General features: G+C 40.1%; 1 protein-coding gene across 1 annotated transcript; it reads right to left on the bottom strand.

Annotated features, from left to right (window-relative positions):
- Positions 1–9,541: 9,541 nt before the first annotated feature.
- raver2 (ribonucleoprotein, PTB-binding 2) lies at positions 9,542–64,739 on the bottom strand. The gene is made up of 16 exons (XM_034531185.1): positions 64,437–64,739; positions 50,832–50,898; positions 33,977–34,284; positions 32,946–33,110; positions 26,546–26,737; positions 22,391–22,511; positions 19,679–19,761; positions 19,479–19,577; positions 18,681–18,792; positions 16,475–16,809; positions 15,144–15,252; positions 13,802–13,983; positions 13,007–13,114; positions 12,485–12,586; positions 11,286–11,504; positions 9,542–9,682 (listed from the first exon to the last, which is right to left on the bottom strand). The coding sequence occupies exons 1-16, from the start codon at positions 64,719–64,721 to the stop codon at positions 9,542–9,544; spliced, it is 2,628 nt and encodes an 875-aa protein (XP_034387076.1). The 5' UTR covers positions 64,722–64,739.
- Positions 64,740–68,700: the final 3,961 nt, after the last annotated feature.

Below are 68,700 nucleotides of genomic sequence, written 5' to 3'. Positions count from 1 at the left end.
GCTGCACTTCAGTCCACATTCTCTTTTGGGATGTATAACACAATTCCTTCTGCTCAAAATAAGAGAAAATAAATATATATATTTTTCAAAAAATAAGATGAAACTATTACTTATGGAAAGTAAAAGTATCCATACATACAATGAAAAATAAATAAAATCAATGCATGTTGTGTTCCATCTGTGTCAGTCCAAATGCAAATCCATACTATTTTTTAAATGTGTTAATGTGGCTTTTTTTGATATACTATATGATTTTTTTTTTTTACATACTTCACAGATTCTTTAGACACTATGATATTACTATGTTTTCGTAATACATGCCTTTCATATGAATTCTTTCAACAGATTATTCTATATAACTTTTTTGTACATACCATCTACTGTTTAACTTTCTTCGATGAACAAAAAAAGAAGGTTTCTTGGGGTCCTAAGGAACTGCTTATATAACGCAATATGGAAGGCTGATATCTACCGAACCGGACTAGCCTCTGACATACTAGCTTTGTTCAGGTGGGTTACTTTTGACTAACATTATCTATAAACACCAAATCAACTTAAACCGTTAAGAATGTGTCCGGTAACCATGTGCTCTGCTCTGGAGCAATATGACCAGTGTGGGGGAAAAAACGACTTCCCAACTGGGACACTATATTTGCAAGAAGATCCATGTTTCTGTGTACTTTCTTAGCCATTGTTCTAAGTATCATTAGAAATCATTACATTGATGTATTTAAACATGTAATTAAACTGGTATCCAGTAACAACCATAAGAGCAATGATGTAATCCATGATGTAACCATGCATTACAAACCATGATGCCATCAAGGCAGCATATAATCTGTTGGTATGTTGGGAATCTAAATACTCTCAGACACAAGTCTCACTCAGACAGCAGTTTGGTTCAGAGACGAATGTCAGTTCAAAGTGCACTTAGTCCTGTTTGTAGACAAAAACACTGAAGTCCTCCTGGAAATCCAAGGACTCACTGGCCAATTTCTTTGATCAGCTCCAAGAAAAGAAGGTGGCCAACAGTTGGAGCCATGATCGTATGCAGAAAGCCTGGCTGTCTCAGGCTAAACACACCAGAGAAACAGGCGGTCTGATGCTGGAGAGGAAAGCAGTTCAAATGTTTTGCCTCTGGTTAGTATACAGTTTAAAGAGTACCAGCTTTGTATTTCAGTTACAAATATATTGTTTCTTTCAGCGACATTTCTGATTGTGTGTGTGCATTTCTTAATAATCCTCTGATACCATTTATTTAAGTATATTTGCTCTGTGGGTTTAAGCACAGGTTTTTAGTTTTTTTAGGTCTTCAATCCATCAGTCGACATGAGCCGTAACATCTCACTCAGCCATAGATTTTTATAATTTCAAGAAATGGTCAGTTGTATTTCTCATAGCTGCATGGCTTTTACCGTGAATGTTGGCATAAAGGCAGATTAAAAAAAGGGCCGTAAAGAAGACAAAGTTGCTCTGCAGTCCACATTTTATTTAGGAATGTAAAAGACAATTCCTTCTGCTCAAAACGAGAAAAGAAATATTTATGTATTTTCCAAAAAACAAGACAAATGTATGAATAATGGAAAGTAGAAGTATTCATAAATACACAATGAAAAAAATAAAATAAAATCAACGTTTGTTGTGTTTTTCCTGTGTCAGTCCAAAATGCATTATATTATCAACTACTCAAAACAGTTCTATATATTACAGTTGTAAGTATGCATGCTAAAATTGTTCTAGAAGTACCTTATTCACAGTAAAACAAGAGCAATCTCATTGTGTATAAAATGTTTGCAAAATCTACAGTATATTTCAGGTCAGCAAAAAACTGTTTACAAAGAAGAAACATAATTTATCTACAGCCATTAAACTGTCAAAAAAACCAGAGATACTTCAGTATTGCAAAGCTTTGTGATCAACACGCACACACACACACATTCACTCTGCAAAGTCCAGCCTCACCACGGACCCTGTGTAATATGCAGAATACAAACTGGTACTATGGCAACACACTGGAGCTTATAGGCGGCTTAGTTTACACAACAGAAACATTTGAGTTTTAACCTGAACTGATTCAGCTATACAAAAAAATTCACAACTAATCAACACAAGACTACAAATACAAGTTTATTGTCTGATGTTAATGAACACTCTCCAAAAATAAAAATAAAACGGTATTCTTATTTCAAAATATTTCTATTAATAACTAAAGACCAACAAAAATAAGCCCAGACTGCGGTTTACACAGAGACAGACTTATCCTGAACTGCAGCTGGCTGGTTAAGATTAACAGCGTTACAACCGATTTAAGAATCGTCAGTGAAATGAAAGATATATCTATCAATTGATATGTACAAAGAAGTAGTCCTTTGTTGAAAAACACACAATGGAGACTTGAGACTCAATTCAAAGACTTGAGATGAGAAAAGATGATCATTTGGGACTTGCAGCACAGGTACACAATGACCCGTGAAACCAAACTAACTACGAAAAATACAACTACAACAATATTTTTTTCTCACGGCATGGGCTATTTCCTTTAAAGACTAAAACATAACTGACCAAGACTAGTGGTGGTTTAGCTTCAGGCAGCTCTTGCCAACATAATAACTTTATAATTTAAAACAACTTATCCAGGCCTCAACTTCCCTTTGATGCGATGCCAAGCATGTGCCAAATCATTGGGAAATGTATCAAGATTATTTATATGAACACTGTAACATCTCTGCTGGTACACATGAAAAACAAAAACCCTCCTAGAGAGAGGAGTGAGTGATGCACTGGTGTACCACATCACATGCAGCAACCACAATAAAGACACATTCTGCTCACAACATTGACAGTGGACGGCTGGAGGAGGGAGGAGGAACTCCACATCCAACACCAGAGAAGTTTAATCAAACTGTTATTTTCTAGGTGTGAACATTGAAGCTCAACTCTATCTGACCTTCATCTACATGTCCAGGCTGCTAACAAGAAACAAACAGCGGCTTTCATTCCTTGCCGTTATTATTTACATCCTGCTCTGACTTCTTATATTGATCCAGTCCATGTGATGCAAATAACTGCTGACCAGATCAATAACTTTGCTCACCTGTTATGTCCTTCACATTCAGATAAATACAAATAAAAAGGTCAAATGTATCTTGGCAGTGTAAAGCCCTCTTGATCCATTGCTTGCTGCAGCAGCTCTTTGGAAGATGTTATCGCCAGACTGTCACTTAACTTAAAAGATAGGTTTGTGTGTATTCTATATATTCTTACTGTCAAGAAATCCCATAATAGACAAAAATCAACAATGAACTGATCTAATAAGCACCGTGTCTGTATCAAAAGCTTCATTGTTGTACAGCGATATTAACGACACTGCGGTACATATTCCTTCATTATGATACTCACTGGGGCCTCAAATGTGTTTTAATTCACATCTGAAAATTGAAACAAACACCTGTTTGTGAACCATTTGTTAAAACATTACAACACCCAGCTATATAATTGTGACCAGCAAATTAGCTTGAGGCTGAAAACGGGCACAGAAGTCAGAAAGAGATTTAAGGAACACATTGTTGGGTTTTGCCCCATTTTTTAAGGGTTTTGTTGACACCCACAACAATACAAAATATCATCAGCCTTATCCTTGCTCTGGGATTCGAGCAGATTTAAATCGGATTATTATGCAATAAATCACCACATATGCATAGTCAGTGAATGACAGGTTCGTAAGCTTGATGCCAACTGTGAGTCAAATATCTGTTCACCAGGGAGACGGGGGAAGGATGTTTGTCAATTGTCTTGAGGTTTAAAAAAAATGAAAATTATAATCGTTTTCGTTGAAGAGACGATAATTAGCACAGAAATATGAGGACAATGATGTATACATTTATATTTGGATCACACTAGGTTGTGGGAGAGTCCAGCTAATTCACTAATTCAAATATCCGAGCAGACAGGGTGTGTGTGTGTGTGTGTGTGTGTGTGTGTGTGTGTGTGTGTGTGTGTGTGTGTGTGTGTGTGTGTGTGTGTGTGTGTGTGTGTGTGTGTGTGTGTGTGTGTGTGCGTGCGTGCGTGCGTGCGTGCGTGCGTGCGTGTCAGCTCTACAGGTACTTGCAACATGCAGGAGTCTAGCAGCCATAAGCAACACTTTTCACTGAGATAATAGACTTTGGAGGGGTAAGCCACAAACAAAAAGAAAAAGGCCCAACAGGCCAAAGGCAGCTCGAGTTGTTTTTCCATTCTTGTCTTTCTGTTTTTCCACCCGGCTCTCCTCACCTCCATTACCTGCCAGGAGCAGATTTTTAAAGAGCTGCACCCACAGAAACACACACCTGCAGTGCAGTTACTGGCTTCAGCACACAGGTCACCAGTTGAAGTAAACACCGGTTCAACTCTCGTTATGTGAAAAACTATCCAGTGAATGTGGGACAAATCGGATAGTTTGTGACGAATTGTTTGGCAGAATAAAAGAACATGAACATGTGCTAACCAACGAATGTCTGGCAAACAGGCTTCAGCAGAGCATGCACATTTGTGTCTAATAACCAGGATGGCTTTACTATTGGATGGGAATAAAGTCAATACAACCAGGGGGAATGCAAACAAAACACAACAATTAGGTTGATAGGGCAACAAATGTGTTGAAAAATGGAAAACAGACCAACACGTCACTTCTCGATCAAGACAAACTGCAGGTGAATGGACAAAACTGATTTGATGAAACCTTGAAACTGGCAAATAGGAAGTGACACGATTCTTCTTGGAGGTCACAAAGCATCAGTTACATTCCTGAGTCTGCCCACTAATGTTTAGGAATATGTCCCTTTGCACGCTCAAATCTAGATTTGCCAGATTAGAGCTATACACACACACACACACACACACACACACACACACACACACACACACACACACACACACACACACACACACACACACACACACACACACACACACACACACACACACACACACACACACACACACACACACACACACACACACACACACACACACACACACACACACACACACAACTCCTTAGTATATGGTTTTAGCAGGAGACACATTATGCAGAGAAAAAGCTGACACCATTATATAATTTCATATATATAATTTCATTATATAATAATTCAGGCATGGTGGACTTTAGTACCTGAATCCATTGTGGTAGACAGTCAGACTGGAAAACAGCGTTTCTGCTGCCTCAGCTGTTCACATCCACAAACACAGCAGCAACGTCTCCGAACACGCACTCGCACACACAGACATCATATCCTGTCTTTTAGAGGGGTGGAGGTGAGAGCCAACCCCTGGAGCCCAGCCGGCTACTTTTTATCCACTCGCGCCACGAAGCAAATCAAACTGAGGCTCCAAGCCAGACGGACAGCCGGTCCAGAAGAATGCGTCACCATAAAATGTGTCTGTGGTTAAGTTTGAATCAGGCGATGAGGCTGATGTAAGGGTGGTATGGAGAATACAATCAATACAAAAGAACTGCTGGGGTAAAATGCTGAACGGCTTCTACAGTAACAGCAGATGGAGAGAGAGATGTGACTTGAAAGTGCATGTAGATGCTAAAGGGTCTCTTTCTAACCAACTTCAACTTTTAACACAACTTAATAATTAACTGGATCGCTTGCCTTTGCATAAAATTAGCTTAATTTGCAATTTCAGGAAAGAATAATCAACAAACAGACATTTCAGGTGATGGTGCAGAACAGCGGAGGAGGTGAGGAGATGGCTTCAAAGAGTTCAAATTAGAGAGCTATAAGAACGACAAGAAAGACACGCTGGATCAAAGAAATATGAAGCAGAACTAAAACAGATCTGTCCACACACTTCATTTATATTATATGTCGCCTAGATATACTAGCTGTGTATATGCTTAATATACATTATTATATTTGATTGGCTATTTGCAGGTGTGGTATGTGCTCGTATATGCATTCTGGGTATTGGGTGACTGACTGTACAAATCAGAAGTCTGAGGAAGAGGATGGACCTTGAAACGTTACACAGCGATGGTGTGAAGATCTGTCTGTTTTAATCATGCAAAATTACATTAATGTCTTTTAATTGATTGGCATGCAATGTGATTGTGATAAATTAACTAAAACAACATTGTGCATGTTATATTATGAATTCAAATAATACATTTATTTATACTGAAGTCCATTTTAACACATTTGAATGGAAGAATAATGTTGTGAGGTGTGAATTTGGAGTAAAACCTTCAGAAATATATCTATTTTAGTGAAGCAAATCGTTAAAATATAAGTTTGTCTGATTTTAATAATACGGCAAGGGCCTGAAAAAAGATTTATCACCAGAATAACAGCATTTTAAACTGTAGCACAGCCACCAGAAGTCACAGTCAGAGTCAATACAGGAAACACTTAGGCCAATTGTGCAAAGACAAGTTAGGGAAATAAGAATAAATGGAAATCGAAAACACAAGAATAAATATAAAGTGTATGACAAATGGGGGAATAATAACCAGTTTACTTTTAAAATGTTTACAAGCTAAATATATAGATTAATATAATTAGTGATGTATATAAACTCAGTTTTAGGATCAGTGGGAAAAGCATACACTTTCTTAGATTGTGGGAAATATCAGTGTTTAAAAATTACTGTAGAAGATATACAATTTATGGGTAAAATATAATTAGTCCATATCCTCCATTAAAAGTATTCCCAAATCAGTAATACAAAAGAAAAAAAGGAAGGAAGTCATTGTATGAAAAAAAGAAAGTGGGAAAGGCAATTTTGTTAAATATGTGCACATATAGGCACTCGATGGACACAAAGGACACGCAATAGGCTTTGATCGGCAGCTACTCGTCTTTTTACTGCTCGTATTTGTACAAATATTGAGCACAATATATTTAGTATTTTTGCTGGTAAATACTTCTCCCCTTTTGTCTTTGTATTGTCCTCATCGTCAATTAAACATTTTATGGAGGCATGCTTCAAAATCTGTCACAGTTGCATGTTAAATTCTCTACAAGGTGAACGAGATACCTTGAAACAAATAGTAATTGTAAAATAGAGTTAGAAGACATGTAATTGGATGAAGAGCAAACAGCAAGAGATTCAATAAAGAGGGACAAGGAATGGAGGGGTATTATGTATTGCCCTTTAGATATTTGTTTAGCCGTTATTTTCGGACTCAATAAGTGTACCTGCACACGACATCAGCATCTTATTGGGTCTGCACATGGAAACATCAACCTGTCCCCTCTGATGACAAACTCACGCCACATATTTGGACTAAACCAGTGTTTCAGCACTATCTGATCTCGCCCGCGATTGGGTTTCACAGTGTGTGAGTGCGGTTGCCATGGTGATGCAAGTAATATTCTGCATTGTAATATAAAATCAGACACCTATGAGCAGAATAAAAAGACACAAACAAACAAGAAAACAAGGTTTCACCAAGTGTATGAGTTATTGTTGTATATATATATATGTATATATATATATATATATATATATATATATATATATATATATATGTATATATAAAAGGATGTGTGAATAATTTACACAAGAAAATAAACATTTTACATTCAATTTTCTACAGTAGTAGGAGCCTTAGTTATTGCCGGTTTGTGCAAATAGAAAACCAATGATTATACTGTTATATGAAAATTCGAAGCCTTCTCCTTAGTAATGAACATCAAACCCTGTGGAAATGAAGTGTAATCAAGTTCACAGCCTTTGCTCTAATAAAAACAAACAAAACATCCTGAAGGAGTCCGTTTCCACAAAGAATATAAATCAGCTCTCCTTTGTTTCAGTTTTCTCTAAAAACTTTTCAAATCAAGGTGCAGCAATTCTACAAATTCCCATTAAAAAAAAACATGCACAGCGACCTTTTTATAGTAGAACGTTTCTGATTTTGAAGATCGTACAATCCTTCAGATGATAAAGGCCTTTTCCCAATCTCATACCATATCCCAACTGTATACAGTGTATTCCAATCTTAATACAGTAGTACTGTGTTATGTATTTTGCAGTCAGTATACAAATACATACTTTACAATTTTATAGTAACAGGGAATTGTGCATTATGTACGCTATGCAAATACAATACAAGAGAAAGCTAAATATTTGTCCTAAAATGTTTTTTGTTTGTTTCTGGAGCCAATTAACTACCATCAACCATTGGTTACAATTATTCGTTTTTGCTGTGGAAAACTTCTACATTTCAGGTGGTTTTCGTTTGAGTGTATTTTCTTTTGTCACTTTTGAAGTGCAAACTACGTACAAACTCAAAACTTTGAGTCAGTATGAAGTCTGGATTTAGGACCAACTTACAGTCTAAAATCTGTTTTAATAGTACATGGAAATGGAAGGAAAGCTGTCCGAACAGATCTTCCTGAAAACACCCTAATGTGTTACAACAGATAGAGAGTAGAGAAGAGAATGGATTGTGCCCTAATATTTGGCTTAAATGTTAAAAACCAAACCACCTAACTACATTTAAATCAACACAATTTGATTCGATATAAATAAATTGCCTTGGAATATTATTATATTATATTACAAATATATAACGGTATAGAATAACAGATACAAAATCTGACACGCAATAAATGTGTTCCTGACATTCATGAAGTACAATACACTCATATTAGAGCTGGGGAAGGTCCATTAAATGTGATATTGTCTGTTACGCATGGCTTTATATATTCTGTATTACACACTGTATTTACACCAGCCTTTTATTTTCTGCCCAGTCTTTATAAAGAAGGGTCCATTCATTGAGGGAAGCTATTGTAAAGTCACCACAATTAAGGGCTTTGATTGGTTCAGGCCCTTTTTGTACCTGATGTGCTCCCAAACTTTGGGATTGAAATGGCTGACACTTCCTACAGAAACAACATATCAACACGCATACCTAAATACACACACACACACACACACACACACGCACACACACACACACAAAGAAACCTGGGCGATACCAGAAAAGAGAAAAGACACTGAAGCGGGAACAAACAGACGTCAGTTCGACTGACTGATCCAAGCATGAGTTTGAAAGGAGACGGAGAGTAAGACACCCGACTGTGAGACCAGTCCAACGACAGTTTCAGCAGGCACAAGCACAGGCCACCTGGCTGCAGATACAAAAGCAGCGTATACGTACAGATACAGTTTAATTTAGTTTACAATAGATTAGAAAAAAGTAATATGATAATATTAGTTGATTACGGTTGACACATTGACTGAGAAACAACAGTTTAAGTTAAAGAGTTAAGGCTTGAACAGGACAAAAGCAACACTGTGTTCGTGTCTACGTGTGTGTGTGTGTGTGTGTGTGTGTGTGTGTGTGTGTGTGTGTGTCTATGTGTGTGTGTTCATAAGTGCCAGGATCAAAGAACACTATGGCTTTCATTTGAGCCATATGCAACCCCAAATTCTATTAAACTCAATACCTACGGTAGGGATGCAAAATGGCAGCCATAGAAAGGCCACTAGAGGGAGCTGTGTATGCCTCCCTCCATAAGCTTTAGGCTTTCAGGTGGTTTGGTTCATACTAGAGCCTCTTCCTCTTAAAGTAGTCAGCGTACTGCCCTCCCAGACCCTGGGAATGCTGCCCGATGTAGGCGCCATCTGATGATGTCACTTCCTGCACCGCCAGCTGAGGGTACTCCCTCTTATGGCCCCGCGTCTGGTTCTGAAGAGACAGAAGTGAGAAGAGAGGGATGAGTTAGAGGTGAAGAAACGGCATGTTTATAACATGTTCACGTCAGATGTCGTATTTTTAGATTGTGATGCTGGAAACATCAAAACATCCCGAATATTGGTTTAAATTAAATGCACTGCTCAATTTTTATCTCCACACTTTTATGTTGTTATTGTTGCAATATTTGGGTTTTGAAATGTTACAAAATAGAGAGCGAAAACATTTATCTTTTAATTTACAGTGTTTTCATCAAAACATTGATGAACCTCTCACACTGAAAAAGTGAAGATAAACGAAACGAAGAGATTAGAATTTATGGACAGTTGTGGAATTTGACAATAATGCAAACATGCTGGATGTAAATGAGGCTCTCTGCAGTGGGAGGGGCCACAGAGGCTGTCGGCGCAAACAAATGTACATCTTTCTGGAGACGTGGCTCCGGTGTCTGGATCCTGTCTGCTCTCTTCCTTATGCTCTCACAATCTTTTCTTCTTCTCCTCCTCCTCCTCCTCCTGCATTTCAATATGTTTTCAACACTCATGTGTTTGCTTTCTCGCCTGCTCTTTAATTCGCTGTGTGTGCGAGTCCTGTCTGAAGTGAACAGCTCAACTAACCATGTTAGATTAACATACAGTCTATAAATCAAACTATAAACCGAAATGTGTAACCAGTCAAATATCATCTTGATGGTTAACCGATTGTGGGTTATTCGTTGACATCCCCAGTTCAAGCAACGAGTAACCAAGTAAGTCTAATTTTTATTGGACACCTGAATAGATCACATTATCCAGTAATTAACAAATCAAGCAAACATTATTGAAATGTCTGAAAAATAATAATTGGTTTCTTATCCAGCGCATCAACTCACAACCTCTCACCCCCCAGAGTGTCTAAACAGCATCAACAGCAAATGAAAATGGAGGCATATAAGAAAACAGTTACGACTTCCAAAGTGAGACGTCTCATTCCAATATGATGTGAAGCAGCTGCGGTAAAATAAAGAGAGATCTCGATACTCTCCCTGCGTTCCAATAACTACTTGTTTTTAATGCAAACAACAGTGGTATGACCACTGCTGACCACTCATACAGAACATAATTACAAATGTGTGAACAAGTCACATAGAAGTCAGAGGAAAAACACAAAAAAACTACAATCTGAAATGTTTGGATTTTGTCAGCGTGCTCATTAAAAAACAGAAAGGTCTCCAGCTTCACTCACAGTACTAAAAGTGTCACATCCTGTATTTTAGATGGTGGAAGAAGTATTCACATCTTCTTATTGACTAAAATAAGCAATGCCTCAGTGTAAAAGTACTTTGTTAGTAAAGCCATGCATTATGCCGCATATCCTGCTGGGTAGCGCAATCTATAATCATTTATTTGTTTGTTGATTTCTTTTTCCCCATCTAAATAACAATAACGGTAACATATTTGTCTCCAAATTGTAGTGGACTAGAGGTATGAATGGTAAAGTAGCTCAATATTGTAGTATAGTACCCAAGTACATTTACTTAGTTACTTCCCACCGCTGCTCACAGATGTAATAACAGTGTTACATCCTGTATTAGAGTGTTTTTTTTTTCTCTACTTACATAGTAGTAGGTGTTCCAGTCAGTGGCGGCAGTGTGTGTGTGTGCGACAGGGTTTGGCGTGGCCGCGGCTGGGTGTGGCGCCCCGAGGAAGCCGGGCATTAAAGGCAGGGTGCTGTAGGCTGGGAGCACGGCAGCAGGTGGCAGGACGGCCGGTGGGGGGGCGGAGCCATTACTGACCGCGTGCAGAGAGACTCCTAGAGGCTTACACACATCTACCTCCTAAAACACATGCGCACACGCACACGTGCACATACACACACACACACACACACAGAATGACAGTTGGTTGACTGTCTTAAGTCAAGACTGACACAATAAGGGAAATATTCCCCAAATCAAGTCAATTTTGTTTGTTTGTTTGTTTTGTTGACAAATTAAGTGACTCACATTCTTTTTTGTATTCATTCATTCTCGCTGCCACTAGCGGGTATTATGTATTACTGTATACTGTATACAGATGACACGCTCAGCCGGGCTCAGTCATTTGCCTCCTGTCTGCTGTCATATCGTCTTTTGTATGTTTTTCTTGAGGACAACCAGCCAAAACCAAATGTCAACATATTTTCAATTCAGTTTAATACCAGGAAGAAACTTTATGCCAGAAACCTAGTGTATCATTTTCTCCAAGATATTAGTTTCTCCACCAACAGTGAGCTCACTAGACCAAAATGCAACTCTGGCTGCATCTTCAAGCAAACACTTGTCACACACACCGAGCCTCGGACCCCAGCAGGTGATAAGCCTGGATTTGGCTGCTCAGGGTGTGTGGAGATGTCTGGTATCAGCTGCTGGGTGCAGAGTGATGCGTTATGCCTCTAACGGGGTATCGGTGTCTTCAAAGAAAGGTCACAGACAAACCACATGTAAATAAAAGCATGCTGCTCTGAGGGCTGCCTCTCAGATCAGATCTGCAGACACAATCTTTTACTGTTTTTTAAGAGCTTTTGTAATAATTAGTCATTTCTAAGCTAAGTAATTAATACCTTTTGCCAAATAATTAGTCATAAATTGCCTCAAATGTATACTGTTGTGACATAGAACTTTTAACCTAAAATTCATATTGCTATTCACTAATTTAAGGGTTAAGACTTGGTCCTGGGGGCTAGGGTTATAATTATTTCTTGGTTGTGATCAGGCTGTTGTGTGTGTGTGTGTGTGTGTGTGTGTGTGTGTGTGTGTGCGTGTGTGTGTGCGTGTACCTTGCTGGCGTAGGCCTGGTTTACTGTTGCAGGCTGGGAGTAGTACTGAGTGACCGCCTGCATGTAGGAACTGTAATCCCCGTAGGTCGAAACTGGAGGAGCCTAAAACACAAGAAGGTTCATTTACAAATTATGTGGGACCCATTTTTGAAAGTATTATTTAATTGTATATATAAAGTATATTAAGTTATTTGAATACTATGAATGTATCTATATATATATCACACATCATTTAGGTTAAAAATTAAAATGACAAACAAACTTGGTGAATTTTGTTTGTGTTTTCTCCTCATTTATATCTTCACTTCCTAAAGGTTAGAAGGTTTTCTGAGCTAACTTCACCATCAGAGGATCCAGTTTTCTCCGATCTGAAGTGAATAACATTGTCCCAAATGTGATGTATGAGAACATTAAACAACAACAAAAAATGAAACCAATCTTCTACTTTTTGGAGAAAATAAATAAATAATGAAACACGAAAAATGGTGGCCATAATTTAGCCGTTACAAATGCGTGCGTTACCTGTGTGTGCTCCTTGCTGTAGTCTGTGGCCGTGTGGTCCTGTGGAGGAGCGGTGGCGTATGTGTGAGCTTGTGCTTGATAGTGCTGGTACCACTGCTGCATGGCCTCCTATGATACACACAACCCAGAAAAAATCAGCTGCAGAGAAATTTATGTTTGCTCAGTAATTTTCTTGTCTTTTTTTAAATTTCTGTCAATCTTTGTCACGCATCGACTTTTGTTCCTGCTGACGGCTCTCCTCTCTTCCTCTCCTTTCCAGACAAGTTAAACCGACCGTTTTATTGGTTCTCTAATCATGATTCATTTGTTTGGATGAGTAGATTGTAATTAACATTTAAATTTGGGTTTGCATTGCGCTGCAAATCAGATGTGTCACTTGCTGCTGGAGGGAGCAGAACTACGACGAGAGCAGAGGAAGAGAGAGAAGGATGCAGACAAACAGCCAGTAGGGCGGCTTTACGACTTTTTCAGAGTGGAGTGTTCAGAGAGACGAAGGGAACAGGGACAGATGGAAAGACACAGTGCTATGTGCCAAATTCTCTCTCATCCTGTCTGTCCAAATATACATACTAATTCTCATCTCTTTCACCACCCGGCCTCCCATAGTTACAGCTCACTCTGTCACTTCTGCTCCCATCCATCAACTCATTGTGTATCCATCCACTTTATCTATTCAGCCATCATACCTCTCTCTCACATTTCAGGCCAAGAACCACAATTGTGAACTTCCATCTATCTATCCCTGTACTTCTTCATTTGGATCGATGTTTGGTGCGTCTGTATGAGCTGTGGTACCTGTGTGTAGGCCTGGTTGTATTGGCTGTAGTCAGTGGAGGTATCGGTGCTGTATTGGGCTGTGGCTGTAGCTGCCGCGCTGTGGGAGAAGGAGCCAGAGCCCTGGGAGACGACGGGAGCTACCGGGCTGCCGTACATCCCGGGGCCAGGCTGTCCTCCGTGGACTTTACTCCCCACTGACCCTGAGCAACAGTGGAGGAGGCACAGTGAGTTAGAATACGTTGTGGGTAATCACACTAACCTACGCATTAACATTGCAAATTATCTCAAAGGACTACTCAATCCGTTTGTGCCCTTGAAACTTGTCTCTAAGACCTTTGTAGCTTGCACCTTCATGGAGGACGGCAGCTGTAGCCGGTTTAGATTAACAACAGTTAACCACTCCTGGAGCATCATCCCCCTTTGCCAAAGCTGACCTGTGTCTTCGGTATGCACCAAACAATGCTTGCTCTGCTTGGGGATGAGGCGTCAGTGTGACACAGAAGCAGTGCATTAGTAGTACGTTAAATATGAGACCAGCAGTCAGTTAGCTTAGCTTAGCTTAGCATAATGACTGGAAACAGGGGGGAGCCTGAATGTCCACAGTGAAAACAATCTTCACTTCTAAAGCTTTGGGGCACATTTACATACAAATAAACACGTTTCGTTGAGTTGAGACTGGATTGCTGTAAAACCAAGCTGACCACAGCTAAATAAACTCTGTAGAGACATCTTTATATCTTACAGACAATAGAATGTTCAATAGAGGTGAAAGAGTTTGTACGTAAACCAACCAAATGTGTTTCATCAAAAGTCTCTTTGTACATTATAAATAAGAACCGATGATATAATACACTTCTGTAAGAGGAGTTAGAGGTGCGCTGCAGGGCAACAAAGAGACAAGTTAAGACAAGACAAGTCACAGTGGATTGGGAGTTCAATCAGTTTTTCTTGATCACTTTGGATGTTTCTCAATATATAGCTCCACAAGGTTTTGTGTGGCCTTCTCTATTGTCAACATGTCAAGAAAAGACTCAACTACTGACCGCTGTCCCACGAATCTTCACATATCCCATGCAGTGCAGTGTCATAAAAACAATGGTTAATACTCCCTTTGATGATAAAGGTGCTCAGTACAGGATCCCTGGTTACTGTGGGGTTCAGGAAGACCCTCAGAGAAGGGGTCACTTTATCCTACCGGGCTTTAAAAACTGGTCATTTGATTCTATTCATTCTCACAGTGCCCAATAGAACCCCAACTATCTGTATCTAAAGTCAGTGAAAGATGCCGCTGATTGCACATACAATAGAATAATATTTTAAAAAGCATGTGCCTTAATTTGTTGTGTGTGTGTGTGCTCACCTTGCAGAACCACCCCCGGCATCACACTGGCCAGGTTCAGATAAGGATTGGAGGGCAGTCGGACCTCTTTAGGAGGATCACCCAACAGAGAGCCCTGGCCACCGTTTACCTAACAAAAGAGACGCAGATTGAAATGGTATTAATCAGAGAGCCATTCACAAGTCTTGCAGATCAAAGAAAACCAAAGTCAGTGAATCAGTAAATTGAATTACTGGTCCGTCTGAACTATCAACCTCTGATGCACAACATTGCATCCCTTCTATCTTCACTCTTAAATTGGATTTGGATTACAGCTGGGGTTGCACAAAATAAAACCTGAGGCTATGCAACTGCAAAAGTGAATTTCATCTCGACCACATCAACATACCGACATTGATAAAGATTCTGAGGAAGTGTTGAAGAGGCTGTGCAAACCTGTGAGGATTGTACTCTGTTTAATTACACTTCCCCTCCATTAAAGACACTGTAGAGAAGACAGCGATGGGACTGGCATCCGTTCCCCTAAGAACTTTAGCCCTTTGATTATCTTTATGCACCGGCTTATTACAGATGAGGACGTTAGCATAGCAGTGCTATATTTAAAACGACTCAAAGACACAAAGAGGAGCAGAAAGGCAGACTGTTATTCAGTGTGTGCAGAAAGGTACATATGAGCAGGAAGGCAGACAGAATCCTCAGATGGCATTAGAAAACCAGGGTGAGAAAGTGCATTATGGAAATTTGCCAAAGGGAGAGCACTTGAGGGACTGAGGCTGCTATTCATATGCTCACTCAAGGTGTGTTTTGAAGCCCTGATGAGGCTAAATCAGGAATAAATGTTTGTCCATAAGAAAGAGATGGGAATAAATAGAGAATAGCTGCAACAATCAATTCTTTATATTATTGATGGATCTGTTATAAAAGGGCACAGAATGTTTAGGTTTACAAGTAATTTGTTCAAAGAAATATAAATATACTAGAAATATATAAATATACTACAAAAACTAACTTAGACTAGAAAAATACAATTTGATATAAATATAACTTACAAAAGATACCTGAACAAATATATACAATATAACTTGCATATGGACTCAGACTAAAGCTCTACTCTGCACTACGATACATATCAATAAAACCTAAACAACACATTAAAATAAATCTCCAGCTGGTGAAGATGCTAATGTTTTGCAAATAGCTTTAGCCTCAGTCTTGAAGCACACTATCATGTCACTCTGACTGCCTTTTCCTTGATACATCCATGGCCTTTTCCCTGCCCTGCACAAGCATAAATGCACCTTGCTGTGTCTCTGTGTGCGTGCGTGTGTGTCTGTGTGCGTCTTTGTGCTCACCATGCTAGGCAGAGGGCAGCCATCGATGCTATTGTGCTGGCCTACTGACGTATAAACTCCTCCAGGGGGTTTAGGTGGAGGTGGCCCAAGGCCTGAGTTACTTATACCCAAGGAGTAGCTCTGTCCCTGTAGATAGGAGCTCATCATGGTCCCAGGAGGAGCTGGCTGCCTATCACAGAAGGCGGAGGAGGAAGCAGAAGGGTTTGTGGAGATAGAATGGGTGCCGTTTTGTTCTCCCACTCCACCTCGACCCTGGAGGTATGGCATCACACCTGCTGCCGATACCACTACTGTGGCATTGTGGGTAGACGATGGACCTGACTCCTGTCCCAACTCTGTAAGAGGAGAGGAAAGTGAACAACAGGAAAGACAAATAAGGAAACGTAAAGGAAGGGAAGATGTAGGACAGACATACAATACACAGAGGCACATAAAACAATAGGACAGAGAGGGAAAAGAACAATTGAAAGGAAAGCAAGAAGTAAAGCAAAGATAAGGAAAACAAAATATGAGAAAGACAAAAAAGCAGCACAGTGGAACAATGTAAAGTAAAGGAAATGAAGGGAAACGGAAGCAAGGAGAGATAACAGATAAACCTGTGTACTGTTTTTTATTGATGACCATCAATGTCTCCGTCTACTCTGGATAGACACAAACCACTCAGACCGGCTGGAAACAAGAGCGCAGGCCGACCGTCTCTGCACAGCCAGTTGCAATGTTTGAGAATGGTTTTCCTGCTCGTACAGCATCACTTACCATGTTTATTTAGAGCCCAGCACTTTGTTTCACACTCCCAAAACTTCATTCACTACAGGGTCTAATAAACACAACTATACACACACAAGCACGAAATACACATACAAACATAAACACACATCATTGAAATCACACACACACACACACACACACACACACACACACACACACACACACACACACACACTAAAAGTTGTAAACACAATCACACTTATTATAAATCCAATATTGCTGTGAGGCTAACAATCCCGGAAGACACATGCGTGGTAAAAGCAACACATTACAGACCCACACAATCAAAGAGGGACACGCAAAATACTTACACACAACTTCTAGTGTCTGTGATATATAATTTCCATGTTAAACAACACAGCATCTCTCAGATGGAGATTTGAATTGTAAATACAATTCAGTTTTCCAGTGATCAACTGTGAGCCATTCAAGAATCTGCAGAAGAGCCACTCTGACACCCAACATTAACACACTATGATTGAGGGTTATCTTCATATCCTTTTACATGTGTATCACCCTCTTCTTCTGTGTTACTTACACATCCTTATATTGTTCAAAATACTCCCAGCTGTTACACATACAACAAGACATTCACACTTTCAGTAAGAAGAATCTTTGTTACGACAGTGAGAAATGCCTGAGAAAACACAAATACTCTGTGGGATGCTGAGGCATATGTACTATATTTACTGCTTAACACAGGTGGTCTCAGCTTGCATTTATGTTTGAATTTTCTGAAGGAAAATGTGTGTATATGTTAAAATATAAAATGCACACTTGTGCAGCCTTAACATCATTTGGATTTGATTTTACGTACTTTCACAAAGAGTTTTAAGAAAGCGTGAGTCATCGCCTCAAAGAGGTCCTTGAGTATGCAGCCATGACAAGCCACCCAAAATATTATGCAGTTTGCTGCACTGGGATGTGAGATTAGCCATGGACAAACACACACACACACACACACACACACACACACACACACACACACACACACACACACACACACACACACACACACACACACACACACACACACACACACACACACACACACACACACACACACACACACACACACACACACACACACACACACACACACGCTCCTCCTATCTGAGATAATAAAAATAAAGAGCATCACTGTGAAGCTACAGAGCCAGTATGAGCCTTTATTTGACATTGCTGTACAGTATGTTCCACCGGTCCCAAAGAGGCAGTAGCCACTTTGTTTTACAGCAAAAAAAACAAACACGGTGCTGTTATTGCAGAAACTAATTAATCGGATGTTTTCAAATGACTAAAACAAAGTAAATGGAAATAAATGTGCTAAGCGCAGCATTACCAATAGAACTGGTGAGAGGTGGACTGCAGGTCTCACTATGGTCTCATTAGTTTGCATTAATGACACCAAGTCCTTCGGCGATGCCCGTCGGCTCACCTGTAGGCGAGTCTCCCAGGAGGCCTTTCCCCAGCGGCAAAAGGCCTGGATGCCGCAGAGCCAAAGCTTTCTGCATCAGCAGCTTGGACGGGTCCCCGAGCAGACTGGAGACCTGTAGAGGAGAGAAGGAGACATGTAATATAGAGATTATGTAAAGCAAGAAGACAGCTGAAAAGTTATCGAAAGGAAAAAAAAAAAAAGGGAAAAGGTTCAAGTATAAATTACATGACAGAAGAAAAGAACTGTACGTTAAATGTTCATTATCTTTTCTCCGTTTAAACATTCTCCTCCACACTATTACAAAATGCATATATTGTTTAGAGAGCCGTATAAAATGATCTGGAAAACTGTGGAAAAGAAAAAGCCAGCAAATATACGGGATAAGAAGTGAGGAGTGATGGAGGTAAAGAAAAAAAGAAAGAAAATATAAAAAGGATTCTCATCATCTGGATTCTGAATCGTCAACATACAGTTTCTAAAACAACATCAAGTATTCACAACTACAGTCACTGCTACTTATAACATTCACTTTAACAATTAAAGAAAGCAAAAAGATATTTTAAAATATGCTAATCAAAACGTACGAGGGAAACTTAAGCACCGCAAGGTCTTCCTTTTAAAGTGAAAAGAAGGAATTAGGTTGCAGGGTTTTTGAGGTCGTTAGTTTCATTATGCATCAAGTGCTGAAGATGAAAATGTAAGAGCACATATGCACATGCCCGCAACTCTGCCTCACCCTCACCAGTAAGCTATGCAAATGACCAACCACTCACACACTAACACTAACAGGTGTCTTACGCTGCTGATGCGTTTGTCTTTGATGTGAAGAAGCTGTTGCTGTGCGAGCTGCATATGCAAGAGGTTCTGGAGGACCAGCCCATTACCCAGCATGGCATTCTGCAAGGTAAAGATGAGTAGACATTATTATTATTATTATTAACAGACGCATCAACACACACACACACAGAATCCCGCACAGGCGTTAGGTTTATTGCGACCTGGTGAGCTTTTCCCAGCGTGAGCAGAGCTGTGGTGAGAGGAGGTCTGAGGAACGGCAGGCTGCTGTGACGCCCGTACTTCCCTAAAAACACAAATACAAACATCAATCAGGGCTTCGCTTTGTGAAATTAATTTAGTTTCCACTAATCTATAGATTAATCAACTTCTCAACTATACTCATAATTCATAACTCATAATTATTAGTCAGACAACCAATCCATCCGTTATTTATTGAACATTACAAAACAATCCTACCACTTTCTGTTTTATGACAATAAAATTCCTCCAATATTGGGATATTATGTTTGTACAAAACAAACTCCCTCTCTCATAACTTTGTACAAGTTTAAACCTCATTTTGAAGTCGAAGACGCAGTTGAAAAGAAGCTCAAACAAACAAAATCATCAACACAGAAAAGAAAAGCAGAAAAAGATAACTTCAAACATTCTGTCTTAATTATTATTATATTATTATTGTACTGACAGTTTCCTCAAAAACAATAGAAACAGGCTCGAGCTTCAGCACCTCACTGGTTTGATATTTGTCTATATCTATAAAATTCTCAAATTCAAGAGAGATATTTAAAATTATGAAAAGGAAATTAAAACATATTCCCTAAATGGATATAAAACATGCCGAACTATGGGATGGCATTCTACCATCACCGACAGGTGAGTGCTCTGTTGCTATAGCAACCTTTAGCAGTCGAACTGACGTTTTTACGTTCACCATTTTGCGAGAACGTCTCTTATGTTGGGGGACTATTCCTGGTTGAAGTTCACTGTTGGACTGACAAAGTGTTTACTATTGTGTACTCTTTGTGTATGTTTATCACATTAATTACTCTGCTGTACTTCCGGCAGGTATTTAATAGAAGTAATTATTAATCGAAGACACTGAGCTTCTTCAGGCACGAGAGACAAATATATATTCAGATTGTGGTCCTACTCTTGTTTATGCAATCTCCTTATTTTCTACCATTAAATTTGCTTTCTCAGTTTTTCTTCTGCATCAAGTAAAACCTCAAAAGCTGAAACTTATATTTGAGGTGTGTTTAGCTCGATGCGTAGCCGTGATCAAGACAACCTGGATACTGAGGAATGTCCTCAAATGGTTACCAACATTAATTAGGCTTACTGGTTCAAGCTACAGTGTAAAAAATAAATAAAAATCAGAAACACGAAATGGAAAAAGCGTGAATAGATTTCCAAAATGTAAGAGGGTTACACATGTACACACTTAAACACGTTTTCTATGTTTGGGATTCAAGTACACACACACACCCTATCTTTATCTGTGTGAGTGTGTATTTCTCCTCCGAATCACACGGCCTCCTCATAATAAATGTAAAAGTCAATGCTAATAGTATCTTCCTCCAGACTAGGTAGAACAAGTTTAACATTTAATCAAGGTCCTAATTTTAGACTTTAATTGGTGTGCTCTTCTTAAGAGAGCTTTTCCCCACCTCCCCCATCTTCTCCCCTTTCCTGTTCTCATTTGTTCCACTAATGTCACATGATTTCATTTTAATACCTGATTAGCCATTCATCAAATAATGAAGCCAGTGCCTAACAGAGACTGAAAGACTCAAAGGAACCAGTTCAGGATGCTGATTTGCTTTAAGGTCTCTCCCAATGTGCAGTGATACTATTGTAGTGAATGTTTTAGTTGCATGTTACGAAGGGACCTGCACCAGCTGCAAACACAATTTATGATCACAATTTAGGAGACATTTGACATTTAAAAAGTGGTATTCAATCAAACTTTTAAACATTCAAAAGTGAATCATGTTTTATGTTTGAGAAAAAAACATCTTGAATCAAGGTGCACTTACAAACTCTCTCCCATCCCATGCTTTCAAGCTAATTTCACAGACTTCCTCTATGTTACATCAGAGCTAATGTATGGCTTATCACACTGCTGTCATGTTATTGTACAGATGCTTATTAGTTTTTCAGACCCAACCTTTATCTCTCAAGGTATGTTTGACACTGACTTCTGTTGTGTCAGTTGATTTCTAACAACTCGTCTCTAGTTCACTCCCATCCATTCAGCTCTGGATAAAGTATGTCAGGGAAAGCTAGCACATGGCTGTTGCACACTGATAGCCCGAGGTATTGTACACTACATGACATATGCCGATAATTTGCCATTATGTATAATTCAGTGGGCTAAAAGAAATTGTGAACAAATGATTGGGTATGTTACAAATTCAGTCTGTGTTAAAAGTGCAATGTCTAAAATAAAAAAATAAACATTGAATAAATTAATATTATCAAGAGAATGTGATCAATTAAAAGTTTTTATTTTACTTCAAAGACGTTTATGTATTGTATTGCAGAGAAATGTAGTTATATGAGCTTGTTAACCAGCTAACCCCGACCCGTCTTGTAATACCACTTATACCTCAAGAGGCAATACTGAGTCACTGTAGAGTCGAGTCTGCCCTCAGTAGAACATGAGAGAACGGAGAAGTAGAGCGGCCCCAAGGCTCGTCAATAATACATCCATGGTACATATACGCTCTGACTGGTTGTGTATTGGTTTAAATCTAAAGTATATAAAATGAGTTGGGTACTACTTCCCTGGTCGGAGATTAGTTAGCGGCTGTGTTGCAACTCGGATACAGCATGTACAAACTCCAGCGCTACAACATACACTCATTGTGAAAGTGAGCCATGCAGCACCTCTCACAGTCATTCAGTCATACCTCCTCTTTTCCCAGTGTGGTACGGCCTCATAAGGATCTGCAGGGCAGCAGGGTTGGTCATACTGGTCAACAGCTGGGCTAAGTTGGGTTCTGGTAGCAGACCTTTCCTATTACTCAGAATCTGGAGAATAAAATAGAAACGCATACAGAAGTTAGAGAAGGAAAAGTGAGGCCGTGTTTGTGTGTGTGTGTGTGTGTTTTCAGTATATATGACATTTTAGTTGCCAGTGTTTAAACCAATCACAAGAGAAATATTCATGGTTTAAAATAAAAATTGTATTTACATTTTTTTTATTGTTACCAAATTCTCAATAATCAAAGCATCATTTAGTTTAGGAAAAAAAAGACATTCTTAAGTATTATTTATTAGGACTGTGCTGTTTGATCAGGTTCGATTGACCGGGCAAGTTGAGCAAATAAACCAAAAACCATCATCAGATTTCGATTAAAATAGTGCTGAATCCTGATTGGTGCAGAGAAATGATGTGCCAGCACACACTTTAACAAGTGACACATCCTCAGAACAAATGAAAATACTGAAATATCAAAACTGTTTTGATACAACTTTGGCATTGAATAGTTTTAATGAAGGATGCCATTTTTACAATAAGATCATATGAGAAATTGAGTTTAAGGACCTTAAAATACTTTGCCATTGGACCAGTGTTCACACATACAAAAATAATTTAACTCATATTGCTCAAGTATGTCATTTGTCATATCTATGTGATCACGGTGCAGCACGTTACTCTTGTGATTGACTTACAATGTGCACACATGTCATGTGCAAGAATGCCAATGTCTTGCATATAGTTATAGTTTTTAATGAACTTTTTTAAAAGAGGATTCTTTTGGCATGTTACTACCTTTGTTAGACATGTGATAGTATAGAGACAGACAATGAGGAACATGAGTGGAGAGAGGGGTACGACGGCCAACAACAGTTGAATTGCTGGTGGAAAGTTTGCGTCGTTACCGTTCATCTATAAGGAAGTTGAAGTGTTTAACAAATCTATCTCCATCCTCAGGAGGAGAAAAGGTGTCTGTGCCACTTCTATTAGAGATACTGTGTATTCAGCTTGGAGCCCCACCTCCGATGTGTCTATTTAGCACTGCTCACTGACTTAGTCCAGCCTAAAGGGTTTGGTGGTGACCAGACTGAACTTCCTTGGTGTTTTGTATTTAATGTGTTTCACAATGGTGTTGGAGCTGCATGTCGCATTACATTATATTCTAACGACATACATTTCCCTTGTTAATAGCAAAGCGTACTGTTTATTTCAGCTGAATTTCCTGGAACTTAAAACAATCTCCGCTGACTTGCATTTAATAGAAAGACATACTGTAGGGCACATACCCAAATAATTCAATCACTCGTTATGCTGCAAAATTCTATTCAACAGACACAAATGAAATCCTATTGAATTAGACTGCGTCAAATCGAATGGAGCAGCCCTTGTAGATCCTCCTCTGCACTGACAGTGTGGCGGCGGTACTCGCCGTCTGGCCCAAAGACACGGTTATTTAAAACAACATTAGCAGGATGGTGATATTTCCTGCTCGTCTGCCCCTGAGCTACAGCATGACTTCAGCTCAACGCAACCTTGTTTCCTCCCTGTCACATCCTGAAGAGAGTATTACTGACAAGGATGGAGAGGGCTTGACTCCAGCCTCAGCAAGTGAGGAAGAGGAGAGTCATTTGCACACATACATGTGTGTGTGTGTGTGTGTGTGTGTGTGTGTGTGTGTGTGTGTGTGTGTGTGTGCGTGCGTGTGTTTGTGACGCAAGGCCAGTCGTAGCTGACAGTGTCTTTCAAGGGAAAAGAGTGGTGGAGGAGAAGGAAGAGAGCTATGTCATTTATTTTCTTTCTGCTGGAGAAAATGTCAGCATACATCAGTCTGTTTGGCTACTGGCCACACACCCACCCACACACACCAACAAATGCCAGGGAGGTAAGGAAGCCGCGAAGAAGGAAGAGCGAGAAGTGAGGAGAGGGATGGAGGGAGAAGAAAGGAGGAGGGAGGAGGAGGCCATCTGGTCCTCAGCGTTCACATTCACATCAACTGAGTGGAGAGATGAGAGGATCGCCTCAGAGGAGAACAGTAGCCAGGAGTAGGAGGTCTTGATCTCTTTCTAAAGGTCTGATGTGTCTTTTACCAGCTGCTCAAATTCACTGCAATAATCTTAAAAAGATCTTTGGGGTAGCAATGTAAATGTTTTCTGTCTCCTCTCTCCCCTCCATCCCATTTGTGTCCCATGCTCAACCAATCCCCCCCTTTCTTTCACTGATGTACTCCTTCCTCCTCACATCTGCCTCATCTTCCTCAGCTAATTTATTAAGAGACACCATTTCTCTCAATGTCCTTCCATCCTCTTTGTTGCACTTCAGCCTCCATGGCGGTTACTGCTCTGCTTTTCAACCTCTAATTTTCAGCCCATTCATCTCAAGGCCACGACCTTTTTTACTTCACCTGATAATTCTTGTTCTGCAAAAGACGGGAATAAAATCACAGAAAATTCAACAGTCAGAATCAACTCTTAAGTGGTAGTATAGCAGTTTGAAATTCATGAATGAGTAATTATAGCACCCTTACTGGGCTAAAGTATGTGTGTCAAAATTGGCTTAACAGTGTTGCAGCTCGGGTGTTTGAAAGCTACAAACTCTGATTTCAAATTGTCATCGTCCATAAACTCAATAAGTGTAATCTAAAATATTTATCATCTGATGAGAGTGAAGCAGCAGGCTGTAATGGGTTTTCAAAGCCTATGGGAAACTCATGATGAACTACAAACTTGCAGTTCATGGGAAAATATAATTAAAGCTTTCCATGTGACAGGGGCAATATTGTTTTAATTTGTGCCTATAGGCTCTTAAATGTGCAAAACAAAACAAAATTGCCACTGACATTGTGAATGAGTGTCATTATTAACTTTTGGTTATTAGACTTTACTGGACTCCATGTGAAGCCATATTAAAGCAAATGAAAAATATACCTTATAATGCACTGTATTTACAGTAATGTTCACAGTTAACACATTGATTATAGGACCCTACACATTCACAAAACCCATTTTGGGATGTTTTGGACCCTGTTTTTACATCTTTTCAATAAAATACAATAAATCAATAAACAATAAATACATCTGTTAAATATCCGATACACATTATAAAATAATCACAATAGTTTGAAAAAATTAATACAAATTGTAAATTGAGTTTATATAAACAGCATGATAAACTACAGTTTACCGGTTTAAAAAAATATATATATAAAGTGACCAAGAGAACTAGCATATACCAGTCAATTGGTGTACTAATGACCATCATCAACAGTATGATCTGCTGATGAAAATAATGTACATTTAGTCCTAGTTTCTCTGTCAATGACCACTACTCTCCTCTCAGAGACTATGAGTCACAGAGAAGCAGAAAGACAGAAGTGTGTGAATGCATCAAGACATTTAGGTTTGGTCCTCAAATGTAAGACAACCACGTGTTTTAAATGCAATTACAAACATAAATCTCGATCTCTATCTCAGATTTTGGACCAGTACTCTCCGTCAATCTTACTCCTGTCTGACACATGTGATTCATTTTGATTGCAAAAGCATTGAAATTCAGCCCATAATTGCCCTTTTGCCACCTGTGAGTTCATCATTGCATATGTACTCATGAAGATTAACTGTACTGTTTGTTTTTCACCACTGATCACTTGTATTTACATATTGTGTATGCAAGTCCACTGCATCCGTTTGAATGCGTGAGCTTGCATGTATGAGTGTCATACTGTGCGGTATGGTCTATTTTAGGCAATTGGAGACAGTGGAGGAGCCCAATCAGTCTATAGAACTATAATTATCATGTCAGGATCTCTCTGCCACCACAGTGCAGTGTGGGAGGGATACCACAGCTACAAGGACTATTTTAGCCTGAGAGTATATGGATATGGTTATGTCAATGCAGGATGTGCAATAATCAGGTGCCATTGGCTTCACAAATAGCATGTCTGCTTGTTTGGTTGTTTACATAAACCCCTGGGTAGTCCAATGTATTGGTGATACAGTGTATGCACTTTAAGATCTGAGGACATGTTTCTGCAGAGAAAAGCTATGTTTTCTTGAATCAAAAGACATGCTGCGTGCTCCATACTCACCATACCCTGGGCGGCGATGAGTGCAGCCAGGGTGCTTCTCCCTGAGGTGCCGGGGGTACAGAGTGACAGACGGGCCTCCTGTCCTCCCACCAGTGTTCGGTCCATCTCCATCAGCACAGCCTCCGCCTGCTCCGCGCTCTCATACTCCACCACACCGAAACCTCGGACTGGGCTGCTCTCATCCTGAGCAAGCTGGAACAAAAAACAAGAGCATTAAATTAGGGCTGTTAGTGAGTTTTTAAAGTCTGAAATCTCAGCACATAGTTTGAAGTAATTGGTATTGACCCTCGCATATACGCACAATGGTCATTTTGTGCTTTGGGGCAAGAAGAAACTTGACTATTTTATTTAACCAATAAGATTAATAATGCTTCTGCAGCAGCTTTGATCCCTGAAAACTTTAATTAACACTCCAGTTTCTCTCCAGTCCCTGTGCTTTATTCGTTGTACTTTCCCCAAATCATTATTCTACAACTACTAATATTATTAATGGATATCTCAGTTTCATCAAAAACATTTTTTTTAATTTATGATTGTTGAATCTTGACAAAAGACCTTACTTCTGACACTAAACCCTAATATAAACGGCAAATTTCTCCTTTCAGACCTCACCTGTTATCTGTAGGAATAAAAAAAAAAAAGAAGACATTATTGCCAAGAGCTGTTTGAATGGAGTGACTGTGTTCAAGAGAGGTTTTCTTTTTCTTCAATATGCAAAAAGTCACTTACTATTCTTATGATCTAATATAAGCTGCATGCTCCTTAATATATTATGTTTTTCTCTAACAAGAGTGGAGTTCATGGCCCCATCTAGGATTACCAACACCATGTATCTGGAAAGTTAACTGGCACGAGGATATTTCACATGTTTGGATTCAATGACAAAAACACAATCTCCGCCAGAGCAGACCATCTACGCAGCCAAAGTTACCATGGTGATGTAATGTGAGATCAGCTACAGGTCCAACGTTGCTAGCTCACTGCTGCTAATCCAGTCGTATTGTTGGGCGAACAAATGTACTCGTCAAATTCACGCAAATACGACAACAAGAACCGACAGATACGATTACAAATGTGCACACTTCCACTTTAAAGTGTGAGTGAGTGAGTCAGACAGTAACAGCCAGAGAACTGTGTGTTATGTAAAAGAGCTCAGCTCAAAAAGGATAGAACACAATGGACATGATGTAAGAGATACATCCTCTTCTGGCTCTTTCTAGTGTAACTGTTCACTTGCACCAGAAGCAACCACCATGTGGACTGGTCGAATCCAAATAATAAAATGGCCTTATCCAGTGAACATCAGGGAAAGCTGGTATCACATTTTCTTCAAGGTTAGTGGTCAATAAAACGGATCTCTGCTGACCAATAGCAATACTCCCGAAGATGAGAGACGTTTCTGTCAAGGATGTTCAGTTATTTCCAGTGTGTGAGGAGCAGCTAAATAATGCAGGCAGGCTAATAGCTTAAGACTAATGGATGATATCAGATAATGACAATGGTTAAAAGCTTATGGCTTATGGTTAGAAAAAAAAAAAACCAGAGCCAGTTTGGAAGTCCCTTTCTCCACTGTGTTTAAAGAGAATGCTTCATAACTATACCAGGAGTAAGACTAATTACTATTGTCATTATAGATTAATATACTGATTATGTTGGTGATTAATTGTTTGGTCTTCAAAATATCAGAAAAGGGGCCAATGTAATCTGCAAATTGCATGTTTTGTTCAATCAACAGCCTAAAATCAGCTTATTATCATAGAGGACCAAGTACCAGTGGATTTATGATATTTTTGTTATATTTACAGCATTTACAAGAAAGCACACTCAAGTTCAGAGTATAAGTGATTGCAATTAAACATAATAAAACTATCATATAATCACATTTCTAAGTGGTAAAATCATTAGACATTCTTATTGTAAAAAAACTGTCAGTGGGAGACAAATGTATTTGTACTTTCTCAGGCTGAGTGCGGATGCCTGAGCGCGGATGCCGCTACCATCAGCGCTCAATCAAGTGGCCCACCACTTCCTCCCTGCCTCCACCCCTGCTCTCATTCATCTGCTGTTCCCTCCGGTCTGAACAGAGGATGGATGGATGGATGGATGGATGGATGGATGGATGGATGGAGGGAACGAGGGATGAAAATGGATGATTGCGTGGAGAAGTAGGTCGATAGGCTATTATCATCAGCATACATTAAGCAAACTGTATGGAAAGGACCTAAACCACTTTACCACTCCAGAGAGATGGATGGATGGATGTATGGAAGAAGGAGAGAGAGTGGGAGTGAGAAGAGGATGGTGAGGAAAAAGAGAGAAGAAAAGAGGAGTGAAGAAGAAAAGCATCAGGGATTGATAAAAGGACTGACGAGTAAAGAGAGTGAGAGAAAGACAGGAGTAAAAAAAAAAGAAAAACAGACCGGAGTGGAAAACATACATTATATATCAAATTGGATTGTGTGTGAATAGCGTTCGGGCTTCCATCAATTATGTGTGTTGTGTGCATGCGTGAGTAATAATGGGAAGACTGAGTGAGTCTCCCTCTACTCAAATTCACAGATTGCAAATGCCCTTTAGAAATTAATCAATCATTATTTAGATCTGCACAAACAATTTGGTAGGAATGTGTGTGAACCTTGTGTATGCCACTCTGCTGCACAAAGAAAACATGTTAAATGTATTATAACCATAACGTAGTTTTGATATTATCAACATAGTTTGACACAGGGCAGCTGCAAAGACAAGTGGTGTGAAAAGTGTCCGTCATGACAAAAAACAACAACATGAAATCAAAGAGGTCTGCGATACTGAAGAGCTCCCAATAAACATGTGAGATTTTTCTTCATCTTCCCCCAGCACCGTCTGGAATTTCAAAGGTTGCATAAATGGAACCACTTTTATATCGAGGACATCGTTTACTTCTTACTGCAAATGTCCGGCAGACGCTCTGCCTTGTCCTCAAGGTATGATTTACAAAAATTAAAGTGTAATTTAACTGCATTAACTTGGTGCTTCATCCTGTAAATTATCCTTGACGTAAATCTAAAACAGATTGGCCCAGAGGAAAATCCACTCAAATTGTAATGACCCTCCATCAGTCCAAGTAACAGCATGTCATTTTTCACATTTTGGCAAACAGGTAGTAGAGTTGGAATAACCAATTAGACTAACCCACTGCACCATAAGGTTCATGGTATGTTGTGTATATCAGTCATTATTTTTGTCATAACGCATGTAGCTAACATCTAAAAGGGAGCAGTGTTCATCTCTCTGTGTAAGTATCATCATCATGATTTTGATGTTTTGCTGAATGTTAATATAAGTATCGTACACGCCAAGTAACACATGTTTATGTAGCGTAGGTTCATTTCCAGCACACCAAAGAATAATGCTATGGTATTTAGTTAGTAAAGCTCTCTTGACTTGTACTGAAACATTACTTGGCATCTCTAATTTTGATAATGTAATCAAACACTTCTGCTAAATGAGTCAAGTTGATGAAACTTGAATTTTAGCATAAGTACCAGCTGTTGACAACCTCATGTTGTGCTTCTTCATGTTGATTGTTTTTCCCCAACTCTTTAATGTTTGCTAGTGTTGTTGGAGGTCATGCAGATGTGAGGACGAAGATACTTGATCATAATAAACTTAGCAACAGACCAACACCTAAAATATGGCCAAATTTGTCAATAACTTCATTTGCCAGGGTCAACTTTATGTATTTTGCATCAGAAGACACCATATTAATAGATGCTTCTTATCTGATTTTAAGAATTCCCTTTGTCTAATTTCAGCAAGTATAATTGGTTCAATTGGTGAAATATAAAATGTGTGTGTGTGTGTGTGTGTGTGTGTGTAAGAATGCAGAAAAGAAACCCCAGATGCTCCGCTAGTTATCAGTGTGTGTGACAGCTCTTGACCTCAAGTCGTGGTCCCCAGCTGAGAGATGCTGACTGAGGCACCGGCAGGGTGTGTGTGTGTGTGTGTGTGTGTGTGTGTGTGAGAAAGGTTTTAAACGGCCACATCAGCTGTCTGAACTGAGCGATGAGGTCCTGACCGCTCTGTCACAGCCTTCTGTGAAGAAAGGTACGTGACCCGTCACAGTGAGTGCGTTCACATGGACACGAATAACCTGTTTATGATCGGGGTGTCCCGTTTATGTGTTTGCACATGTAAACACCATCTCCCATATTCAGAAACCCATAAAAGACATTATGCCGTTTATGAGAAACCCGGATATGCAGCTGGAGTAATCCGATAGAAAGTGGGATACTGTTACATGTACACACCACCATGCTCTTAGAGTCTCTTAGAGCTTCAGGCAAGTAACAGAAAAACAAATAATGCCAGGAGCAAAAGCATCTCACTTCTGGAGCAACAAAGAAACAGTGCTCGTCCTTTATGACGTTACTGCCATGGTGGCTGTTCTGCTTCCGGTTGCTTCTTGTATATTCTTCTTGCATCATCTTAAAAACTAAAATACCTGTTTCTTTGTTTTATTATAATGACTGCTTCCTAACATCAAATTGAATAATTATTAATGTGTGGCGATGGTTCCAGTTGTTGCTAAAGAACATACAGGAAAACAAGAAAGACAACATACGAAGGTCGTCTCCTGTGTGAGTGTCATGTTACGAACACATGACATGGACAACATTGAATAGTAATGGTCTCCATCCATACTCCATACCTTTAACAGCCATCAAACAAGCTATCTCCATCATTTTACAGATATTAGTATATCACTGACCACATTTGTTCTTAGTTGTCTCCTAGTCAGCCATCATTATTACATCTACAAAGATGCAAATCTTTTCACCATGTATGACCGTCTACCTCTCTTCACCATTTCACCTCAGCTCTCCACCTCTCTCCAGCTCTCTCCATCTCCCCTATTAGTCCTGACCCTGTCAGCCCTCTCCTCCCTCGCTCCATCTTCTCTCTAATAGGTCTGGCATTCTCAGCACTGTCCTCTCTCCTTCCCATCCCTGCTTACTGTCCCCATCCTGTTGTCCCTCTAATATGGGTGACATTCTTTCCCCCCCTCCATCTCTCCTGGATGATTTAAACTAAAGTGCTGTCTGGAGGGGCCTTTACGTGGGTAGCAGAATTATAGCGCACAGGGCCAAGGCCACAGGTTAAAGGCACTCTGCACAGAGCAAAAGTGCCAAGATGGCTGAGCTCTATGTGCACAGAGGAGGAAGAGGTTTTCTGTAAGAAAAACTGCAGCTGATGACAGTAAGATAAAATGTAATAATAGAAGGAAAAATTACACGCAGCAAACAAAGGCGCAAATGTCATTTCATGAAAAGGTTTGCATGTCATCTAACCGGGGACATTGCGATTATACTGTCGGCACCCTAAACACAAGCTCTCTGGGATGCCCAAATATATCAATAAAACTATCTTTATGGTGAAAAATGGTAAAGCAGATATTTAACCAACAATAGCAGGCACAATAGGGATGGCGCTTTTGTGACAATATGTGTATTCCTGCATTGAAATCAAAAGTATCCCCGATAGTGTCAAACCAGACCAGCTGACAAACGTGGACCTTGAAGGCATCAAATGAATTCAAAACAACAATTATAATTAAAACGGCTTTGCAGCACTCTCCCGCAGTATTAGTAAAATAATACTGGGGCTACTCGTTTAATTGCTACCATGTACATTGTCACATTCCTGTATTTGTTGTTTTAATATCTTGTTAATTGGTGTACTATGTTTCAGAAGCTTTGTGTTTTAAGTATTTCTAGTGCATACACGCTGAAGTGCAGTAACACATTTGCAAGCACATACTGTATTGTACATTAAAAAACACTGAACCATAGGTCAAAGCCTGCTGGCTGTGCAACAGTGAAGCAACATGAGCTAAACACCCACAAAGCATCATGGGACCAGGATGATGTGGGTGTATTGATTTCTATGTGGGAGTGGGGAAAAGGGGTGGAGCTAAAACTGGAAATGCAGCAGATGACAGATACCCATTGAGTGATGTCTAAATAGGAATGTGGGGGTGCTGTGGATGTAATGGGGCAGAGTGCGGTATAACTCAGTAAACTGAAACACAGCAGTGTGGGAGGAAGGGAGGGAGTTGAAGGGTGGGGCTGGTGTCACAACTCACCATGGAAACCGTTGCTTGGTGATACTGCGAGATTGGCCAATGGGTACCCTGACCCCTGAATTTGATATCAGCACATCTCACCTGGTGGTGTTCGACTGATTAACGTGTATGGAAGGGAAGCCTTTTTAAAGTGATGTAAATATTATGAAGGAAAATGGAAAACAGAACATTCATCTTAAACGTTGGTTTCACAGCACAGACATGTTCAATGAGCCGTAAACTCTTTGATACATAATTGGCTATCACACCGTATCACACACACGCTTGAATACACACCTGGCAGAAGACAGGTTTGTAGGTTTCCGAGAAGAGCTGGGTGAGTTCTTCAGAGTCACAGAGGTCCAGCGGCAGCCGGCTTATACACAGACACTTGGAGTGCAGTTTCTCCTCTTGGCTCAGGTGGTTGACGTCCATCCACTGCACCATCAGTGAGCGGTCGTCCTGCTCAACCAAAACCCGGGATCAGATTTTTAAGACTCTGAACTCACTTTCCACTCCTACACTGCACACATTCGATTCCGCATTCATTGTGAGAACATTTTCGTAAATATAACTTTGCTTGTTATTATATATTCACCCTCTTGGCTCGAGAGTCTTGATTTTTTAAGCTCATCAGACCTTAAGCTGTGCACATTTATTTACAGTTTTGTTTCACTGATTGGGCCAATCAGAAATGTGAGGTCAGACACTCTCTGGTATAATTTAAAGTAAAGTAAACTGCAATAAAATTCGATGAGAATATGTTATTTGTTAAGCATGTCCTCCCTCAAATCATTGTTGTGTTCAAACAGTTTCATATTTTGTTGTTATAAATTTAAACCAAACTCGTCTGGCAGAACCCGTATTTGAACTGATTATCGGTTCTCTTTGGCCAGTTTCTACAAAAGAAACACAAACGATGTTTACAAGTTTCAGCCAAGTTTTGTGGAAGTAAACAACTCAATGTGAGGATATGACCAATGACTAAAATGCATCACTCCTCTTTCACTCACTTTGTTTTAATCAAATGAGGCCAGCTGATTGCAGTTTTGTTTGTGGCTAAATCAAATCTATTAAATGTGTAGCCATTGTGTTGGCCAGTAGTTTATTAAAGTATAATCAAATCCTTGGTTCCAATAGTTATCGTAAAACAATGTTGGGTAATAATTTCATCAAATAAAATAAAATCACATAAACTGTAGTTAAATCGAGCCAATTCAACAGGTTTTTCTTCTCCAAACATCTTTCAGTCTTACAGATTAAAATGCAACAATCATATGAAATAATCGAACATGACAGGATCACTTTTAACAACTGTTACAACATACCAAAGGTCGGCCCAGCAGCTCAGAACGGGCCCGTGAAGCCGAATCCTTCTTCATGTATTCAACAAACCCATATCCTTTGGAGTGGCCCGTCAGCTCGCTGTACACCAGGAAGGAGCGCTCGATATTCCCGTAGGCACGTACCAGCTCCTCCAACTGCTGGGCGGTGAAGGTGTGGGGCAGGTTGGTGAGGCACAGCAGGGAGTCGGTGGGCTGCAGCGTGACATTGATCAAGCGTCCACGGACAGTGCTGTGATGGAGGGAGCGGATGGCATCCTGAGCCTGGTCCCCGTTCAGCAAAGTCACAAAAGCTGGAGGAGGGGACAGCATGGAGACAGCGACGAGAGGAAAGGACAGACGAGGACGAGGACGGACACAAAGAAAGAGACGGACAGACACACGTGGACAGGGACGCGTGAGAGGCGAGCAGACAGAGACAAACACAAACATACATTCAAAGCAGGCATTGACAAACAGGCAGAAGGCCGTGTGTGGAGATGCGGGATGGAGACACACAGTCAAAAGAAAACGTGCAGAAAACAAGTCGCATGAAAAGCAAAGAAAATAAATGACAGGCCGAATGTGTGTGACAAAAAAATAGGGGATAAAGGTTTGGGCACAAACAACCAAATTCACAGCCGGACAGTAATAAAGACAGACAGACAGATACACAGAGAGAAAGACAACACATTAGCTAGAAAGCCAATAGGGAGCCACTACGTAGGGGGAATCCACTGTGACACACACACATAAACACCTTATCGCATTTCAAAACTGATATGTGTGTCAGAGAAACACTAATACTAATGAATACTACATGTACACTACAGGCAATTAAACAGCAATACCTAAAGACAAATGTTAGCATCTCTTCCATTCCTGAAACTGAAAACGTTGGCTGTGTTTGAAAGAATATTCATTTTAGAAAAGTCTGCATGTCTTTTAAGTCTATTGAGAAGGTTTTGATATTTATTCATATGATATACAGTCAGTGAAGCCTTGGTTATAATTCCCAATAGGCTTCCTTTCCTTTTAACAGTATAACCAGCTCAATGAATACAAAAATAAAGAACAAAAGGTGTAAAGGCCCATTGATAAAACCACAAACACATAAACAACTGTGTAATTAGGCTGAAAGGGAGGAACACAGTGAATGTAAAGAACATTAGAAGCCTGCAGTGTGCAGTGTGCAGCTAAAAACCTAGTGCGTGTGCGTGCGTGTGTGTGTGTGTGAGTGTGATTGATAAAGACAAAAGGTCTGTTAAGAGAGGTTTGTGTTGCACATTTACATATTGAAAATAAGAAAAACACTAATTGTGTAAATGATATATAGAAACAAAAGGCTCATATATATATATATATATACACATACATATATATACTGTATATACACATATATATACACATATATATATATATATATATATATATATATATATATATATATATATATATATATATATACACACATAAAAATAAATACGTCCTCTCAACTCAAATCAAAATGTATTTCATACATATGCGGAGCAGACAGGAGATCTGGAGGTGGCTTGAAAACATCTGTAACATTGGAGATGATCTTCACACGAACATCACCTCTCATCAAAGCAGTCTATATCTACGTGGTATACAAACCATTCCCAGAGATGTTCACATTATTTGGTTAAAAAGATTAATAAGTAGTAATACATTATAAAATATATGCAGGCACCTATGACTCAGATAGGCACCGTTAGCTTTGAATGGAAAATATGAGAAATGAAATGGAAAGATGTTGAATTGAGCAACAATTGGGACATCTGCTCCACAGGCATCCTAGTTTTCACAGGAACATCAACGGAGGCAGATGCAATGCGAGGTCAGGATCGGTCTCACACATAGAAAATCTATCCCCACCTCTCTGTATTTTAATCCATCAGCCTGCCTGTACTTGTCTTTCTCCCTCTTCTGCATCTGTATCTCTATCGATCCCTCCATTTTTCTCCTTTTGTGCCGACTCTTCTCACCTTAGTGCTCTCCGAATAGCGCATTTCTTCATATCTATTGGCTTTATGTCCGTCGGTTCTTTGGTCTCTCTACCTCCATTTCTATGTGCCTCTGTCCGCCTTCAGATACCGCCTCCACCCAAATCAATTACCTCAAACCCCATCTAATACTCTGACACACACACTCTGTAATGGATCTCTTACACTAAGCTATGAGCCTAATCTGGTTTTAACCCACTAAGTACGCTACCTAACATTAGGCATTGCGATGAGATGGAGAGAATATAGTCTGGGCATTATGCTAAAGCCCTCTCTCTTTCTAATACCTCTAATGACACAGTGCTGCATGCCAGCGGGGGCTGACTTCAATTGCTGCTCAATACTTTCTCCAGCAGTGAAAGGAAGAACTCCAAGATGCCTAAATATCTTACAAAATAATGTAATAACTCACAGCCTGGCAATCATTGAGTGGGTTTCCAAGTGAACTTTGTCAACAAAGAAAATGAAAAAAAAAAAGAGAAAGAAAATACATGAACAAGATATATTCGCAAAAGTGCATACGTCTTAATTATGGGCCTCCGCTCCTGAACATGTCGATTACTCTGCATGTTCCTATGAGGAGTGTGTAGGAGCACGTTGAAATCACCTCGAAGGCTGCAATTCTGCTGCCACGTTCTCTGTTGGAGGAGCTAATTAAAAACAGGGGAGTTACAAACGTCAAGGCGGACCCCTGAAAACTCGAGGGGCTGGTCCTCGTGCTGTGTAGAAGGGGGTCCCGCTACTTCATCTCGGCCCCAAAGGTCTAGATGAAGATGAAGGGGTCTCACAGAAATAAATGACTCAGTGGACTCACAGGAAAAGCTCAAGAATATATCAATGAAATGTGTACACAAGTGTTCTAGTTAAGTATAATACATTTGAATAGCATTATTCCCCACCTACATGTAGATAATCACAATGGTATTTTGTCATGTAAAGATAGACCCCTTGTTGTGTGCTATAAGGATGGAAATGTAGGTGGCTCACCTCCAGCATATGGATCAGACTGAAATCTCTCAACAACTATAAGATGGATTCAATGATGGATTTCATGGGTGGAACATGTTCCCCTCACTTTTCAAAATCCTATTTTTGTCCCCCACTCTAATTTCTCTTCATAACATTGACGTCAGCCACATTTCAACTTCCAATGTAATTAAACCCAAATATAATGGATATAATGTCAGTGTCAATGCTCAGTATTTTAAACCATTACACATCAATCTTAGGTGTCATAAAACCATCTTGAGTTGTCTGAAAATAAAGGAATCGTTCCTCTCCTCTCTCTTTCTTCATGTATCAACCTGCCTGTTATCATAAACATATTAAACATTTCTTCTGATTTTCAATAAATTAGCGAGACCCGTGAATGCGTTTTTTATGAGAGCTTTCACCTTTACAAGAGACTCAGTAAAATAAAAAAAATATGATCCAAGGGCAACATTCAAAAAATATTTAAAGGATCAATTTCACCAACAACCAGCCTGGAAGTCATCTATTATCTCTCTTATGATACCTTCATCTCTTACAGGCCATCAAGTGAAATAATTCTATTCTCATCCATTTCACAGAGACGACATCTGTGCTAAAGGTGAAAAGTTGCTTGAGTAATGATGTTGAAGATTTCAATTTGCTTAAGAGATGAAAAGGAGATAAGAGGAAACCAAGGAGCCGAGCACGGTGTTTAGAAATTACATTATCAGTGCGATTTCAACTTGAACTCAACGTAATATTATCCGTGTGTTTGTGCCGAGGCTGACAGGCCGGGTAGGATGAGCTCTCTATGGATCTGCTGCTCTTTCGTTGTCAATCACACACACATAGATTATTCACACCGGCAGGAGCACCGATGATCTCTGAATCATCCTCACAATGAAGGCCCCCAAGGCCGTCCTTGACTTTGAACAGGAAAAGTGTATAAATCCTCAGATCACACAGCAAACATCATCTCTGAAGATGAAGAAGCACAGCTTTAATTTATGAGGCCACCCAAACATATACATTGTCTGAAAGGCAAACATCACAAAAAAAGGTTGCACAAATAAAATAATTAAAAACAAGACAATAATGGAAGAATATGTGGCTCATTTGCCACTAACTATCTGCGGTAAAACACCACCACCAAGCATCTCTACAAATATAAACACGCATACTAAAACAGCCATGACACAGCCGGGATTGGGCCTCTTAGTTCTGTAGCACCAATAAACTCTCATCCTCCTTTGCGTCTCTGTGGCTTTATATTCCTCCCGGCCACTCCGCTACAGCATCTACATGAGTAACCACTTCAGACGAGCTGCATCCTCCCCTCTCATCCTCCCTTGCTCTCGCCAGCGGTCCTCTCATCCTCAGAGGCCTTTGTCTTTCAACACGTCGGCCCTCCCTTCCTCTCAATCATCACCACGTCCTCTCCATTCGAACATTTGGGCTAAAATATTTGGGGGTTCAATAGATTTTAATTATGATTATCACAGAATGTGGCTTACTGAAACTGCATGTAGCATTTTAAATGGCATCAGTGAAGTAAAGTCAAACTCTTTTTGTCAAACAGTGCAGTACTGGTCCGGACTGGCTCCTTCAGTTCTCCATTATCTCAACTTGTGTCAGTGTCGTAGGTGTTTTGATTTGGACTGGTCTGGACCTGCCGATAACAACCACTGGTCCTTACCCAGTCCAGTTGGTCTTTTGTTTGTCTTCTGACTTTCCTTCCCAGCATTGGTGGCTGCTCATGCAACTGGAGAGGCTGACAGTCAGCCATCAATTCCCCATGAAATTGCAGGATTATAGATAGTTATAGATATAGATGGATAATATTATTATTATTATTATTATTTAGAAGAGCACACTTGTTTTCTATAGTGTGAACAACTGTGCGGAAAGACATCCAAATTTCACTATGTAAGAAAATATCATTTCCAATTGTAATTTTTATTTTTCTGCCTTATGACGTGTAATGATAAGATCCACCACTAATGCAACATTTCAGCAAATTCATGTTCCCTGTTCTGATCACATTTCAAACTTTTGCAAATGTAAAGGACTAGTGAGTGATATGTGGGATGTTCGACAATGAGAAGACTTATTTCTACACTGTATGCCACTGGGTTGGGTCCGATCAGAAGAAGATTTTCTTCCAGCGTTATTGACTGCAACGTTTTCAAAACTGACTTTAAATAGAACCTTTTAGGTGGCTGCTTGAACCGGGTCAGGATGTGTTAAACTGAAATCTTCTAAAGGAATAATTGTGAATGTATCAAAGTGTTGGACATCAACTCTGTACACATGTTGCAAAAAATATATATATATGTTGTGCAGTGATCTCTCATCTCATTTAGTTCTGTGTGGAGCAAGAACTGCAGAAATATGAATGAAACATGAATACAGTCGTTGACAAATGTAACAATGTACAATCACTTTTAAACTAATAACTTTAGAAAAGAGGATATTCATACGAAGAAGTAGTGGATACAAAATCAAATAATACCAACATCTGAACATGAGGCAAACTGTTGTTTTGCAAGATTTTGTATTGTGTTTGATGTTATGAGCTGTAGCAGTGGTATTTAAATGTTATAGTAAAGTATATGAGGCTGGTGGGTGTTGATGGAGGGATGAGATGCATAAGAGGCAGTGAGTGGATCGACCACTCTTCAACCGGCCGCCCACTCACCCACCCACCCACAGCTGCATTGTTCACTCCACCACTCTGTCCCTCTGTGAAACATCTCACTCTAAAAATGGAGGCATCATTTAACATATCCAAAAATGCAATGTTGTGAGCTGTTATACAGCGTAGTATACATTTAAATATTTGCATTTCTAGTGGAAACAAATGCCAAAGCAAGAACAGGATCAACACTGTTCTTTTGCCACCAAATACTTGCGGGTGGGAAAAGAACAGTGTTGATGCTTTTTAATTGTGCATGAAATCCCGCCCCTGGCAGCCATTGTGTCCAGTTTCCTTTCTACGATGAGTCACACAATCTGTCATTTTCAGTGAATCCTGACCTTCACCTTCATCCTTCATCCATCAATTCCGTTCCTAAACATCCCACGACCCGTTACTTTACAATAGTAATACAAATATATTTGGGATGGTCAGATAAAGCAAGGAATCTGAAGCCGTCACTTGGTATTTTTCACTTTTAATAGAAAAAGCAAGTAATAACTGGCAGATTAATCAAATGTGCAGCCCTAATGTTATTAAATGTAATCTTCAGCTCTCACACACATTAGTGAAACCATTTGTGTGTGAGTTTGCTTGTGCGTGGGTGTGTGTATTTTTCACGTGCACTGGTGAACCGCAGACACCTCTGACACAAACTCTGGTTCAGTTTACTGGAGAGAGAAACTTGAAGGTTACAATGGAAGTGATGATGCCCTAATAAGACATCTGCACATTTTCCCTTCTGCATATTTCAGTATTATTTCAAATTGTCAACAGATAGCTTAAACAAATGTATGAGCCACAGCTGGTTGGAAGTTATTTACACAATTTCTAGTAACTCCAGATGTTGCTTACATTTCCCAAAGTGCTCACACACCATAGCAGCACTTCTTTTGGTCATAGCTGCTGTTGGGTTTATGAATTTAAGAATACATCAGTTATTTTTGAGAATGATATACAGTCATAGTTGTCCACAAAGCAAAGCCTAGGCTTTGGCAATGTAATACAAGTTAAATAAAACATAGTAAAATAGTTGGAGGCAATGGTGGACTCCAATAAAGCTATTTTATAACCATAACCCATAACCTTATGTGATCCCGTGCCAATGGCATAAATAATGGTAGTTCAGCCACTGCACTGGGGCCCTTGGCCTAAGACTTTTACTTAAGTAACATTTCAAAAGCAAGGCTTTTACTTGTAACCAAGTATTACTACACTGTGGTATTCCTATTGTTATTAAGTAAAATAGCTGAGTATATTTTCAGCCACTGTGCTCTAGTAAACATTGTAATCATAAACACATTGTGTAGATATGAATGGGGATGACATGGCAAAAGGTGAACAAATATTTTCAGTGCATTATGAAACTGACAGAAAATGGCAGTGTTGTTAGGGGAGGGAGACAAGGTGAGAAAGGAAAGACTGGATAATACAATATTATCATATAATCATTAAGTACATTTTTCTATTTCTCGGGTTATTGTCAATAACCGAAACCCCTAACTTAAATGGTGCATAGGCAAGGCAGATCCAAAAAGAAACTATGGCATTTGGTGCCATATGTATGCGAGTCCAGCCTCTGCTAGAAGTTGCAAGCTAGAGAGTCGAGGTCTCTTTTTACTCAAATTAGCCAGCGAGTTGCAACAGTAACACAAACACAGCACGTCGAGATTGAGCTGCTAAGTGGGTGACGAACGACATTTGGTACCGATGACCTACGTCAGTTAAAAAAATATCACTATCTTGTTGTTGCGGCCGTGACAAGGAGTCACAAGGAAAGATGCAGCATAGTGAGACCAGTACGAGTAATTAGTGCAGAAATAGCCCATGCAACACGGTAGCTGAGCCTGGTGATAGTCGCGGGGTTGTGAACCCCTTGCTCGACATGAAGGAAATATGTTCAAAGAATATCTAAACTGTTGCAGAATCAGTAAATATAAAAATGTCCCTTGCTTCCAATTAGACCAAGAGCACTGTAGTCTCATTGAGATCAAGTCTTTGGGCATGAGTTTGCTGCAACCTTATACACAATTATATATATTTATATGCATATATCCTATGGACTTGTGGATGTGAAATACAGGAACATTGAGGCCGCTTCTGGAGTAGCCACAGTGCTGTTTCACACTTGTCCCAGAAACAAATGTGATGGGCCCCATTATTGAATATCGCCTTGTAATAAGGGAGCAATAACGCCCATGAGAACCAGCTAAGGAATAAAACCATCACAATCCTCATTATCATCTTCTTCATCATCTTCTCTCTCTGTTTCAAACATGATTCTTTTTTTAACTAACTAAAGCGTATGCGTGGGTCTTGCGTGGGGGTACGTCTCGCTTCATTAGCTACCCACAGTGCACTTGGCCCAATAAAACTCTGAAGGATTTAAAATTGTGAACACACACACACACACATACACATACACAAAAGGAAAGCACAGAACAAAACATGAAATATGACACTCATATTCACAGTCAACCCTTGACAGCAGGCGCTAAGAGGTAACAGGCTATGTGCGTGTGTGTGTGTGTGTGTGTGTGTGTGTGTGTGTGTGTGTGTCAGAGATAACAGCCATATCACACTTGCGTGGTCTATGCCGATTTACATTTAGTGATTCACAAGGTGACAGATGGACAAATGACGACAGAGAGGGAGAAAAAGAAAAGAGGGGAGGAAGAGAGGGAGACACAGAGAGGAAGAGCTGGAGACAAGCTGCTGTCCAAGGAAGCAATTAGATGACTCGGCTGCTGTCAGACAGGAAAATGGAGACGAAGAAATGAAAAAATGAAAAAGAGTGGTGTTGAGTCTCAAAATGGTTCTGTTCGCTAGTGTCGTGTAGTCCAGTAAGAAAAAACCCAAACAGTACCGCACACAGACACACACACACACAGACAAAGACACACACACAAGGACTCAAGCGCTCTCTTTTTAACTCAAGCTTTTTTTTAATGTCCTAACAATAATAACTACACCTACTGTGCAGTGACACAAGTTCTCAAAACCCTTCCAAATTTGTTCACGTACAATTTCTTTTAGCAAAATTATGTTTAGCATTATTTATGTTAGAATATAGCTCCATTACGGTGTAGTAAAGGTAAGTAAATGAACCATGATCACAACTCAGACATAATTTTTAAGGAAACTATAAATGATCTGTAAGCCAGTGTCGGCTACAAATCAATTTACTGAGGTGGGAATGGGACAATGCCTTTTAATGAAGTATTGAAATGTAAAAATGTTGTCATACAAAAGGAACATTGTGGAAATTGTCATATTGTGTTCAAAGTAAACAGCAAATTGTTCAAAAAAATAAAAAAATAAAAAGTTCAAATAAAAAACAGAAATGGTGATGATGCACCATTCAAAATGAAAGTTGCTGTTTTGCCCATGAAAATAAAGTAGGTGGATTCAATTAAAAAGGGACAACTATATAGATAGATAGATATATACTTTATTAATCCCCAAGGGGAAATTTGTTAAAATATGAATCCTAAACCTTGCTGCAGCAGATGCTTCATCATCTTAGACGTACATGCAAACCGCTTTTGTGTGCGATACGTTCTGTTGTATCACCTCTTGCTTTTGTGAAGCTTTCTATGCGTGTATGCATGCTTGATCCAAATCTCTGCAATGAAAAGTGATTTTAAGGAAATCATGGGCAGACCTGAGACACACAGAACGCACTGGGTCCCATGTATTTGGAATTTGTTTTCAACTCAGACCCTGTATTTGATACCCAACCCTATGATGCTGCATATAAAAGGCTTGATGCTTGATCCAAACTTTTTGCAGAAACCCCAAAGCAGTGAACCAGTCTTCTCTCAGACTTCCACGTCAGTGCAGCCTTCCAGACATCACAAACAACTAATGGCCAAGTTAATCAACTCTATTCAGCAGAGGCGTTACCAGAGAAAAACACAAACCAACAGCAACCCAAAGACATTTATCTTTGTAGGGTGAGATGAAAAAAAAGAGAACTAAGAATAGCTAAATTAGTGTTTTAATGGAGAGAGTACATATGATGGATGGTGCTACTTGTGTGTGACTGCAGGACAACTGAACCTGTACTCATCCCTCAGCTTGTGCATTTCATCCACACGGTGTCACACGCACACACACACACACACACACACTAATACAAAGCGACAGGCCAATGAGTTGTCTTCATTACTGGACAGTGCAGCGACACACACAAAGGCCTCCATTGAAAAGCAGGGATTCCAATGATAAACCCTGCCATTGTATTCCCAGATCCCTGGTTCCGCAGCACCGTCAAATTAGCACACATACCTCTGGACCTCATGTGGAAGCGGCCGGGTCATTGTGGTCGGCGAGCTGACTGGTTGGATGGATTGATTGATTGATTGATGCCTGCCGAATGCTCACACACTGTGGGTACACATGTGAATGTGTGCATCGGTGTGCCTGTCGAGCTGCCTGTCTGGTCAGCTTGACAGGCACCTGAAACAGACATTAGAAACCAAAACAAGCCTCAAACTTTCACCATCTCACTGTATTCATTATCAAAAGAGTTACGTTTAAGTCAAAAGTCAATTCTTTCATACCTGCATTTTTGTATAGTTTTTTTTTAAATCTCTGACATTTGCTCTTGAGAGAAAACTTATTGTGAAGCTAAACTTATTTTCTACCGGTCTGTGATCTCAAACAGTTGTGCCTATTAATAATAATATGTTGATTAAATATGAAGACAACGACCACTGCCTCAGGTCATTAAAATGATTTGCAGTAGAAATGGATCATGAATAAAATCTGATAATAAGGAATCAATCATTTAAACCCATTAATCTCTGAATTTGCATATGATTTATTTGTTTGGTCTGTTCTGACTGTATGGATACCAAACAAGGGCAGGCTGATTTAATGACAAACACACAGCATCATTTATTAGGTGAATCTGCTTCGATTATGAGATTGTATACGATGCTGGCAATCCCACCACATAGTAATGTGAGTATGGAGACAGATAATGAGGAACGCTTCACTTTTTGAACGTGGGCCATGAGCAAGTTAACAAGCTGCTGGTAAAGTACCTCCAATGTGACTTAAGGAAGGAAAGAAGCAAAGGAAAAAGGGATCGAGGCGTAGCAACATGTGGGAAGGAGGAACATCACAAAACGACGGTGAGAGGATGAGATATTTTTTGAGAGGATGTCTTGGCTAAAACATCAATTTAAAAAAGGGTTGTGGTTAAAAAAAAGAAAACGGAGCTCAGTAAGAACTGAGGTGATGGTGCTCGTATGTGTGTGTCTTCAGCGGGTGGGTGTTTAAGGAAAAATCATCATTAGCCGAGAAGCAGAAGCAACAGCCTGAAGCAAAGCCGTAAATGGAGACGGGGAGTTTTTCAAACACACACACACACACACATGCACACACACATAAACACTCCCTTCAGTATGGCCTAATAAGTCCAACGTGGAGGCCAGTTCAGTGGGCTGATGTAGTCATGAGGTGCAGATGCATGCCTAAGCTTCTCTGAGCAGTACTTTTATATTAGAGCAGAGGTCGAAGACGAGCCAGGAGAGAACTAACGAACACAAACAGTGAGAAAACACCTGAGTATATGACACAGAACGAAGATGAGGGGTTTTCATGGCAATCTTTTCTTTAACCCCGGAAAATCCAATTAGAGCAAAAGCACAGTAAAAATGTGTACTATGAAATAATTATAACCGCGGGGTCAATTACTAATTCGTCCCCAGAAAGAATCATCTTTAGTGTAATTAACATCTATATATCAGGAGAAGCCAATGACATAGACCTCAAGGGAAAGGACTTAAAAACTGAACAAACACAGACACAAAAGGTCACATGTCCTCAGAGTCTAATGACGTGATGCCGTTCCTCTGCACTCAATGGCTCCCTCGCCCACCCAAGTGTCCAGATATTGAAACTTAGTGGGTCAAATGTTTTTTTATGCCATGTGTTTATGTGAAAGAAAGAAAGAAAAAGGTTAAATAATTCCGTGTGGTAAGAAAAATAGATGAAAAATCAACAATACAGAAACTATACAGCCAGGATATGATGGATTATATCTGAGTAAACTGTACCAATAGGAATAACAAACTAAATTATGAAAACAAAAGCTAAAAAGAATAACAACATTTTCCATTAACTAGTGTCCGTTACAGGTTTGTCTATGTGAAGTAATTTCTGTATCTTATAATCATAAACACTAAAGTGAAAATGAAAAAGGTGTCAAAACAGCATTCTTATTTCAGAGGAATCCCAAAGTACACACAAACTTTACCTTTCAAAACAAACACACACACACACACACACACACACACACACCAACACACAGTGTGTGTTGGTGTCTGCATACAGTATATGATACACTCAGCTCAGGGAATGTGTGTGCATTTCACACCCATTATGAAAACCTCTCTGCACGTAATAAAACCAGATTCTGTTCTCTGAGGAGTTATGCCATTTTTGATCCATATCTAGTCGACAGGAGAGTCTGACCCATTAGGGCTTCTCAAAAACCAGCTCTCTTAAATTAGCTCATTTTTAGTTAATAATTTCTTTACCCGGGTCATGACCAAATGAGCTTATGTTGTTGAATAACTTATTGAAAATAACTGTAATCTAGAATATTATTGTGACTATCTATAAATTACTAAAATAATAAAAACAATACTTGTTGGGCCACATATTATCTAATAACACTTTCATCTTAGAAACTTTGAGACAATACAAAATAATAATTTATTTGAATGTGCAACAAAGCTCAATATTTCTCAACCTACAAAAGAATCTGCTGAACAAATTTACTTGTAATACTTCAATACCCACTTTGAATTTTAAGAAAAATGATCAACCATGCAGCATGATTTGCAGGAAAATAATTCCACCTTCATAACATATTTAACATTTATATAATTCAACCTTGCGGGGAAATGAGACTGAACTCCTGTTGATGGCCTCCCTTGTTTAAAGCCAGTTACGTCCTGCAAAATAGATGAACAGATTACCTCGACGGGCTAAAGCTAATTCATCGCTAATTCTCTGCAGAATATGAGCCGAGATTGATTATGATCCCTCCGTTCGTCCTCCTCTCTGAATCTCATCTCCTGCTAATACAGAGAGCCAAAGAAGCACCTCGTTCATGGGTCATAAACTTCTTCATAAGAGTCGTACTGGGCTGCAACATTTTGGGCTTGAACCCTGCCCGAAGCCAGCGGTTTAAGTCAAAAGCCTCACCACCTGCCGATTTTAAGGATATTGTATTTCATTTTCCTACTTCATGTCATTATAATTTCCTTCTTTTATGAACCATGATACTTAACGTTTTCTATCCATATTCTAAGCTGGTCGGTAAATTATGAGTGCCTTGTTTTTTTTTACCCAAAAAATAAAATTGCAATTTTGCAAGATAAGAAAGATGCCACAAAGTGTCGGCCTTACGTAAAGAAAATACTACAACAAAGAGAGCATTCAACAATTGTGAAACATAGGATATGTTTTTGTTAAATACTAACAGAATAATTATTCCATCCCTGTTTCTGTTGATATGAGGTATCAAGTAGTAGATTGTTTATTTAATTCCCACAATGGCTCAGTGGACTTTGTATTTAAGAGAGAAGAGTGTGTATCTGTGTGTGAGCTGGAGAAGCAATAAATAACATTTCAAGTGTTGTTTAATCTTCATCGGTAATTTATTCTACAAACAAGAAATTCTGACTATATCCTGATTTCTAAGCCTCTGGAGTGTCATGTTGTGCTTCCCAGGTATCATTTTCTGCTTCACAGACGCAATGACAACAACAGCCATCCCATAACAATCAAACCAGGAGCTCCACCAAAACTCAAAATTATGAAAATGTTGTTAAGTGCAACTCAAAAATACCTCAGTGGTGAGAAGCAGAGAGTGAGAAATACAAGAAGAAGCCTTTTTTGAGAAATGAAAGTAACGATAACAAAAAAGAGAAGGAACCGCCCTCTCTTAACGGATAACATCAAAGAACATTTTCAATATTATCTTCTCACAATTTTTGTTGTTTCATTGTTTCACACAATGTAAATGTACTTTCCTCACTCATGTGGAAATAGTCGAAAACAATATGCCTCCGTCTGTATGAGACTGTGGCTCTCCATAAACAATGTTGCTATCTTTTCCCTTATAGAGACAACTGTGTGCTCAACGGGGCTGAAGGTCTGGGCTTCAAGAGCTTCCTATTCTGAATTTGTCAGCACATTTCAGCTCATTGACGTGAACCGTTTCACAGAGTGCTTCACTTCTAACCACTGTTGCTTGGTGGCACAGACAGAAACAATCTTGGTATTTTCTAAAGCTGTGAGACTTCGAGAGGCAGGAAGGGTGAAAGAGACAAAACAGACAGAGGCAGAGAGGAAGGAGAGGAGGGAGTCAGACTGTAAACACTTGGTTGGCGTGACGTTATCCAGCTGCCATGAAAACTGATCCAATGGCAAGCAAGTTCAATCTGACCGCTGTCACACACACAACAACACACACGACCGACACTTTTCACACAGTTTTACATTTGTTATGACAGCCATTAAACACAAAGGGGTAAATCACAGAGGTTGAGGTTAGATAGAGGTCTGCATGTGTCTGGGTTTAGTGAAGAGGTGACAAGCCATGGAGAAACCGGATCCAGAAAGTATTCAGTCCACACACACACACACTAAAGCAGCATCCCACCTTAAACAAGCTCAACATGTGTTAATGAGAAGTGTCAGTAAGTTTAACTGCTATTTTTCTCCATAGAAACAGAACACATCAGGACAAAGCCAACAGCTGATTGAAAAGTAGAAAAAGAGAAAAGGTTTCTACCGTTTCATGATTGACCGTGAAGGTCGTTAAATGGTTCTGCAAGTAAGGGCACTTTAAAAATAAGTTATACACATATTGGCTCTTCATGGCACATATTGGCTCTTAATGGCACATAGTTGGCTCTCAATGGCACATAGTTGGCTCTCCATGGCACATAGTTGGCTCTCCATGGCACATAAGTGGCTCTCCATGGCACATAAGTGGCTCTCCATGGCACATAGTGGCCTACCTGTGCCACCAATGGTGTATTAATGTGTTGGTGAATGAGTGAGCAGCAGGCAATGATGTTTGAGAGAAACAAGCTTATTCGTTGAGTTAGCGTTAAACTAATGGCATATAACATGGTAATTAGTGAGCTTGGGCAGGTCACCTTTGGACCGGGTTAAATTAGCTGTTTTCCTGTTTCAGGTCATTACAATAAGCTGAGATAACTTGCTAATGGCTCCAGCTACATACCTAATGTAATGTATTTCTTCTCATCCAACTCTCAGCAAGAAAGCGAATAAGAAAACATTAAAAAATAAATACAAAAAAAACATTATGTCCCCTCCAACTTTCTCAATCAATATGGCTGACGCAATATAGAAACTGCTCCACATTAGTACCAAAACACGAACCAGAATGGCAAGCTTATGTAATATGATCTGAAAACGCAATTCTGTATTTCTGCTTCTCTCTGTGTTTTTCGGTCTCTCCCTGTACCCCTCTCCCCTCTCTGAGAGAGAGATAAAGAGAGAAACAAGGGGAGAGGAAAGTGGTTTGGGTTCGTAAGGAAGAATTGTACATTTCCTTCAACAACTTCTGATTCCCGTCCCACTCCACCCACCTCAGCACCTCAGAGCCCAACACCCAACGCCAACACAGCCGGCTAATTAGCCGAGTACCGTGGCCGCCGGACCGGTGAGGGCCTGCGTTTCATCACGCTCTCATTTGTTCCTAAACCCTATTAACCTTTTGGACAGGCTGGTGCTTTGATATCTCCACTGTTTACAGCTCCCTCTCCTTTTTTAACAGCATTATGTTTCAGGTGCTTGGCTAAATATAGGCACTATGGAAGAGATTTCCCTGGAAAGGGACACTCTCTAGGGGTCTGCTTTGTGTGTGCGTGTGTTTGTGTGTACATGTGCATGTCTGACTTATGAGAACCACGTGTCTTCAGAGTGTGAGTAGGATATGTGAGTCTGTGCAAAAACATACTTGTGTTACATTAGATATTACAAATTATGCACCCGTCATTAGTAGGAAGCCTGTAAAAACGCATACAACTTTTTTAATTTCGTCCATTTTAACTCAAGAAGCAAGCTGCCAATCAAACGCTTTGAAAAACATTAGTAATTTATTTTTTAAGAAATGTACTTTAACTTCAAACTGTGTCTTAACTGTACAATCTGTATAGCATGCCACACCTTTATCCTGAGACTCTCCATGCAAAGTAGAAACCCCCCCAAAAAAATCCCTTCATCAGAAGAAATATGAAACTTTAGAAATGGTGTCAACTACAATACTGTATCCTGCTTGTGTCAATAGTCCACATTTCATATACTCAGTTACCTGTTTAATAGGTACACCTGGTTAAAATTAATACAGTTTAATACAACAGCGCAAGCAAGAAATCCTCCCTTCATGAAGATTGAAATGTTCAGTTTTTGACATTTTGCTTCAAAAATTCAAAAATTATCCTAGAATTAAGTCAAGCATTTATAGCAGGATTGTCGTATCAGACTATATGAGTGCCATTAAACTGGCAATGGAGTGTATTTTATCTTCAAATTGTACCATTCAAATGAAGGTTACATTTGATTTATTTGAGTCATTGAGAGACAAATTAGTATTAATAAATAACTGACAGTCCATCATATACATCATAAAAAACAAACAACAGTCACTGCAGTATTTCAAATATATATTTAGCAGAACTGACTGAGCAATGAGACAGATCTTGACCACTGGAGACATAGGCTTAAGTGTGACCCCTCCTCTATTTCTACAGTATGTAAAACAAGTGTTTCAGTCATGCCATCACTACTTTCCATATAACTATAAATACAATTGTGTGATGAAAGATAGGACATAGCTGTTTGCTAAGGGTTTGGTTTACAGGATCATTTGAGCTGAATATATGTGTGTGTATGTGCCCTTGTACGTCTATCTTTGTGAGGACCAGTCGGAGTTTAAGCCTGAGGGTATTTTGGATTGAACATTTTCTATTCTTCAAATGGCTGGTTCAGGGTTAGAATTAGGTTCAGTTCATGGTTAATTATTTAGTTTTGATGATTCAGGGTCCTCACAAATACAAAGTTGCAAGCGCACGTGTGTGTCTGTGTATCTGTGGTTAGGTGTTAGTTTTACCTGTGCCTTTGTTCCGGTCCACAAAGCAGTATTTCAGTTCATATTCTTTCAGGATCTCGTGGACTTCCTGTAAAGAGACATAAAAAGAGAAACACGGGACTTGAGCGGAGAGATCACCAAGACGCCAGAATAACGCATCATCAAATCTAAACCACAATGTTATAGAACATTAAATAACTGCTTGTTATCAAATTTATCAGTTAAATGTAAGTGCATCATGTAATCAGTTTTTTCAGCAACACACAAAATGAATCACTTTTTCTGAAAATGTACAATTCAAAAGTCTGTAGTAACTATCCAGAAGTAAGTCACAGTGTCTCATGATGGTACTATTCTAACAGCGAGGCAGTTATTTTTAACTAACCAGCTGCTTTCAATAAGGACAACTTGAGTTTAGGTAAATCTTGTAAGAATTATTTTTTGCTCATCACGGCGTCAAAACTTTATTTTTCTACACAGTGAACTCTTTGATCAGAGACTTCTCCAATCACAGTAATTTGTCTCTCACAGGTAATTATGCTTTTTGTTTATTTTTTTAAGTGCATTTTCAAAAAGATAAAAAAAGCTTTCTGTCTAATTTCAGGCTCATAATCACAGCAGCCCACAACACTGCACTTCAATCCACGCGAGGGACAGATACACAGATGCAAATCAAAGTAACACATTTGGAATTCATCTTTCAAAGTAGAGATCCCGACGGACTCCACTGCTAACTAACTGTGAGCCTTGGTTGCTTCCTGATGGGTTACACTGTCCCTCAGAGTCTCTATTGCACACTGACAGCACAAACTGGTCAGAGCTTGGCAGTAAGCGTTTTATTTTAGATGTGCTCCTGGGACACGAGTAACCTCGTGGATCCAGCCAGTCAAAACCTATCCAACAGTTCCAGATCAAACAGGTAGCACAGAGGAACTGAGCAGTGAGCAACTAAACCCAACAAAACATCAACAACCACTGCACTAAAACAACCTGCGGGCCACGCTCTAAACTCGGCCGCACTGAAAAGGTCACTTGAGCATAAATCAATTATTGTTAAGGGCCACCGGAGACTAGATGTGATGGTCGGCCTCCAGCAGAATGGTGCCCATCAGGGAGGACTTTCAAAGGGCTTCATCCACCAGACACTCTGAATTCACCATGATCACGTCTGTATGATGTAGATATTCTCACCCTCCTTATTTTGTCCTTTCCACTTACCATCCAATTCTATCGAAACTTTTCAAATACAGTAATTAAATGTGAATTGCATGCATGGTCTCCAATAATTCTTTGGGGCTTAGATGACATTCTAATAGCCAGACAGTTTATTTATCAGGCAGAAATAATACCTTACTTTTTTGCAATTGCAATTTGCTATTATTACTATTTTGCATGTCATCTTGGTCTCATATGCGATTCTTTATCAATATTATAGTTGTGTGCAGGAATAATACTCACAATAACCATATCCATTCGACTATTTCAACACTGAGGTGGCAAACATTTGAATTGATAAATTCAGTGGTATTTGCGTGTATGTGCCAGAAGTATAACCTTTTAAAGTCTGAAAATGCAACAATTATTGAGGCATTAACAATAACAAGTACAAAAATAAAGTAACAGTAATACATTCAGAGTAATAACAGTATTGCTTTTCTGTAGTAGCATGTTCAGTCTTCTTCAGACTCTGCATTTTGTGTCCTGATTGCATTTTCAAGAGCTTGTTGAAAGCAAATATACAGGGTACATAAATGGGCCTGAATGTGAACAAGATGAAAGTAAAACCAATCTTTCAAGGACTGATAATTATTTGGGAGGATGCGGCTGTTCTGTATTGTCAGCTAATGTTGCCCAAACCCAGTGCTTTTATTCAGTCACAGTTAATGTTGGCCATGGTTTTTCTTTGCTTCTATTCAAAGAAGAAAACTAAGAAATGAACTCTCGGTGATACAATGATCACCTTTCACATGAGAGTGAACGCTGGTTTGACATTTCCAGGGGGTCGAGTGTACAGAAAACATTTCCAATCCCATGTATCACATGATTTCTATAAAAGACAACAATGCTAAAGTGTACTATTTTTCTTTCTCTCCAACGTGACCTAGCCCACTTATGAACACAGTGAGCAGGAAAGTCCCATGTGAGTGGAGGCCATGCCTGGCAGCCCACGCAGAGGGTCACGCTCACTCGCCCCTAACATGAGAGCAGAGCGCTGAGAGGGACACGATGCAGGTTTCTAGGTGGTAAAGCTGAGCAATTCTGCCAGAAAAGGTACCAGATGAAAGGAAAACCCCATGTCCGACTTACAAGAAAGGAGTGAAGAAGATGAGCAACAAAACAGGAACTTATATTATAAATCAAGTAAATTAAAATATCTATAGGCAATGTCGTATGATGTATGCACAAGCAAACATTCTCTCACGCAGGTTTAGTATGTGTACAGATGGAGTGAAGATGTCTGTTGTACACCTCTCTCTAATGCACAAGCTTACAGAAACTTCAAGTAGCTCATAATTATGAGAATATTCCTGAAGAGACCGAGACGGAGTCGTGCCAGTGAAATGTTTGTGGCTGCAGGAGTTAATACTTTCCAAGCTGTTATGTATAAATTTATCTGCCGGGTTAATGACTACGAAAATGAAATAATTATGGTTTTATCAAACATAAAGTTTAGTTCTACGCACTACCAGTCCCAGCTGTGGAGACACCGGTACAGCTGTCTATTTATAAGGCATTCGTAGGTTTATGTATTTTACTTATGATTTTGTATGTATTTTATTTTATTTAATGTTTTGTACTATCTGGACCTTGAGTCTGAAATAAAAGTGATTGATTGATTGATTAAAATGGTTAAAATGGGAGTTATTGCAGCAGGGAACAGGATGCAGACGCTGACATTGCAGAGTACTTTGTGACAGTCAGGCAAGGTTGAATTATGCCACTCGGTGTTCGTTCTCTCTCTCTGGTGGCGTTCCATCCCTCGTCCCCGTTTGTTTCGCACAGCACCGGCACATTACAAGACACTTCAAGACTATTTTTAGGAGTCCAAACAGTCCTGCCTCTCTTCTCAGCCAAACAATTTACCAGTTGAGCACACCATGCCGCACGTTTGTTTTTATGATATTCCACTTTGTTTCACCCTATTTCCTTTTTACATTCTATGTTTGAATGTTCTTTTTTACTTTCATTAGCCCTTCACGCTGCAATTTGCAATGTGCCACTTTGTTTCATTGAGGTTCCTAAATCCTAACAGCTTCCTAATTAACGCCGCCGTAATAGCAAAGCGGCGCTCACAAGTGTTTCAAAACAGTAAAGAGACAGTGGGGCCAAATACTCACACTCTGAAAAACTCAACCCACAAATTGAAAATCGTGATTTTATATTTATATTTTGACACATTAAAAAGAAAGCCTGGTCGACAGTATGTTCCTCTATATCAGGCTGTTATATAATATATAATGCATGACATTCTGTTCCATAATGGCCTATACTGGACTCTGGCCGTGTTTTAAGCTTCAACAAGCTGACATTTAAAGCAAGTCCAGTCAGTACCGAGCAGCAGCCTGAAGCCCGGGGCAGACTTTCTGCATTCATACACTCGGTGCTTTAATACTGAAGCAAACGGCCCGGAGACGATAGACCGGATAAGGAATGTGATAGCAGGCTGTCTCACACCTGGTGAGACCAAGTGGAGCTCATGGGCGTAGAATAAGCTTATGAAGGAACATGAAATCAGTGTTCACTAGAAATGCATCCATTGCAATTGTCTTGGCCAATTCCAATTTGTTTAAAGTCTGACCCGCCGATTACACTTTTTGATTATTATGATTTTCTTTCTAAGAACTATAATTGACAGCGAGGGTCCAGACAAGCTTCTTTTTTTTTTAACACCGTCCCCAAAATAATTAGAACCGTCCCCAAAGTCAGTGGAAACCGTCAACAATTCTTTTACTTTATCGGCAGCAGGAATAAGAAATAAATGATCGGATTCAAATATTTGCTTTGATAAAAAAACAATTATTAAGATTCTTACCATTAGTAGTTTTAGTTTTTCATGATAGCATTATAATGTACCTACTTCTGTATCTACTTTTTACTGAGTAGAGCTTAAAGGCACCATAATGCAAGTCGATGTAACAGCGTTAACATTCGCTCCGTCGTAAGCAAGACTGCTGGCGGGACCACGTGCTGTCAGCAGAAGAGCCAGTTACTGCGATGGGGATGAATTATAGTATAACATGTGCCTGATTACATTTCCAATGTTTTTAAGGTCGTGCCTTGATGAAGAATACACATTGTGGCCAGTGCAGATGACGCCCGGGTGCTACTTCAAGCCTCCTTACTCAAATGCCAACTATGTGTCCTTCCTGCAGGTCTTAATGCAAATGCCCCTTCCTGCTTTGCTTTACCACTTGTAATTACATTATGTCTGATCATGATCCTCGCTTACCTTTTGTTCACTGCTATTAGAGTCTACATACAGTCTACTCACTGCTTTGGCTTACTGTATAACATTTTCATTTGCTCTACAGAGTCTACAGAGCCCTCATTCATTAACTAAATCTCAACCCAAACTCTGCTCTCCATCTCTCAGTCCTCCCTTTTCTCGTTCTAAATTGCCGTGCACTTATAATCACCTTGTGGCACTTGCGTCAGGTGGAACTGACCGCTGCAGCACTTGAAGGCTTCCCTTTGTACCTCATTTGAACTTCGCATTGGACAAAAGCATCTGAAAACTAATAAATGTAATGTCACTGTAATCCATCTTTCTGTTGGGAGAAGAAATAAAGACATAGCCACTCAAACATCTTAGCATGCACATGCAGCCCAGAGAAGCATAAAGTGCCATTAAGACAACATATATTGAGTGTATTTGATTGTGTGATGATCAGCAGCATCAAAACCTGCAGCATCAAAGACACACCAGTTACATTTCTCAGCATTGGTGCAAGTCAATTGTCCTGAAAAGCCTCAATGTGCTTTTGAACAGAAAACCCAAAAATACAAGTAGTAACCTAAAAATTAGCATCTGTCTACTTTAAATGTCACAGTTATGTGTATATTACGATAATGTCAATGCACTGGCACATCTTATCATTGTGCTTGCAGCAACTGTCCTTCCAGTCACAGCTCTACTGTCAATCCCTATAAATAAAGAGCAGACTCACTGCAAATAGCCCTTTGACCCTCAGCTTGTTTAATTCCTCTGCTGCACTTTGTAAGTCACTCTGAAGCGACTCGTATTCTGTGCAAAGGAAAGTGTACACGGTGATATAAATACAAGGTGAGAAAACCAACAGGCCCAGAGGAAAGAGGAAGGAGAAGGAAAACGTGTGTGTGTGTGTGTGTGTGTGTGTGTGTGTGTGTGTGTGTGTGTGTGTGTGTGTGTGTGTGTGTGTGAGAGAGAGAGAGAGAGAGAGAGAGGGGTGGGGGATTAGCGGACAAACACACACTGCATGGTCTCCTTACCGGCAGTAACTGTGTCCTTGACCTACTGATAGAGTGATATGTGCTACAGAGAGAGAACAAGAGGATGAAACAACACTACTGTATGGTTTCCAATTATCAGCATGACAATAGTTCAATTATTATGTTTCACATTTATAGAGAAGTAACATTTGTTGTAGTATTTTAGTAGTACTGTACTTGTATAAGCAGTGTAAGCTGCTGTAGTCTGTGAAGTAAACACGTAGTTAAAGAATGTGCTACTTATTCATTGGAAAATACAACAATGCATCTCTAATAGATCCAAAAAAAAAACTGTTTTCCATATTTGGTCTGAGCCAAGCTTCGAGTGAGTGTGTGAGTGTGAGTGCATGTGTGAGTGTGTGAGTGTGACACAGGTGGCTCAAACCATGCACAGCACAGACCGCTGACCTATCAAATGCCTGCCAGGAGAGCTTCTTAGAAAACGTGCACACTTACATATTGATAGCAGATGAACATAAATACACGCAATTGCATTATTTTTCTGTTTCTCTGTTCTCTCTCAAGCACATTCTCAGAGTGTTCACACCTTGTATGTTAGTTAAACAATGTCACTCTGCACTGGGAGAGATCCTCATTTAGATATAGATTTTTGTTTAGTTTTATTCCTCTCCTCTCCTGTTGCATTTCATCTCTTCCTCTTCATCCAGGCTCTCTTCTTCTCTTCCTTAACCTCCTCTTGTCCTTTTGCCTCCCCTCAAACTCATGTCTCCTCTCCCTCATTTGTATCTTCCTGCTTTCCCCTGTGTTTGCTCTTTTTCATTGCTGGACTAGACAATGAGTTGTCGTTACCCTCGAGGAGGGGACGGAGAATAAACACTGAGGACATTGAATCAGATCCTCCTTTTATTATTATTATTATTAAAGGTTCAACGGTGATGCATGTTAATTCATCTCTTTAAATTCTGTCTTTGCTGTATGTCTTTTGCAGAAATGTAAAATAGATGATGTGTTAAAGCTGGAGCAGTGATTCAAACCCATAATCAACCCCAGCTGTCACATGGGTTACGCTATGCACTGTCAGGCAGACGCTATTGTGAACAACTTATAAACTATATGCGGTGAAATAATTTGCTAAATGTTGTAAGTAAATACGTTTTTGAAAAAATATTTTCATAAACATAAAAAAGATACAATATTCATATAATATTGTACTTTATCATTGTATAGGGGAGATCTTTGTAGTTTTCCATGTCACTTCTACATTCGGTTGCTCCATTAATTTAGCTTTTTTTTCACAGAGAAGCTGGTTAGTTTGACATCAGAAAGGACAGAACCAGTGGGCTGAGGGAAGCAGGTGGCTTGCCCTAAGACAGGACTAATTCTGCTGTCACCATGTGTGACCCCACCTCCCTCACCCACACCCACCCGTCTCTGCTCGGCTCTGGCCCTGAAGCCACGGGCCTCACATTGGGGGGCAGTCCTCACATCTCCACAGAGTCCTGCACACATCAGGTCAAAACACAATTTAAGAATATTCATTATATTTGTTTGCTTGCAGTAACCAAAGTGTGTGTGTGTGTGTTGAATCCTATCTTCCAGATAAAACAACCTACAATGATGCACCTAGTTGTTGAATATTCCTGCAAACTGTTTTCTATTTCCGGCATGTTACAGCACTTTAGCTTTGCATTAATGTCAGAAAATTACACTTAACTGCAACTCTCCAACAGGGATGTGTGGAGAAGCTCGGAGACATAAAAGCTAAATGGCCTCTTGTAGTAATTTGTACTTATCGGCACCAGCCAAAGCACAATACTTTGGATGTGGAAAGGTTAATGCCTTCTTCTGCTATTGGAATTACACATATTTTTGTTTCATTACTGACTTTAAACAATCGAAGGAAGTTTCACATCACTGGACTTTCACGAAACAGGGAAGTAAGTACTGATCTAAAATGGTATTGCATAAACACAGATTCGATATATATATATATATATATATATATATATATATATGTAAACATTGTAAACATTAAAACATGTAAACATTATATTTTCAATAGATTTATTTAGAATATCTGAAAGGCAATACAAAAATATAGTGCTCTGCCCAAAATATGTTCAAGAGATGATTGGCCTTGGTTCAAATTGTAACATTACACTTTAATAACTGCAACCCTGCATAAAGTACGTAACAGTTCCTTTTCATTTCATCTCACAAACTGGAAAAGTACATTCTGAAGCTGTCTTGCAACCCAAGTTTAAAAGGTATTATTGAGTAAAAAAAAAAAAAATGTTTGTATTCTTCAAAGGCTTACAATAGTGACATTTGTGTGTCTTTTTTCATCCCAACAGAATGACAGTTCATATTGTTCCCCGTGGGTAGAAAAACTCTAAAATTGATTTATGAAAATAAACCTTTGACACAGGGGAGGATGGCTGGGTTCATGCTGATAACTCTGACACCGGCATCTCACAAGAGAAATTGAAATCCATCAGACTGAGCAATAAGTACTTTCTACACTAGTCATTACTTGCTGTAGTTGCTGTATGCGTTTATGTTCACGGGCAACACAAGTGGATCTTGGCATGGCTACCTGTTGTATTATTGTTTGACCTCTCTCATTACTGAGGTGTTAGCTCCTTAGTAATGAATCCATTGACTGGATTCCATGTTGATATGTGCTATTGTCCAAAGTCGATTACAATGTGCATCTGCTGTGTCATCGTGAGGCTTCCCTTCATCTCACGTGATTTGGGTCTCAAGCTCCAGTCGTCTGTGTTGCTGCTGTGTGAACGTCAAGGATCCAGAGCACGAGTAAACGGGGAACCGACAGGATCCTGAGGGTCAAACAGCCCTCTACCATCTCTATCTCACTCTGAAACACAACATTGAGCTTCCTGTCAAATATCAGCAGTCTGGACTCTGGACTCTGTTTCAGTAGCCGATGTGAAAGTCTATCATCAGAATTAACTAAACAATCTTGTATCGGCTGTCAGTTGAAACATATCCATATATTTTATTGTTTAAGTTTGTATAATGTATCTGTGGTTTTATGATGCCGCACTGTGAAATATATGAAAACATGCCCTCATTAATATCTGGATCTTGACTTTATCCATATAACCTCTCCACCCTCGCCTAAGATTTCAAAAAGCTTGTTGTTGGAGGTATATCTCATCATTTCACCTGCATAAAGTCCCCAGCATTATGACTTATGGAAAGTAACACAAACATCTTGAAAATCTGAGGTAATACCAGCCACAGTAAACAGCTAAATCACAACGCATGCAGGCTCGTAATAAAGGTAATGAAGGCCGCCCACTGTCAGGAGGGGTAGCATGAACATCTGCTGCGCACACACACACACACACACACACACACACACACACACACACACACACACACACAGTGGGTGGAAAGAGAACAGCTCAGGCACACGCTGCCTTGTGACATTTACATGTATCTGTGTTTACCTGGACATGTGCAAAAACAACTGTACACACACACTCTGCCTGGTGTCCAAAAAGTACATATAAATGTGCACATGCACACACACGTCCTGCAGACCTTTTGTGTGTTTCTGAGATACTCTGAATAATTCAAGGATGTATCATGAGTCCTTGGAAGCAAACACAACCCACAGTTATTTTACCCTCCAATGCACCTGTGAATATGTTTTTACACGACGTGCTTGAATTTGATTAAACATCATTCTTATTCTTTTTGAAATTCCAAGTGGAGTCTGAGATGCACAGTTGGGAGTAGGGAGAACAAAAGACTGGTATTCTGACTCAATGCATGGGTCAACTTCCACTAGAACTACTGTCGGTACCAGGCTCAGTGGAGAATAGTAATACACTATTTGTAGATGTGATCAAAACACTTCCAATAACTCCAGAGTAAAGTCCAAAAGTTGCCAAACACAAAAGGGAGGCATGCACTGAGTTACATTCATTAAATAAAGTTGATTTAATTAAAATAAGACTTAACTAATTAAATCCGATGAATCACTTCATTCAAATGGAAGATTTTTGATCAATAATTGTTTGGGGCTGGTGACCTTATAAAATCTGACGACTGACATTCCAAGCTTCATTCAAAAACCTCCATGACGTTGGATACAGCCCCGATCAATCAAGCCGCCACCCAAAACTGCATCGTTTCTGCCTTCTCAGCCAACGGAAACTGATTACAGGTCTCAGCTGAATATCTTCTTCAATTGAAGCTTCTTTAGTTATTTATAACTTTAGTTTCTTGAAAATGTTATTGATTTAATAATTATATTCCACAAGTGATTCAAAATTATTTGGATTCAATAGTTGATTTTTATTCAGTAAAAATGCTGCTGAAAGCATTTTAGCAAAGCCTCGTGATCTGATCAAATGTCATAGGGTAAGATTCAGCAGTGGCTCCTATTTAAGCTTTGTTGGTACGCTCGCTTGCCAACGTAGTGCCAGCCTCCACAGATGGCGTGCAAGCTCCAAACATGCACAAAGGCGTGTGTGCTCAATGCGCTGTTGGTTGCCTTATTCTACGGAGGGCATACAAAGAAAATGCACTGTGAAGAAGCAAGAAGAAGACGAGTGCAAGCAACAATCCGCCATAACCTTCACTATGCAGAGGAGGAATTAACTGTAAAGTCATATCTCATATTCATGGACTACTTTTTTTCGTTTAGTCAAGCCCTGTAAAGAAAGAAGTCGAGTATTACATTCTTTATCAAGAACGATTTGGTTTGGGCTAAAAGATATGCACTCAAATGAAGTTTTTTAGAGCCTCCTGTTTCTAAAGCAACCCACAAACTAATTGGCCTTCTTTGTATAAACCCTAGACGTGTACATTTATCGGCTTTTATCAGTGACACGTCTGAAAAGCTCCGATTGCCAAGATACTCAAATTCAGAAGTGCACGATCAAGCGCCACAACCCCTTACGGATGGATGCTTCCCTCACTACGCACGGGCCGTAACTACGTCACTCTCTGGCCCGCGCGACACATGCCAGCTTCACTCCGGAGAGTTTACACTTAATAAACTCAGCTTTAAGGAGGCTAGCATGGACACATCCCGGCCATTCTTTCAACCAAATGTCTCTCCCTGCTTCTCTCTTAACAAGCCCTTTCTATTCCCTTTCCTTGACATTCTCCTCTCCTCTCCCCGTCTCTACCTTCTCATTGCACTCTTCTCTCTGTTGTTCCCATCCCCCCACTTCTCTCCGAGATGAGGGCTGTCAGCGGGGTCATATATTTTACACAGTGCGCCAATCGACTTCTCACGCACACACACATCCAATCTAGATCCACTGGTCGCTAATGGGGCAGTTGGTATGATGGGAATGGGAGATGGTGTTGGCTCGGCAAGTCCATCATACAGGTTATATAAGACCATACAGGACCATAAATCTATCGCCTTATGGAAAACATTGTAGATTCATGTCCAGGAAAAAGCTTCACAGGTGACCAGGTGACACTTTCAAATTGTTTTGTACGTCCAACCAACTGTTGCAAGTATATGAAGACAGAAAATCAGCAAGCATAACAACACATCAATTATTTTTACAATTAACACTTGAAATGATGAAGGCACTTGCAAATGACAAGATAGTACAACATGTAATCCATACTTTGGTGTTTCATGTGTACCTCTTTACTAAAGATGTAACTAAACTTACATATGTTTCTTTAGGTTTTATATTAATCATCCCCCACACAAAAGATAAGTAGCCTGAGCTTCAACAGCATCACTACCAGTCAATAGCATGGTGTCAGAGTCTGAACTACTCATGTGGTATGTTCAACAGGGCTCTCCGACTGCTCTGCTCAAGCTCACTAAACAAATAACACTCGTTCTAACTCATGAATAATGTGGGAAATAAAAAGAGCGAATCTCCACTTGCTGATGCTTCACCAAGTGCATTTTCCTCTCTTTCCCTTCTGTTTCTCATTGACACGATGCAGTTGGACTCTTTCACACTCCCTCCCTTTCTCCTTAAAACACACACACACACACACACACACACACACACAGGGAGCATAACAGCAACAAAAAGACACGAAAATGCAAAATACTCACCTGCGAATTCTATGCGTCAAATCTATTAATAACGCAGCAATGCAAATTTGCGACAGTTGCAACACTTTTTCAATAAAGGGTTTGAATAGATTTGCGCAGGCAGACTACCAACTACCAAGGAAACTGACCTGCAGCAGCATCTGGCAGCCTGTCCGAGGTTAATTGTTGCTTAGACGAAGCTACTGAAAGCTATTTTATTGAGTTTCCTCTCGAGGTTGACGGGGGTAATAAAGCCTCTCAGAGCCTCCCTATTGTTGTACTTATTGTGTGTGCTTTTTGAATATGTCTGTTCCACACAAGGAGATTAGTTGATGCCAGCTAAGATAATCCAACTTGTTCCATTCCAGTCCTGATCGCCACGTAATATTCACGTGCTTTGTGAACGTCCTCGTGACAAAAACAACAGTTCAAAAGATTATATTGACAAGCCAATTAATCACTCTAAACAAATTTCCCCCCTGCAGTGGAAAGGCCTTAAGGCACTTGTGCTCCCATTCTTTCAAAAGTAGGCAGTTAATTTAAGCTGCTGCGTTGAGGACTGCGGTGGCCATTTATGTAACTCACGTTTAGACCGGAAGAAAGGCAGCATGAATGACATTGTGTCTCACATGCGGTCACTCAATCTGAGCGCCAGTTTAAACCCAACTCAGTTGATTGGCCTGGCTTCGTGGTTAGCTATTGAAAGTAAAAGTGTTTGGCGATGCTGACAGACAATCACTCATAGCACCCGGCATACTGGCAGCATGGCGTCACACAAATGGGCCATTTAAGGGAATCTCCCACCCCGCCACACAACCCCGCGTTAATCGCCGCAATGCCTGATTTGGTGGATATGCAGCCTGACACACAAACGCCATGGCAGTGCTGGTTCCCCTCGGCAGTTTGCCTCTTTCTAAGAATGCATGGTGCTACGACCCTAAAGGAAAACACCATCTGCTCCTCAAGAAGGCTTGCATGCCGAGACAAGAGGTGCAGGAGACACCAAAAAGGTCTTACAATCATAAACGAAGAACATGCATGCAAAGTTCTCATGTGTAAACTAAACATAAAAGCCATAAAGGAATGTTGTGTAAATATGTAGACTCAGAAGTCATGTATCGTGTTCGTCATGTTTTAAAAAACACAACAGTCTTAGTGAGCTGAAGTAGTTGTAACTGCAAGTATTGTATAAAACAATATTTATATTACACAAGTGGCATGAGAGAACTTTAACTGCACTGTCTGTTACACATTAAATTTAGCAAAAGGAGCTGATTAAAATATTTCACATATGTTGTATAATAAAATGTATGCTGAGAGATGGAAAGCAGAATCACAACAGATGTTACAGTAGCTGCCAATGGGAGAAGCACACGCACACCATTGCACCGCTCGGTGTGGTGAAAATATTCAACAATGTAGTGGCAGATGGGAATGTGGATACACTTGGTGTTTAAAGCTTTTGAAAAAGTGCATGGATAAGTTATACTGAGAGGTAAAGGTGAATGGTAGAGACAAGGGGCTTCATCCAGTTTCTCCTCTTGCTGCAGGAAAGCAACAGAACCTACGAGCTCCATTCTGCTTTTACACATTTAAAAGTCCAATCAGATCACATCAGTAAAAGGATTAACAGGTTTGTTTATGTCACTATTCATGTAGCCAACAATTGTAATTGACGAGTTGAGAACTGTTAGAAATGTGGCGAGTTACAATTAGACAACAATTCGGGCTAATTTAGCCTTTAAATGTGTCAGATGAGGGGATCCCTTCACTGTCGTTATCAGGAGTGACAGTAAAGTTACAAGGTGCTTATTACATGACACACAGGCTCATTGTTGTCATCAAACCCCATTCATATTCTCATATTCATTGTAAAATTGGGAACCACGCACTTAAACTTCGAGGCTAAAGTTCCTTAATAGGATGTGGCTGTTATGCCGTTTATTACAAATATCAGGCGACATACTGAGAAAATTAAGAGATCCCCATCGAGCATCAGCAACCGGGTCGTCATCACCATAACATTTTTTTTTTTTTTTAAACCCTGTTCAAAGTGCGAACTAAACCAACGACGCACAAGAAGTCTCGATGTGCGCACAAACTGACAACTAACTTTGCATCACTTTCTCCAAACTAACGTGTACCTGGTTCGTGGTGTCCGGCGGCAGGTTCTTAATCAGGATTTTCCTCCTGTTGCTCAGCTCCTGGCGAGTTTTGGCCAGCCTCCTCTCGATCTCCTCCGGCTCCAGGTCCGGCAGGTCACGGAGGCTAATCTCCGGGTCGGGGGGCTGCGCCGCCGCCGCTGCCGCCGCCGCCTCCTCATCCCCCGGCTGCTGGCTCTCGGGGCTGTCCATCTCCGGAGAAGGTGCGCTGTCCCCGGCTAGAGAAGTGTGGACGATCGGCGGCTGGATGGATGGAACTGCCGCCATCTTGAGTGGCTGAGTGAAAAGTGTGAGGAGAGAGAGAGAGAGAGAGAGAGAGAGAGAGAGAGAGAGAGAGAGAGAGAGAGAGAGAGAGAGAGAGAGAGAGAGAGAGAGAGAGAGAGAGAGAGAGAGAGAGAGAGAGAGAGAGCAGGTGGGAGGCGTGTCTGTTAGTGAAGGAGAGAAAGGTAAAACATCCCGTATAACATGCTAAATAAATTGCTATTTTATAAAACCAGATACACTCCTTTATTCTTAACTGTATGTGTTTTTATATGAATCAAATCTGTATAAACGCATGCTACTTAAGTATTTATTTGTGCAATCATCTTTGTTTCGTTTTATTTTTGTTTTATTGCTGCAACCTTTGGGATTTCATTCCATTCCACGTTATCTATTTGTTTTGAGGTCCAATGAGAAGAACGCAGCAGCTCACTACAGTTTGCAGCTCACGTGGTTTCGAGCATGTCCAGAATGCACCTCGCGGACTCCTGGCGACCCCAACTGTCTGCTGGACGCATGGAAGATCCGCCAGCAGACATCACATGTAGTTTGTGTAGTGCGTTCAGGCTCTTGGTCTTTGCATGGCTTCACCGTTGTTAACCTACTTAAATCATCCACATGTTGAGCCTGACTAGTGCGTTGGATGTTCTGTGAGCTGAATGTTTAAGACTGAATAGAAGAGAAACTCAGTTCTTATTATTGTTCTGTAGCACAATTAACAACATGAATCTCTTGTTCTAGAGACAGAAAGAGAGAGCGAGGCCTTCATAAAAGGATGTCTCCAAACCGACGACATCTTTCCTGTTACCCATGTGCATAATGTAACCATGAATGGCTGCGTGCCTTTCCTCCTTTCTACCCAAGTCCTCCAGTGAATGCCAAACCAGCAGCCGAGCGAGCCCGCTTGCCTGCCCACGGTGGGAGGAAAGCTGCTCCTGGCAAACACAAAGGGAACGGAGCTCCCTGCCGAGTCCTCACAATGCATATGTAGCTTCCGCAGGCTGCATGCGTTGCTGATTGACACACACACACACACACTGTAAACTCACACACATTAGAAGCATTCACGCTCATGTAGGCACACAAAACATGTCAGCAATTGCAGACACCGACCCACTAAAGGAAATATTTAGAGCACAATTATGCCAAGGCCTGTAAGAGACGGTGAAATCAGCCTCCATCATCCAGCCTCCATGTTCTCTCTCTATCTCTCTCTCTCGCCATCTGTGTGAAGCGTTTCTTGGCAGTTCGGAGTCCAGACAATCACAGTTGTCAGTGGGTGAACATTATCTCATATTGCCAAGTGGCTAAACCAGTGGAACTGACGCGCACCGACTGTACATGGACCGTTTATGAACGCTTCAATCAAGTTTACGCTCAGTCCACTCAGGAATGGGGAGTCCAAGAAAAAGGGCATTTTAGGTCATTTTTCAAATCAAAGGAATAAAGAATGATTTTTTTTAAATTTCCTGTGAAAGATTCAACACGTCTTCATGTAGGAGCTTGATTCTATTCAGTATTATATGTGCTAAAAAAAACACATCAAAGGTAACAAATGCTCCTTCACCACGATGGAACATATATGAAGGACATATGGTACCTCCAGAAGGCAATAATACCGGCTTTTATGTTATTATTTCAAGAGGATTTCCAAGTGCACCACTAATAGAAGCGACGATACTTCTTGAGCTCCCCCCATGAGTTGATTAGTCCAGTAATCAAGAAAATATGCCAAACATTCTCTTGCAGCTTCTCAAATGTGAGGACTTGCTGCTATATCAAATTGTAAATTGAATAATTGTATCTTCGGGTTTTAAAAACATGCAAGGATGTCTTTGTAGGGTCTGCGAAATTACAATGGGCCCTATTTTCTGTTAAGATTCTGTCACATCCATATCATAATACTGTGTACTGACTAAATTCTGTCGTGTCCTCATACATACATATAGCATTACAGGTGCCACAAACTAATGTCCTTTTACAAAAGGTGACCAGCATTCATCCTGTACGTGTGCAAGACACATTTTATGTCCAGTTGCAATCAGCAAAAAAAACAAAGACATTGTTTCTTGCACTTGAAAGGCGTTCGGGTGAAGTTTTTGATCCAACTGCAGCACATACAGTCGTCGGTGCCTGCTGACAGATTGGGGGACATGAATCATTGAGCAGTGGTTCTCTGAAGAGACAGCAAGGACTTGTCTGTCACTTGCACGGGCGGATTTTGGAGACGCATGAATTACTCCACTAAGTGCAAAACAACGTTTCCGTGAGAGAACAATTAATTTGTTCTCTCAGTCCCACTGGCACAAACGCATGCCATATTACACTTACAGAAACACTCTAACACACACACCCACACACACACGCATTAACTCATGTGAGCCTACAGGCACAGTTACACAAACTGTATCTCTCAAAGCGTCGTACCTGTGTGCAAGTCAAACCCCATAATGATGGGCCATGCTTCACAAACCAAGGGAAAGAGAGATGTTAGTCCCTCTCCATCTAAAAACACAAGAGCCCTGCTGGTGCTTCAGCGTGTCAGCCAGTGATTCACAGCCTTTTGGAGTGGGTGGGTGTAGAGAGGAGGAGAAGAAAGCGGGAAACCGTTCGCCGCTGCTCGTTGGGACTGAGAGCGTGGGTGGGCAGAGTGGCTGAGCGGGCAAAGCAGGCACCTGGGATCAGCTCAGTAGGCGTGAGGATGGGGGGGGGGGGGTTGAACCCTCAATGGCAAAGGGGTTCATTGCGCGTGGGAGTTTGACGGTGAGCACATGGACGTGGGTTTGTATCCTGTTTGATTGTACATTGTGATTATGAACAGCTCACTCTGCAATCTGGGGTTATACACATGGACTGAAGCCTCTCCCGACATCAATGAGCCGCTGCTCTGCGCTCACAAATGACCACAGATGCAGTCTGGTGGCATAGCTTCTCACATAAGAGAGACTAAGGGAGGTGTGACCTACTAAAAACAGCTGACCTGGACCCATAGGGACAATATGCACAAGAGGTCCCTACCCAATTCTTGTCCTAATTGCAGTGGACATAAGCATACCTCTTCAGCAGCGTGTTGGGGAAGCTAGTTATGTGCCCAGCAAGTGAATCTGTAGCGAATAAACCCCCGTTTACCGTTTTTATTTCTAGATCCATATAAAAGGTTCCGATTAGATTTCTAGATGTAGCAAACAAGGAAGTAATACTGTAAAGGTGTACATTTGAGCAGAACATTGTGAAATCCTTCCTTGGCAGATTTTGCTGTGAGATTCTAGTTGTGTTGCTTTTCCGCCTATATTTAGAAAAACCCACACAATGCGTTCGAAAGCACTTAGAAAGTCTGTCAAATAGATTTGAAAGCTCCTTAAATTACTTGCATGCAAGACTTGAGATGATCATATTGCCGAGATGGTTTTTTGGGAAACTGGGACTCTGCACACAATATGCTGCCAGTGCATGTCTGCTGTACTACTTGGCAGAGCGAGGACTGACTGAAATGACCTGAGGGAGCTTGGACACCGAGCTCAGGGCTCTAATTCACAGCAATTCCTTGGCAGGGAGAAGCCGACAGCTCGGGACAAAGAGGGAGAGGAGAGGCGATAGAGTGACAATGAAAAGTAGAGAAACAGGGCTTTGTCTGGGCGGTATGAATGGATACAGAAACTGATGGGAAGGTTCATGGGACATGGTGACAGGAAGACTGACAGCAACATGGTGAAAGAGTTCCTTCAGCTCTCAACAGTGCTGAACTACTTCCATGTTGATGTTCAGTAAACAGAGAGCCCAGCGGGCTCCTCTCCGTTCTCACTTTCCACTTTTTCAAGGAGAAACTATTTACTTTGCAGCACTCTGTGACCCGCTTGTAAATAGGCAGCGATACACCAACTGTCTATAGTTTATTTAAATAAAATGCGATCAATAAAAGATGAGATCAGATGGAAATATCAAAGAAAACTGACCTTGCAAATTCACAGATGCTCCGTTTGAAAGT

Source organism: Cyclopterus lumpus, chromosome 4, assembly GCF_009769545.1.
Source record: "Cyclopterus lumpus isolate fCycLum1 chromosome 4, fCycLum1.pri, whole genome shotgun sequence".
NCBI lineage: Eukaryota > Metazoa > Chordata > Actinopteri > Perciformes > Cyclopteridae > Cyclopterus > Cyclopterus lumpus.
Note: the sequence above shows the minus strand (reverse complement) of the source record. Positions and strands in the feature narration are given on the sequence as shown.

Excerpts from the sequence above, each read along its gene's own strand:
- raver2 (XM_034531185.1), bottom strand. The coding sequence starts at position 64,721 with ATGGCGGCAGTTCCATCCATCCAGCCGCCGATCGTCCACACTTCTCTA. Across the intron at positions 26,738-32,945 it reads ACAAACCTGTCTTCTGCCAG|CTTGCTCAGGATGAGAGCAG; the intron begins GTGTGTATTCAA and ends TTTTTGTTCCAG. Across the intron at positions 19,578-19,678 it reads CGCTGGGAAAAGCTCACCAG|AATGCCATGCTGGGTAATGG; the intron begins GTCGCAATAAAC and ends TTTACCTTGCAG.